This window comes from Rosa chinensis, chromosome 3 (genome assembly GCF_002994745.2).
Source record: "Rosa chinensis cultivar Old Blush chromosome 3, RchiOBHm-V2, whole genome shotgun sequence".
NCBI lineage: Eukaryota > Viridiplantae > Streptophyta > Magnoliopsida > Rosales > Rosaceae > Rosa > Rosa chinensis.
The window spans coordinates 21817702-21889790 of record NC_037090.1 but is presented as its reverse complement, the minus strand read 5'-3'; the positions used below and the strand labels follow the sequence as shown (position 1 = coordinate 21889790).

At 39.7% G+C, this 72089-nt stretch overlaps 3 protein-coding genes and 1 long non-coding RNA gene across 10 annotated transcripts; 2 read left to right on the top strand and 2 right to left on the bottom strand.

Annotated features, from left to right (window-relative positions):
- The first annotated feature begins 16874 nt into the window (after positions 1–16874).
- LOC112194291 lies at positions 16875–18198 on the top strand. Its single transcript, XM_040516999.1, has 4 exons — positions 16875–16931; positions 17014–17346; positions 17512–17718; positions 17798–18198. Exons 1-4 carry the CDS (start codon positions 16875–16877, stop codon positions 18014–18016), a joined length of 816 nt encoding a protein of 271 aa, XP_040372933.1. The 3' UTR covers positions 18017–18198.
- Positions 18199–36962: 18764 nt separating this feature from the next.
- Positions 36963–40245, top strand: LOC112192833 (BTB/POZ domain-containing protein At3g05675). The gene is made up of 3 exons (XM_024332719.2): positions 36963–37112; positions 38086–38142; positions 38641–40245. The coding sequence occupies exons 2-3, from the start codon at positions 38107–38109 to the stop codon at positions 39949–39951; spliced, it is 1347 nt and encodes a 448-aa protein (XP_024188487.1). The 5' UTR covers positions 36963–37112; positions 38086–38106; the 3' UTR covers positions 39952–40245.
- A 599-nt stretch (positions 40246–40844) lies between these two features.
- LOC121052098 lies at positions 40845–42446 on the bottom strand. 4 transcript variants are annotated; one of them, XR_005807976.1, is made up of 4 exons: positions 42127–42446; positions 41372–41465; positions 41191–41294; positions 40845–41094 (listed from the first exon to the last, which is right to left on the bottom strand). It is a non-coding gene; the product is annotated as an uncharacterized LOC121052098 (long non-coding RNA). The 4 variants fall into 4 exon arrangements; XR_005807974.1 differs by having other exon boundaries at positions 41372–41418; XR_005807975.1 differs by having other exon boundaries at positions 42169–42446.
- A 1224-nt stretch (positions 42447–43670) lies between these two features.
- On the bottom strand, positions 43671–48303 carry LOC112195029 (BEL1-like homeodomain protein 1). 4 transcript variants are annotated; one of them, XM_040515897.1, is made up of 7 exons: positions 48144–48303; positions 47731–47910; positions 47478–47536; positions 45886–46802; positions 45237–45610; positions 45076–45136; positions 43671–44864 (listed from the first exon to the last, which is right to left on the bottom strand). In XM_040515897.1, the coding sequence occupies exons 4-7, from the start codon at positions 46702–46704 to the stop codon at positions 44013–44015; spliced, it is 2106 nt and encodes a 701-aa protein (XP_040371831.1). In that variant the 5' UTR covers positions 46705–46802; positions 47478–47536; positions 47731–47910; positions 48144–48303; the 3' UTR covers positions 43671–44012. The 4 variants fall into 4 exon arrangements, with proteins under 4 accessions (XP_040371831.1, XP_024191106.1, XP_024191109.1 ...); XM_024335338.2 differs by having other exon boundaries at positions 45886–46791; XM_024335341.2 differs by lacking the exon at positions 47731–47910 and having other exon boundaries at positions 48144–48293.
- Between the last annotated feature and the right edge of the window lie 23786 nt (positions 48304–72089).

The window sequence follows — 72089 nt, the reverse complement described above, 5'->3', positions numbered from 1 at the left end:
ATTTTATGATGAATTGTTAATTTTCAGATTCATATATTGCGATTTATGGTTGCTTTTGTGTGAGTGTTTGATTAAATTTGCATGATAGAAATCTTTTGTATGATTATCTTGAATGGTTCGAAACATTTAGGGTTCTTATGTGATTGTTGCTACGAATTTGAGAACATGAATCAACTTTTTGGTTTTGTGTTCTTGAATCGATAAGTAGTAAAGGTTTTGTACAAAAACCGAATTTAATCAAAGAAGATTGCAATTAGGTGGACTTTTTCATACTAAGTTGCACATTTGAGTTGATAGCCTTTCTAGGTGTTTATTGCGTTAAACATGACATGATTGACTAGCTTTCTAGGGCTTGATTGCATGTTTGATAGAATTAATCTAGGTGCTTTCACTTAGGTTAATTAGCATTGAAAGTAAAATATGGGAAATTGTTTGCTTTTGAACGTTTCACATGATCAACTCCTCTTGCATGACTATGATGAACAATGATGAACTTGAATTAATTTTAATCATGAGTTTCGACTTTGATCTTTGTTCTTGCATTCCATTTGTATTTTTATGTTTTTGCATTTTAATTATTTAGGTAACTTAGATTTTATTTTCGGAAATTAAAACCAAAAACTCCCCCCTTTTCGTAAATATGTCTATATTTTGTAAATATTATACTTTATTTTAATTTTAATTGTTTAATTGTTTGACAATGACAGGTGTACCCTCAATCCCCGGAATAGAACGATCCCTATTTATTACGTACTACTAATGACATTTCAGGGTTAAATTGGTCGCTCGATAAAAGCGACATCAATTTTTGGCGCCGTTGCCGGGGATTGAAAAATCACTTGTTAAATATGTGAATATATGTGTTTGTTTATATTGTGACCGAAAAAAAAAAAAAAAAAAAAAAAATTACTTGTTAATTATTTTGTTTATAATTGTCGAAAATTAGTAATTACTTACTTAGGTTGCTATTTATATTGTTGAATACGAATTTTTATTGTGAGTTGTAAATTAAAGATGGAATAGGTGAAGTCGTGTTTATTAATATTGGCCTCAACCCCTTATTGGTACCTAGTCCAGGTCCCTTAAGGTTGAGGGCGGCCTTTATTAACATTCATTGAACTGTCTTCACACTTAGGACCTTTTATATCCAAGTAAGTATAGCCTATGTGGGATGGTGTCTAGGAAGGGGACAACGCTCATGACAGGTTCTTGAATCCAGAAGTGCGTGCAAATGAGCCTAAACCACAATGTGGGAGTAGCTCATGCCAAAATGGATTCTACCTCTCGTGGTCGCCCTCCCCTACCTGGCCATTTCAGTAAGGTTGCCCAAAGGATGTAGGAGGGACTTTGTGTCTTGACGATTATACTTGGGCCGCACGTCCACTTGATTTACCGCTTGGAATTTAATTCGAAATCAATGGTATTTATAACAAAAGAAAATGTTGTGATGCACCTAAGGTATATTGGATTAAACATAGTCTTGAAAAGGGTAGCTGTTTCAGCCCCATTGCACATCGAGACTCCCTGTTCCCGTACCTAAGTGTTGAAAATAATTGTAAAGAAAAGGAAAGAATAGAAGTAATTTTACTTAATTTCGTGAAAAAAAAAAAAAAAAAAAAAAAAAAAAAAAAAAAAAAAAAAAAAAAAGATAATTAGATGTGAATAGTGACGTTTTGTTTGTTTGTGTGAAAGTTTTGTGTAAGTGGTGTCTAATCTTGTTAAACAAAGGAAATGTAAAGAATTAATTATAAATATTGTTACATTCTTGATTTATTATAAGTGTGTAAAATCGTATGAGTAGATAAGGGCCCTTTTGTTAATATTGGCCTTAACCCTTCATTAGTGCCTTTCTAAGGTCTTATGAAGTTGAGGGCGGCTTTTATTAACATTTGGAGGACTGTCTAACACATGAGTTCTTTTCAAGCTGAGTAAGGGGCATATAGGTGGTGTCTTAGGTTGAGACCCTGGGTGATGGGTTCAATTGGATCTCAGAGATACTATAGACCGTGCGTAAACCACAATGTGGGAGTAGCCAATAGGGGCCTAAACCTCAATGAGGGAGTAGCCTCCGTAGTGTCACCAAAATGAGTCCTCCCTCTCACTTACCTCTTAATCTGGCCATCTAGCCTTCTGAAACAAAGGAAAGTGACTTATGTCTAGGCGACTATCCCTAGATCGTAGCTCACCAATAGTAGTGGTTTCTATTGGGCTCGACTTACAACTTGTAATCAATTGAGATATTAACTTTATTTTGTAAAGATAATAAGATACTTGAACATAACCTCCACTTGTAAATTGTGTTGTTTTGTACATTTTATACTTGTATAAACTTCTTACGTGGTCTATTTGTGAAAAGATTGTGGATAGTTTGTAATTTGTACTTCTCTTTATACTTGTATAAATCATAAATAGTAAAGTCGTGAATAGTAACTTGTGAATAGTGACTCGTGAATAGTAAGGTTGATGTATAAATCACTAATTTGTAATTAACTCACTTTATACTTTGCTAACTTCTTTGAATTTTGATGATGTTCAGGATTCCTATGAATGACCGAGCCTTTTAGATCCTCTACACTAAAGGAAATTGAAGCAAGGCTCGCTCGCTTGAAGGGTCCTTCACTTCTTGAGCAGACAAGCCCTTCCCCTTCGACACACAGAGGGTACATCTTTAACGAACAAGGGAAGAGGACCTACTGTTCTGAGGAGTCTACATCACCTACACCAAGTCCATCTCCTCCTTCACGTTCACCTTCACCGGTGATTTCGTCCAACTCTACACCACCACCTACACCACCACCTGAAGAAGTCGAAGAAGAGAGAATGGCATCTATTAGGGAACTTTCCACTGCAACTGTTGAAGGAGGACCCCCTACAGGCATAGTATACCCTCCCCCTGCAGCTGGAAGACAAGCAGAGTTTGAGCTAAAGAGTGGTTTGTTGCACAAGCTCCCTATCTTCCATGGACTTAATATGGAGGACGCTAACAAGCATGTTCGAGAATTTCAATCTGTTTGTGCAAACATGCAACCACAAGGGGCAGATGAGAACCTTCTTAAGATGAGAGCATTTCCATTCTCTCTAGCTGATAGAGCCAAGGATTGGCTATATGAACTCCCTGCAGGACGTATCACCTCATGGGAAACAATGAGAAAGGCCTTCTTGGAGAAATACTTCCCAGCTTCTAAGGTCATCACACTTAGAAAGAAGCTCAGTGGAATAGAGCAAGCCCATGATGAGTCCTATGCTGCTTACTATGAGAGGTTCAATTCCTTACTTGCACAATGTCCTCAACATCAGATGAAGGATGAGACCCTACTCACATGTTTCTATGAAGGACTTTTACCCTTGGAAAGGCAAATGTTGGATGCTGCAGCTGGAGGAGCTTTTGTGGATAAGTCCCCTACAGTTGGGAAGGAGCTGATAGCTAATCGTGCCTTGAACTCTCAACAATATGAGGGGGTAGGACACTCTACTCGTAGGGTGCATGAGATGAGCAAGAATACTGCAATTGAGGACCAACTGAATAAGCTTACTCTACTCATGAACCAAGTGGTAAGTTCCAAGGGACCAAGTGCAACAATAGCTTGTGGGGTATGCTCTATGCAAGGGCATGTTACAGATCAGTGCCCTCAACTTAATGAGAATGGAGGATGGGAATCTGCAAATGCTATTGGAGGATATCAAGGAGGATACCAAGGAGGACCTCAACGTCCTAGACATGACCCTTACTCCAATACGTACAACCCAGGATGGAGGGACCATCCCAACTTCAAGTGGACTAACAATGATAACGTTCAGAATCCTCTTGGTGGGAACTTCCAACGTCCTCAAGGGCCTTCATTCCAAGGATCATCTTTTCAAAGGCCCTACATGCCTCCGCCTCAACAGAACTCAGGACCTTCAATGTCTCACTATGACAAAACGTTGGAAGCCTTGACTAGTTCCACCCAGGCCTTGACAAACTCTACTCAAGCTTTGATTCAAGGACAACAGACCCACACTAAGGATATTGCAGATCTTAAGAAACAGATGGGCCAAGTTGTGGACTTCATGAGCAAGATTCATGAGACTGGGAAGCTTCCTAGTGGCACAATACCTAACCCTAAGGGTAATGTGGAGAATGCATCAGTTGTGACTACGAGGAGTGGGAGACCATTTGTGGACCCACCCAAGCAACCCAAGAAGGTCCAAATGAGCATAGAAATTGAGGAAGACCAAGAACCCACCAAGTTGGGTATTGAGAAGGACCCTGCAACGTCAAAAGAAGAGACCAAGGCATCCTCATCTTTAAAGGCAAAACCGGAAATCAAAGGTAATAATTCTAACTTATCAAATTCGGTTATTGCTAACCCTTCTTCTTCTTGCATGCCCTTCCCACGCAGGTTTGCCCAATCTAAGAAGGATGAAAGTGACCAAGCTATCTTGGAAACTTTCAAGAAGGTGCAAGTAAACCTACCCCTCCTAGAGGCCATCAAGCAAGTCCCTAAGTATGCCAAGTTCCTCAAAGAGCTTTGCACTACTAGGAGAGTAAACCGTGAAAAGGAGGTGGTAAAGGTAAGTGAGAATGTCTCTGCCCTAATTCAGAGGAAGATCCCTCCAAAGTGTAAGGATCCTGGAAGCTTTACCATTCCTTGTACTATTGGTAATTCTAGATTTAAGAATGCCATGCTAGACCTAGGTGCATCTGTTAATGTTATGCCCTACTCTGTTTATGAAACCCTAGGTCTAGGGGAACTTAAATCTGACAATGTTATCATTCAGTTAGCTGACAGATCCAATGCATACCCTAGAGGTTTGTTGGAGGATGTGCTTGTACAGGTTAACCATCTTATCTTCCCAGCTGATTTTTATGTATTGGAAATGGAGGACTCCCCTGTAAGTTCCACTCCATTGCTTTTGGGACGTCCTTTCTTAAGGACAGCTAGGACGAAGATTGATGTGTATGAAGGCTCTCTTACAATGGAGTTCGATGGTGACATTATTGGCTTTAACATCTTTGAAGCCATGAGGTATCCCCTAGAGGTTAATGATTGTTTTTCTGCTGACATTTTGGATGAACTTGCGCAGAAAATGTTTGATGTTATGCATGAGGATACCCTAGTCACTACCCTTGAGAGTGGGGTAGGCTATACAAAGGAAGGCGTCACCATCTCAGAGGACAAGTTGAAAGACACTTGTGAGGATAAAATCATTGAAAACGTCTCCTTCCTTGAGGCATCACCCTTTATAGGTAAGTCTGTTTCTCCATTGTCCATTCAGTTATCCACTAACAAGACTTTACCTTCAGTGGTCCAGGCCCCAGAACTTGAGCTAAAACCTCTTCCAGACCATTTGAAGTATGTCTACTTAGGGGACAAGGAAACCTTGCCAGTGATTGTGTCCTCTGCACTAACAACTCCACAAGAAGAGAAGTTGGTGGAAATGTTGAAGCAACACAAGACCGCCATAGGATGGACATTGGCGGATATCAAGGGAATCAGCCCTACAACTTGCGTCCACAGGATACTTCTAGAGGAGGGGTCTAAACCCACTAGAGAGGCTCAACGTCGTCTCAACCCTCCAATGATGGAAGTAGTGAAGAAGGAGGTTATCAAACTCCTTGATTGTGGGGTAATCTACCCTATTTCTGACTCCAAGTGGGTCTCTCCAGTTCAGGTCGTGCCCAAGAAGTCTGGGATCACTGTGGTAAAGAATGCTGATAACGAACTGGTGCCTCAAAGGACAGTCACAGGCCACAGAGTATGCATTGACTATAGGAGGCTCAACGCAACCACAAGGAAAGACCACTTTCCTCTGCCATTCATTGACCAGATGCTTGAGCGCCTAGCTGGACATGACTACTACTGCTTCCTGGATGGATACTCTGGTTACAACCAGATTGCAATTGCAAATGAAGATCAAGAGAAGACAACCTTCACTTGCCCCTTTGGAACGTTTGCCTATAGACGTATGCCTTTCGGACTTTGCAACGCTCCAGGTACCTTTCAGAGATGTATGGTAAGTATCTTTTCAGATTATATTGAGAAAATCATAGAGGTATTCATGGATGACTTTTCAGTTTTTGGAAAGAATTTTGATGATTGTCTTAATAATCTGGAAATAATTCTGAAACGATGCATGGAAACTAACCTTGTCTTAAACTGGGAAAAATGCCATTTTATGGTTAAACAAGGAATAGTTCTAGGACATATTGTCTCTGCTAGGGGTATAGAGGTTGATAAAGCCAAGGTTGATATTGTGCGTCACTTACCCTCTCCCACTTCTGTGAGAGAGATTCGTTCTTTCCTTGGTCATGCAGGTTTTTACAGGAGGTTCATCAAGGACTTCTCCAAAATTTCGAGACCCTTATGTCAACTACTCCAGAAGGATGTGCCCTTCCACTTTGACAAGGAGTGTCAAGAAGCTTTTGACAAGCTTAAGGAATTGTTGACATCTGCCCCCATCATGTTACCTCCAGACTGGTCCTTGCCCTTTGAATTAATGTGTGATGCCTCTGACTACGCAGTTGGAGCCGTTTTGGGACAAAGGAAGGAAAAGCTGCCCTATGCCATCTACTACGCCTCAAGGACTCTCAATGATGCACAAATGAATTACTCCACCACAGAGAAAGAGCTCCTTGCAGTTGTCTTTGCCCTTGAGAAGTTTCGCTCTTACTTACTTGGTACCAAAGTTACCATCTTTACTGACCATGCAGCTTTGAAATACTTGATGACCAAGAAGGAGGCGAAACCAAGGCTTATTAGATGGATCCTACTCTTGCAAGAATTCGACGTGGAAATCAAGGACAAGAAGGGTAGTGAGAACGTGGTAGCTGACCACTTGAGTCGTTTGGTGCACGCAGAAGACCGTCTCCCTCTGGTGGAGACGTTTCCAGATGAACAACTCTTTGGAATCCAGGTAAGTGAACCATGGTATGCAGACATTGTGAATTATATTGTGTCTAGAAAGATTCCTGATACCATGTCACGTGCTCATAGGGATAGGCTTAAGAAAACTGTTAAGCAATATGTTTGGGATGAACCTTATTTGTGGAAGTATTGCTCTGATCAATTGATTAGGAGATGTGTGCCTGAACATGAACATAATGCTATACTTTCTTTTTGCCACTCTAAAGCATGTGGGGGACACTTTGGGTCTAAGAAGACTGCGTTTAAGGTGCTAGAGTCTGGGTTCTATTGGCCAACATTATTTAGGGATGCACATGCCTATTGTTTAACTTGTGATAAGTGCCAAAGAACAGGAAATCTAGGTCCTAGAGATCAAATGCCATTGTCCAATATAATAACTGTTGAAATATTTGATGTCTGGGGTATAGATTTCATGGGACCTTTCCCTTCATCTTTTGGGTTTCTCTATATCTTACTTGCAGTGGACTATGTTTCCAAATGGGTGGAAGCAAAGGCCACTAGAACTAATGACTCTAAGGTTGTTGCAGATTTTATCAAGTCTAACATCTTTAGCAGGTTTGGAATGCCTAGAGTTCTCATTAGTGATGGAGGATCCCATTTTTGCAATCGGACGATTGAGGCTCTCTTGAAGAGATATGATGTCACACATAAGGTTTCTACACCTTATCACCCACAAACTAGTGGGCAGGCTGAGGTCTCTAATCGTCAGATTAAGGGGATATTGGAGAAGACTGTGAACCCCAACAGGAAGGACTGGTCCTTGCGTCTAGAGGATGCTTTGTGGGCCTACAGAACTGCATACAAAACTCCCATAGGTATGTCACCATATCGAATTGTCTATGGCAAACCATGCCATTTACCTGTGGAGTTGGAGCACAAAGCTTGGTGGGCTGTGAAGCAGTTCAACATGGATATGGATGCAGCTGGGCTTCATAGGAAGTTGCAATTGCAAGAGTTAGAGGAGATAAGGAATGATGCCTTTGAAAGTGCTAAAATTTACAAGGATAAGACTAAGGCATTCCATGACAAAATGATTCGAAGAAAGACTTTTGTTGTGGGTCAAAAAGTTCTTCTCTTCCATTCTCGTCTCAAACTCTTCCCAGGTAAGCTTCGTTCTCGTTGGATTGGACCTTTTGTTATCACTCATGTGTTTCCTCATGGAGCTGTGCAGATAAAGAGTGAACATACAAGCAACGAGTTCAAAGTGAATGGCCATCGCTTGAAGCCTTACTATGAGGCATTTGTGGAACATGAAGTGGAGGATGTACCCCTCCAAAACGTTCCAAACCCTGAGGATTAAATGGAGGTACAAGTCTAGGCTGAAAGACTATAAACATTAAGCGCTGCTTGGGAGGCAACCCAATTCTGAAGTAGCTGTGGAGGAGTCATCAACGCAGATTTGTTTTATCTCTCCCTTTTACTTCTCCAATTCTTTATGTTGGTAGTCATTTTCGTAAATTTCATCCCTATATGCTTAAGTGTTTTATTGCATGCTTTTTATTGATTACATTGAGGACAATGCAATATTTAAGTGTGGGGGAAGGGATTTACACTTTTATCTTGAGTCATATATTGAAAAATACAAAAAAATTGAAAAATGTCAAAAATTTAAAAAATTTTCGTTGCTTTTGTTTTTGTTTTGAGTCTTAGGATGCCCTTTCAACTGTCTAGGATGATTCTATATCTCTAAAATCATGACTAAAAGAGGATCACAAGATTGAGATGATTTTTAAACATGGTATTCTTTGGTTAATTGAGATATATGAAAAATATGTGCCTTGTAGTGGATATGGATTTCGAAACTTTGGTACAGAAAATATGAGCATGTTAGGATAAGTTTTGATTCATATAAACCCATGTGAGATATTTGAGCCATGTCCCTTTTTCTTGGAGTGAATCGAAAATATATATTCTTAATTTCTTGGCGATGTTTTGATGATCTCATTATTCTTCATTTGATTGATTGCTTGCCATAGATTAAGTTTGATAGACTAGAGAATGCTAGAATTCGCTCTTGTGCTTGTTGAGACGTATATCAATACATGGCCCTGATTCTGGAAGGGATAGAGGCATCCTAGGAATTACCACCATTGCCATATAAACTTGTGTCCCCATTTGTGCCCGTCGAGGGACTCCCCTAGATAAGCCCTTTGAGCCTACATTAAGCATTTTCATTCATCACCCTTAAAACCCTTAACCATGAAGCTTAGTATAGTTACAACCCTACCCTTTGTTCTAAGAACTTAGTGGAGCTATCTTTTGAGACATACTACGTGGGTTTGGTGCTAAAGATGAAAATTGAGAAGAGGTGAAAGTTCAAGTGTGGGGGTAGACTTGTCCATAAAAATGAAAAAAAAAAAAAAAAAAAAAAATATGTGAAAGCCGTGAAAAATGAAAAGAAAAGAAAAAAATGTACGGCTAGAAAAGAAAAGAAAGAAATATTTATGGATTTTAGTCCCCCATACTAAGTGATTTCGGAGTTTACTTTGAAATGAAGGCCTACTAAAGAAAAATTTGGCCTTTGTCCATTCACTATAGTTCAGGGGAAGTTTACAATGAAGATTGGGCCCAACATGAAGACATTAGGCCCCTTTTATGTTACCTCTAGGGAAAGTGACGTTTTTGCAATGCCTTGGTGGATTTCTTGAGGTCTCTACATCTACATATGCTCTGCTAGGTTTTTAGGACACTTTGATAAATCCTTACCCTTCGTTTCTTTAAACCTTGAGCCTTGGCCCCATTACAACCTTTAAGAAGACCTTCTTGATCCTTAAGATGGGACAGCCCTTGATGTGGAGATGAGTTACAAGAGTTGAACCTATGGCTTGGGTCCATCTGTGCAAGTAGTTGGTATCCTTCATGAGATCTTTAAAGAAAATTATACATGTGTTTTCGTTTCTTGAATTATGTGATATACTTGTTATCTTTCACATAGACTTGAGTGTATAAGCTTTTAAGCATTGCCTTGAATTCTGAGAGAAGAAAGAGTGGACATACCTTGTGAGGATTTGAATCATACTTGTTTGAAACATGTTTAACAGAACCATCACCATTGTTACAACCAAGTCCTACTTGTGTATGTGTAAATTATGTGTTTCAATTAACTCTCGAATGCCTAACATTGAATTTTGGTTAAGTGATAATCTTGGTGTTATGAAAGTAAGAGATTGCTGAGACAAATAGTTGAAGGGCACTAGAGTCATTGTTTTCGTTGAGTCTTAGTGTGTGTCTTAGTGTGATTTTGCTAAGGGACTAGCAAAAGCTAAGTGTGGGGGAATTTGATAGGAGCATTTTAATGCGACGTTTTAACTGCATTTCCCTACATTTTCTGCGTTATTTCCTTAATAAAACTCTGTTTAGGAAAGTTTCCATTCTTTGATTGGGAAAGTTCCTATTTGTAGAAAGTTTCTATTTTTGTAGTTTCTATTTATCATTTTTAGTAAGTTTCCATTTTCGGTAGTTTCTATTTTTCATTTTTAGAAAGTTTCCCATTTTCAGTTTAGGAAAGTTGCTATTTTTCATTTTAGGAAAGTTTCTATTTTTCTTACTAGTTTCTATTTTCAGGACCTCCGAGCTAAAAAGTGGAAATGAACTCACAAATGGAAAGAGGAGCTTGCGAACACCAAGGGGAGCAAAGATGAAGAACAATGAGCCACAGAAATGAGCAGAAATGAAGAAAAGAAGTTTTCCTGGTCCAACCAGGAAACCCTGCGGAAAGGAGGAAAGCCCACCAATGAAGTTTCCAACGTTACTATGAAAAAGAAATGGAAAAATAAAGTGTTGTGACGTTGGAAGATGACATGGCATAGAAGTGACGCATGGAGGCCCAAAAACTCTCAAGACTTGTTGGATTTTCGGCTAATTGGATAAAAGCCCACAAAGGCCCATGGAACTAGGGTTTGTGACGCAAACCCTAGCCCTAAAGATGTTTTGCCGTGAAATCCTAGAGAGAAACAAGGAAGATGACGTGGAAAATCAGAAAATAATAAGAAGATTTCGGTGGAGATTTTCTAGGGAGATTTTCTTGGAATGAGATATTCTTGGAAGAGTTATCTTGAGCCTTTGCCGTTTAAAGAGAGAGAGAAGCTAGGGATTGCCGTGAGAAATACAAGGAAGGAGAGAGAATTGCCGTGTGAATCAAAGAAGAACCTAGAAGATTTCGGCAAAGATATTTTCTAAGAGAGTTTTAAGGAAAGAGAAAAAGGTGGGAACCAAGAAACGGCTAAAAAGGAGTCTAGATTCATTCCTAGAATTCCTAAAGGAAGTTGGCCGAAATTAAACAAGAAAAATCAGAAATTATCTCAAGGAATTTCGGCAATATTTCTAGGGAATTAAAAGAGAATTTTGTGATTGGTTGCACCACCTCATAGGGCTTATGTGGCAAGCTATCATTGGAGTTAACTATGTGGCATTTTCAGATTAATTCCATGGAAAATAAAGAAGAAATTCACGGCTTGGAGACCAAGTTGGCCGTCCCCTATATAACCTCCTCTCTTCTCAAGTTCGAAGTTCCATTCTTTTACGTTTATACTTTGAGAAAAAAATCAGAAAACTCTTTAGACTAGCCGTGTTCTTCTCCATCCTCTAGGGCAACCACGAAGTGCAAGCAAGGACAAGGAAGAAGAAGACAAGCCGTGCACACCATCCACCCTCCACCTTGAAGATTGCTTTCGAAATTCAAGAGACCACATCATCACTTCATTCATCTCATCTTCATCACGGTGTAATCCGATTCTCCTTGTACCTTTGCTTTGTATTTTCGTTGGTTTTGCCTTAGTTGACACATATGTATGAACAAGTATTGTTTTCTGAAATTTTATGATGAATTGTTAATTTTCAGATTCATATATTGCGATTTATGGTTGCTTTTGTGTGAGTGTTTGATTAAATTTGCATGATAGAAATCTTTTGTATGATTATCTTGAATGGTTCGAAACATTTAGGGTTCTTATGTGATTGTTGCTACGAATTTGAGAACATGAATCAACTTTTTGGTTTTGTGTTCTTGAATCGATAAGTAGTAAAGGTTTTGTACAAAAACCGAATTTAATCAAAGAAGATTGCAATTAGGTGGACTTTTCATACTAAGTTGCACATTTGAGTTGATAGCCTTTCTAGGTGTTTATTGCGTTAAACATGACATGATTGACTAGCTTTCTAGGGCTTGATTGCATGTTTGATAGAATTAATCTAGGTGCTTTCACTTAGGTTAATTAGCATTGAAAGTAAAATATGGGAAATTGTTTGCTTTTGAACGTTTCACATGATCAACTCCTCTTGCATGACTATGATGAACAATGATGAACTTGAATTAATTTTAATCATGAGTTTCGACTTTGATCTTTGTTCTTGCATTCCATTTGTATTTTTATGTTTTTGCATTTTAATTATTTAGGTAACTTAGATTTTATTTTCGGAAATTAAAACCAAAAACTCCCCCCTTTTCGTAAATATGTCTATATTTTGTAAATATTATACTTTATTTTAATTTTAATTGTTTAATTGTTTGACAATGACAGGTGTACCCTCAATCCCCGGAATAGAACGATCCCTATTTATTACGTACTACTAATGACATTTCAGGGTTAAATTGGTCGCTCGATAAAAGCGACATCAGATATTTTTAAAACTTGGTTAGAGATGGAAGTACAAGCTACTGCTGAAAGTTCCAGAGGTCAAAATAAGGGTATCTCATAATGGAATACTGGAGTTAAAGTCGAAATCAAGTTTGATTCTACATTCCAACCTGTGGGAGATAGGGCTGCCCAATTAAAGTCGCAGTTAGGACAAATTGTAAGGGATGGGCAATGAATTCCCCTTACAATAATTGATTGGAAGTCTGTTGGAGCTAGGGGTGGGCAAAAATGACCGAAAGACTGGAAGGGACCGATCCGGACCGGCCGGTTCGGTCCGGGTTTTAGAAGGAAAATAAGTGTTTTCGGGCCAGTTCGGTCCCTATACACTTGGTGGCAGTCCGGTCCCGGTTCATGAAAATAAGTATGTTATGGCCGGTTCGGTCCCTAAATGAACTTGATGGTCCGGGTTCGGTTCTTGGCCGTTCTTGACTGCGTGGACCGGAAAACCGAGCTTATGTACGTGTCGTCCAATTATAGGTTTATTTTCGAAGTATATTGTGTTAGTGTGGACGCCATCACATGTGATTACTGATTAGTTAATAGACCTAAATGGCTAAACTCAATCTCTAACTCGGCCGACTCCACCTCCAAGGCTCCAACTCTCTCAGTCTCTCACTCTCTCCTCACAAATCACAATCGATCCGGACTGCTCCTCGGCCGACTCCGCCTCTAACTCTCTCAGTCACAATCTATCCGGACTGCTCGATCTTCCTCAGCCCTCAGTCACTCACTCACTCAGCCCCCAGAAATCGCCAAATCGGTATTCCTTACCTCTGGTCTTCTCCTCGACGTCGCCTCCGGTGGTCCGCCCTCTCATTCTTGGTCTTTTCAGTCTCTCTCTCTCATTCTTTGCCTTTTTTCTGCAGGGAAGAGAAAGATCCTGCTGCACAGAGAAAGAGAGAGAGAGAGAGAGAGAGAGAGAGAGAGAGAGAGAGAGAGAGAGAGAAAGATCTCACCGTCGTCCGATACGCCTCTGAGCAAGCCTGGGCCGACGCCAGCGCTGAGGTTCAGCACGTTTTTTGCTAGTTCTGGTTCAGCACGTTTTTTACTAGTATATATGTGTTTCTGTTGTGAATTGCTCCCAGGTTTGGAAATGAATTGCTGTAGTATATATGTGTTTCTGTTGTGTTTCTGTTATCAAGTATATATGGTTCTGGTTCAGCACGTTTTTTACATAGATTACTCACTTTCATGTAAAAATCTCAACTTGGTTTTGGATTTGGGAAAACTAGTGACTTCCAAATTAAAGCAGAGATTAGAAGTTATTGTTTTGATCATTCTGATATACTTGATATCATAACATGCTTGATATCATGCAGGGCAAGCATTACCCCCGGAACTGTTTTGATCATTCTGGCTGGAAGGTTGAAGGGCAAGAGGGTTGTCTTTTTGAAGCAGCTGTGTTCTGGCTTGCTTTTGGTCACTGGTATGTTTTCTTTTTCTTAACTGACTGAGAAATTGTTTTTGCTTTTGGTTACAATTTGTGCCTTTTGTGTTCGTGTCCCTGTGATCAATGTACATTTAGTTTGTTATGGTTGTGTGTCATTGTGCTACTGGTTAGAACCTGTGGTATTGAAGTGATCTAGAACCTGATAATATGTTAATTCATCTTTGTAGATGAAGTAGCTGTATGAAAAGATTGGCTCGGTTTCCTACTAGGTTAGTTCCAGCTAGTTGTCTTCGGTTGCTCGATCGAGTTCATCAGTTGTCTCTGTGTATTCCCTTGATTTGCTTCTACTGTTCTGTGGAGATCCATACAAGACTACTCTTCTAGCTAGTTCCATCATCAAACCAAAGCCAGATTCCGGTATGTTTCTGCATATAATATAATTCACAGTCTCTTATCCTTGATTCTGTTTGTTTTTTTTTTCTTTCATGTTTAAAAGGGCATATATACATGCTATTTTGGGGTTTGAGTCTCTTTTAATATTGATCTTAGCAAGAGAAAGAAAAAACAGGGTTTCTCTTTCATTGAAATGTGTATGGATGTGTTTTTATAGTTTTACTCTTTCATTGATATTTGATTAGAGTTCATGCAATTTATAACATTATTAACATATTGGGGGCACCCATATTGATATATGATTATATGCAATTCATAACTCAGACTTGATACTATATTTATTTTTGTGTTTGAGGTAGAGCTATGAATGAATAAATCAAAGTTCAAACGTGAATAAGAAGATCTCAGATTCTCAGTAAATTCTACACCTTGAAAATTGATGGCAACCTCATCAGATTCAAGTTATACAGTCAGTTCTCATTATGATGGTGATAATGATGAAATGGTTATTGTTGGGAATGATGGAAATGATGTGTCTCAGCAAGGTGAGGACAAGGAACCAGCCAGGGAAATAGAAGCTGCATTACAAACGAAAAATGAAGCAACAACTCAAGCATCCCAAGGTTCGTCGAAAAACTTGAAAAAGAGAAGAAGAGAAAGTAAAATAAATAGGGCTGCCCCGAGGTCAACTGTGTGGAATCATTATGAGAAGTATGACAGAACACTCTACATTGAAAAAGATGGGAAGAAAGAAGAATGTGGATTTTGATGCTTGACATAGCTTTGGAGGTAAAGCCATCTTTTGCTCGGATGGCTGATGAAGAAGACAATAAGTACAAAGACTATTTTGATGAAGATGAAGAGGATGAAGAGGAACAGGAGGGTGAAATACAAGTTAAAAAAAAAAATCAGTTCAACCAAGAAAAAGAGTCGGGCCACCAGATGCTGCAGATTGGGAAAAAGCTGAACTGTTTGTGAAGTTCTTGAGGGTTTTCTACGATGTGACAATGAGAATTAGTGCAACCAAACACCCCACTGCTCATAAAGCTTTTCACGACATTGTAGCAATCGAGGCTAAGATTGATGCACTCTTTATGCCTCCGGATGAGAGTTTTGGAAGTGAAACTGAAAAGCTAATGATGGAGATGGCAGTGAAGATGAGAGCAAAGTTTAGGAAGTATTTTGGAACGGTTGATGATATGAACCAACTGCTATTAGTAGCCCTTGTCTTGGATCCTAGGTTCAAGTTGAAAAACATTAGTCACATATGTCTAACTCACCTCCAGTTTGATGCTATCGAAGCAAAAGCCAAGGCCAATGATGTGAAGGAGCTGTTAGTATGCTTAACTGATCTCTATAGATCATCAACCAATGCCTCTTCAAAGAGTAAAATTTCTAGAAGCAGCACTGGTACAAGCTGCGTCATTTCTAGCAGCACAAAAGCAACAGCCACATCTTCCAAGTCCAAGTCCAAAGCCAAGGAGAATAGCAAGAAAAAGTCCGGAAAAATGGCAGAGATCTTAGAAGGTTGGCAAAGAGCCCTAGCTGAATCAGACGAAGTGGTTGTTGAGAGTGAAGTTGATAGGTATCTATTAGATCCAATGGAGAATCCCAAAGATGAAGATTGGCAGTTGCTTTAATGGTGGAAGATAAACGGCTGCAAATATCCAAACCTTGCTCTTGTTGCAAGGGATGTACTTGCAATCCAAGTTAGTACAGTTGCATCCGAGTCCTCATTCAGCACAGGTGGGAGAGTCATTGACCCTTTTAGGAGTTCATTAACTCCTAAAAGTGTGGAAGCATTGATTTGCTTGCAAAACTGGATCAAAAAACGAGATCAATCTGACATCGAGTATTATCCAAGCCTAGAAGTGCTTGAATTTTATGAAAAAATTGAGAGAGGTACATATGTTAATGTTTGCATTTGCAGTTTTGTTGTAGTTTCTTGCTTTAGGTGAGGTGTTTGCAGTTTACACTTTTAATTTTTACGTGTCTCAGTCATTACTTCTTGAGTTGTTGTAGATGTAGCAAAGGGAAAAGTAGTAGCTGCTGAAAGTGATGAAGAAGAACCAACTGCCAAAGCTGGAACCTCAAGCTCAAAGTCTGCACAAGTCTCCAAAAGAGCTGCAGCTGCAACTCCTTCAACAAGTGCCACTGCTGGGACCTCAAAATCTGCAAAACCACCAAAACAAGGGCTGCTGCCACCAAGAAAAGCTAAAGGTATATCAATTTATTGCCTTGCTGCCTTTTTTTGGTTTTTGTTTCTATGATGTTGCATTGGTGCAAAGTATAAATGTGTATATAACTATATAATGTATAAATGTGTAATACAATGTCTTTTTAAACTGAATTATGTAGGGAAAAAAATTTGAAGATGGAGGAATGGAGGAGCAGCTACATGGCAGCAATAGCATGGAGAAGCTGCATGTCTTTTTAAACTGCTCTTGTTGTCTTGTTGAACATTGTTTTGATTTTTAATTTATTATGTTGTTAAGACAATATGTGTTGGTGAACTTGCTGTGTAATTGTGTTGGTTGCTTGCTTTGAATGGTTATTTGCAACCTTGCTGCTAGTGCAGATTGCACTTTGCATAATGGTTTATTGGTTTTTTTTTTTTTTTCAGCATTGCAGCAATGTTGCTAGTTCATAGAATCATATTGCATTACTCTTTATACTCTCTAAACAGAAGCAGGTCAAGCAGCAAAGGTTGACTGGAACCGGAAACCCGAAAAACGGACCGTTTTGTCCCGGTCCGGGTTTATCCCGGTCCTTGTTATATGCAACTACGGTCCCGGCCCGAAGTAAGATTTTCAGTCCCAGTTCCGGTCCCGGTCCCTATAAAACAATTACCGGTCCGGGCTTATCCCGGTCCCTGTTTTGTGCAACTGCAAAACCGGCCCGAAGTGGAATTACCGGTCCCGGTCCCGGTCCCGGTCCCTGTAAAACCTGTGCCGGTCTGGGACCGTGCCCAGCCCTAGTTGGAGCTGAAGTGAAAGATGGAATATGGAAAGAAGTTAAGGTACATATGTCATTTATATTTGTTGGTAAACACTAGAATGAAAGAAAAAAAAAACTTGATTCCATGTATTTGCAATTAGTTTTTGGTTCTGATTCGTTTTAAAATTATGAAGCATAAGTACTAGTTTCAAGTATAGACTAATCCTAACCTATCAATGTTTCGTAGGATAATTTGCTGAATGTTCCAGAAGGATATAAAACTGTATGTTTGAGATGTTGCAATAGTCTGTGGAAGGATCATAAAAGCAAAACGAAACTCAACTTCTTTGAGAAAAACAAAGAAGATCCAGATATTCTTTCAAAAGTTCCTGCCAATATTGTGACAGAGCAATGGAGTGAGCTAGTTGCCTATTGGAGTAGTGAGGAAGCTAAGGTATTAGTGGCACAATATTTATAAATAGATTATTGAATACCAGAATCACTACCATTTAACCTTGATATTGATGTTGCAGATGATAGCAAGAAGAAATTCTATCAATAGGGAGCTTCGTGGACCAGTTCATACTACTGGTCGAAAACACTTTGCTCAATTACGATTTGAGGTATTCCACTTCATTCTACATTTATGTGTTTCTTCGGTAGGAGATGAGTTTCTTCTTTTTTCCATTTCATCTATAAATTTGGTTCTTGTATTGAAATATGAAAATGTGGAAATTTGGACTGGAATATAGATTCAGTTTGCTATTATTTTGCATTCGATAGATGGAGCAAAATGGAGAAGAAACTGTTAAGATGAATGTGTGGAAAAAAGCACGAGACCAGTCAAAACCAGAAGTAGTTGAAGTCATTGTAAGCTTTATTTTTAGTATATTGTATGATAATGTTTCAGTTTCTAATTTATATGTTATTTTCAAGCTGGTAATTCTATACTTGAATGGAGGAAGAATATGGAAAACAACTTTTATTAGAACCTGAGGACCAAAGGAACCTTCAGGCTGTCAAAGACCGTATATTTCATGAATTGATCGGAGAGGATGGCCATGGATATTGTCGCACCTATGGATCTGGCGTGCCTAGAAGATTTGTCTACCTACATGCACCAAATTCCTCTGAAACCACTGATGATATAATACAGAAAGTAACTGAATCTGTGGCAAAAAAGTTTCAGGATCAGCTTAATATGCTACAAGCTCGAATTGATTTTTTGGAGAACAAAGAGAAGAGAGGCACAGATCAAAATGGACAGGTTTGTCATCACAAGAATAATTGTTTGAATATTTAGCTCTTATTTGATGTGCACAATTTATAGTTCTGCAAATTGTTTAGTTTCGAAAATATATCAGGTAAATTGGAAATGCCATGTGTGAGTTTGATTGGGGAAGGCCTTTAGTTTGATTTAACACATTTAGGCTACGTTTAATCAGAATACATGTGAATGCATATAAGTTTAGTGTGATTGAATGAGTTGTAGTCTAAATACTTGCTCTACTATGTGAATGCATTTTAGTGGTCGGTTTTGTAGCTTACTGTGCATGATTGTTGACAAATCTGCATAATCAAAAATTGCTGTGCACGATTATTACCAACTCAGTCACAGAAAACCAAAAAGAGTAACTTTTAGCGCGTTGTAGTTGATGTTCAGCAAGAAGTCTTTGCAATTTTACTGATAATTGAGCTTCACAATAGCTTGTTCAGCTTCGTTCAATTACTTCTGTTTCTGGTATTCAGGATATTAATCTTTGTTTAATAATGCACATAATATGTTCGATGAAATGCCTCAAAGGACCAATCTTCATGTATTTTGAATTGCATGGGTCTTGATTTTTGGGTTCCAGATCTGAGCTGGGTTGTGATATCTCTCTAGGTCTCGATTTTGCTATTTCTTTACAATGCCTGCTATATCTGATGTCATTTTGCTTTGGTTGCTCGGCAAATTTGTTTAGGATTATGGATTAGTAAGTTACTCTATAGCTTATTGTTTCTGGTGGCTTTCTCCGGGTACCTCACACAGAATGCTATACCGTCTGGGGTACTGATCCAACTCCTAAATCCTGTATCAAGAACACAACGTTAGAGGGATAAACCGTACCGGACGGTTTATACCTCTCCAATGCCTGAGTGAGAAACTAATAGATGTGTAGAGATTAAATTGTGGATAAGGGAGTTATTACCTGTTGAAGGTGGTTGTGCTAATGTCTTTATATTCGAGTATAGGAAAGGAGTCTCCCCTATCCTCGATGTGGGACACAGGTTCTTCTGATGTCATATCAGCCCTCTTGTTGTGTATAGATGGGATGTGCTGGCCTTGCCCCGGGCCCTGGGTGTCCGGGGTGGCATCCCATGTGAGGCCCTCCATGGTGGGTCGTGAACCCGGCCCATGGCATAGTACCTGGGAGTACCGATGGGGCTCAGCCGATAGTGCCAAACTTAGTTGAGACTCCCCAGTATGTACAAGTCCCCCAAGTTCCCGTTCAAGATGTTTCTTGGGTGGGGACTTATTATTGTCTCTAGGTTTGGCACTAGTGTGCCTATAGGTAGTCCCCCAAGTTCCCGCATAAGAGAAATCTTGAGCGGGCTACGCTGTAGGTAAAAGCCACCTACGCCCTGGGACAGGATGAGGGTTGAGAGAGGACCTGGCTCTGATACCCGATGGGGTAGAAAATTTGGAGCCTCCGGTACCCAATGGGGTAGAGAGAGGACTTGGCTCTGGTACTCGATGGGGTAGAAAATTTTGAGCCTCCGGTACCCAATGGGGTAGAGAGAGGACTTGGCTCTGATACCCTATGGGGTAGAAAATTTTGAGCCTCCGGTACCCAATGGGGTAGAGAGAGGACCAATAGGGTAGAGAGAGGACTTGGCTCTGATACCCGATGGGGTAGAAAATTTTGAGCCTCCGGTACCCAATGGGGTAGAGAGAGGACTTGGCTCAGATACTCGATGGGGTAGAAAATTTTGAGCCTCCGGTACCCAATGGGGTAGAGAGAGGACTTGGCTCTGATACCCGATGGGGTAGAAAATTTTGAGCCTCCAGTACCCAATGGGGTAGAGAGAGGACTTGGCTCTGATACCCGATGGGGTAGAAAATTTTGAGCCTCCGGTACCCAATGGGGTAGAGAGAGGACTTGGCTCTGATACCCGATGGGGTAGAAAATTTTGAGAAATGGGGTAGAGAAAGGACTTTGCTCTGATACCCGATGGGGTAGAAAATTTTGAGCCTCCAGTACCCAATGGGGTAGAGAGAGGACTTGGCTCTGATACCCGATGGGGTAGAAAATTTTGAGCCTCCGGTACCCAATGGGGTAGAGAAAGGACCTGGCTCTGATACCCGATGGGGTAGGCGGTGCATGTCGGCCACGTGGAGCAGACTGGGCTGTGCAATAAATGCCCGTCCTTTCGCCTGCCAAAGCTCGAGAAATAGGGAGGCGTGGGACACGTGTAGCGATCCTATGGTTGAGGGCTTTTCGGTTTCGACGGCCCTGATGCATTGGAGATTGAATTTAAGAGGGAAACCGATTGTTTTCCCTCACTTTCGTGAAAAATTCAGAAGACTTCGAAGATTTGCAACGGGGAAAAAAGGGGAGAGCCAAGGGAAAAGTGTGCGTGCTTGTGGAGTGATAGATCGATCGTCTGCCGAAGAAGAGGTTAGATCTCTCGCTCTGCTTGTACGATTTTGCTATGTCTATTGTTTCTGCTTCTGCCATGGATGTTTTCTGTTTGTGTTTGGTCCTCTTGTTTGCATAAAGACAGAACACGAACAATACTAGTGTGTGGTTAACTTTTTGTTTTAGATTTTTGGGTTTGTTCCATTCTCTGGGTTTTGCTTTGAAGTGGGGAGTAATCCGTGCTTCAAAATGGTCTTGGTTTTGCTTGAATTTCTGGGAATTTCTGGGAATTTCTGGGTTTTGGTTGAATTTCTGGGAATTTCTGGGTTTTGGATAGGCTAACCCTTGTGCTTCTGGTTCCAGATATAGCGAGATTTGAGGTCCCCGGTACCGTAGTTAGGATGGAATCAGAAGCCAGGGGTGGGGATACGGGATCGTCGTACCAGTCTTCTGCCAGGCAAGCTGAAGTGGATATCGATCGGTACTTAGGCCGAGTAGATCAATTAGCAGAGAACACGGGATCCTCGACTGGGGTGTTCTCGGAGAGCAGTGGAGAGTCCGACGAGGGTGAGAGCGAGGGTGGATCTGCGGAGGCCACGGTAGTCACCGTGGCCATTCCCAAGGGCATACTAAAGCCGAGGTATACACTAGCGAATGGGACCGTGTGCGACGAACCCGGGAGAAGTATGACGATTAAGGAGATAATCGACATGTGACTGAAGTGGGGAATACCGGACGCGGTGGAGCTTAGGCCTCTCAGGGATGGAGAGATGGCCGCGAATCCTGCCCCGGGGTGGGTGGCGCTGCACGAGAATCAGTTCCACCAAGGGTTATCGCTACCGCTGCCCCGGTGCCTACAGTATCTGTTGCGGATGCTGAACCTGTCACCGGGGCAGTTGACCCCGAATGCCATTCGTCAAATATACAGTATGATGGCCATGTGGGACTTGTGCCAACAAGGGTGGCCCTCAATAAATGAATTCCGCGCGGTACACCGGGTACTGTACTCAAGGAAGCTGTCTTGTGCGGGTACGGTTACATTTGCCGCTAGGGATTACGAACCACTAGTTACCGACATGCCTTCCTCGATGAGCAAAAGGTGGAGGAACAAAGTATTCCTAGCTGGGGGGGGGGGGGGGGGTGGCAAATTAAAAATAAGAAGTGGCAACTGACCGGTACCTTCCAAGCTATCGGGGACCAGTCCTATACTCTATCTGAAGTAGAAAGGAAGAGGATAGCCCGGGTATATGCCGTTTGGTCAGAGAAAGAGAGGAGCTCTTATAGATTCATCCGGCATTCTATACTTTATAGGCTACGGCTAGGGTGGCTCCCCGGTAAGGATTTAAAATATTACATTGTTTTTTTTTTTGTGTGTCGCTCGTCCTTTTTACCTTCGACTAATCTTGGAACTGATTGCAGTGAAAGCGCCGAAGAGGAAACCCCAGAAAGGCAAAGAGGAGGACAGAATGGATGATGCCCAGTTGATGGATATGTTGATGGGCCAGGGGGAAGACGCCCTTCACATCGATGTCGACCTAGGGTCGAAAGGTACAAGTCGGTCCGTTGAAGAGACCCTACTGGAGATCACCGATGAGGGATATGGTGAACCTGATCCTGACGCTCCCGTGACCCACGTTGTGCATCCCTCTTTGGCAGACGTTATCACGATAGATGATACCGGGACGGGAAAGGTACCGGCCCCCGTGCCTATTTCCTCTAGTTCCACTGGGAGCGATGAGTCATTGCTTCCTGGTGAGAAGAAGAGATCCCATAGGCACCGGCATCGAAGTGATAAGCAGGAGGTGACGTATACTGGCCGGGATGTTCAGGGTTTCTGTGCGAAGAGGCAGAAGAAAGATCACCCGGGACCAGAGTCGTCGCCTTCGCTTGGCTTATTGTCTCCTACCATTCCGGTAATCCCCAAGAAGCCCATCAAGCAGCTGTTGAGTGAGTACGGGGTTGCCGATGAAAAGTTCGTGCGGTCCATGCTTGGTGACCTGAAGGACATTGACCTCGACCGGGTGCGGGCCAAGGACAATACGCCCCAAGATAATCGCCGTCTTGCCCGGGAATCCATGATGCGGGTACGTCTTGTTTCATTCTCTGCAATGGATTTTTATTGTTATATACATTTTAATCGGTGTATTTGCAGGCACTCTTCAATGTGTACGCGATTGACGCCAGCGAGGAAGATACTCATCTGAAGGAGGAGGTTAGCAATCTCTCCGAGCAGGTGAAGTATCTTCATGGCGAGAAGGCCAAGCTGGAAAAGGACCGTGACTCATTGAAGGCTGAGATGGTCGCGGCTAAGCAGCGGATCGCGGAGCTTGAGGGTGAACTCTCTGAGGCGCGGGAAGAGGTGAAAAACGCTCGGGACTCTGAGAAAAAAGCTGCAGAGTCTGCCGTGTCATGGAAGGAGAAGGCAGACCACCTGGAGGATCGCCTTCCCGCGGAGAGGCACGAGTCCTTGGAGGGGTACAAGTCCTCCAAAGAGCTCATCGCTATGCTAACTGCTGCCCAAGATAAGGCTGTCATCATGAAGTTTAAGGAGTGGGTGGCGGCCGGATACTTGGATGACGCTAAATTCTGGCGGGGTCTCCTGGAGAAAAAGAAGAAAGATCAGGAGGCGGCGGTCAAGTCTAGTGCCGGTGGGTCCCAGAGTACCGGTGGCGAGCAGTTGTAAATAAATTTTTTTTTTTTTTTTTTTGAAATTTTATCCGTTTGAACAATTGTCCAATTTTGTCTGGTAGTCCAGGCTTTTTGTGAATGGAAACTTCTTGATTTTGAATGGGAATTGGAAAGGAATTAAAATTTCTAGGATTTCGTACCTTGAGCATTTGTTTGCATCACTTATTACTGGAATAGAGTAACTGACAATAGCTATGTCTGGGGTAGGTAAAAAAATGCTAGAAATGGTCTGAATAATTCATTTTTCCATTCAAATACCATATGGTGGTTAAATACAGAATGAGTACCCGATGGGTAGCTTGCCATAGCTGTATGTTCAAAAAGCAAAAGCTAGGACAACATGCTCCCGGAGCTACTTGCAATAGTACCGCAGGCGCTGGGTATTCCATGAATGCCTGGAAACGACCCCGTTCATGTCCCGGATGAAAAAGGTTGCAGGGCCTACCTCTTCAATGATCTCGTAAGGGCCTGTCCAGGATGGATCCGGTCCCCGGGGCTCTGGGTAGACTTGCTTCATGACCCAATCCCCTAACTTTAATGTCCGAGACTGTACCTTGGCATCGTAGTAACGAGCTATCCTTCGCTTGTTTGCCAAGTTATGCATGTGTGCCACATCTCTTCGTTCCTCGAGTAAATCAGCATCGAGGTGTAGGCCTTCTGAGTTGGTACCCGCATCGAAGTATTCGATCCGGGGACTCTGGATTTGTGTTTCAATAGGTAGTACTGCGTCTGATCCAAAAGCCATGCAGAAAGGGGTCTCTCCGGCGGCCTCCGTTGCCGTGGTCCTAATAGCCCACAACACCTCCAAGAGTTTAGCAGCCCAAAGACCCTTGGCTTCGTCAAGCTTCTTTTTCAGTATTTTCTTAATTATCTTGTTGACAGCTTCGACCTGACCGTTAGTCTGGGGGTGAGCCGGGGAAGCATAGAGAATCTTAGTGCCCAGGTTCTGTGTGTAAGCCCTCAACTCATCATTGTCAAACTGGGTACCATTGTCCGTGACTATGGTATCCGGGACTCCAAACCTGCAGTAGATGTTCTTCCATAGGAAGCTTTTGACCTTTTCCGTGGTGATGGCGACGAGAGGTTCTGCCTCTACCCACTTTGTTTGGTAGTCCACGGCAACGATGGCGTATTTGAACTGTCCCACTGCTGTGGGAAGTTTACCAATCAAGTCCAAACCCTACTGACAGAACGGCCATGGTGCAAGAATGATGGACAGGGCGATGGGCGGTGCCCTTGGGATATTTGCATACATTTGGCATTTGTGGCACGAACTGGATATTGTTTGGGCCAGGGCCGACATGGTTGGCCAGAAATATCCTGCCCTTAGGGTCTTGTGTGCAAGGGATCGGGCTCCGGCATGGTTACCGCATACACCAGCGTGAATGTCCTTCATTATTTTGTGACCTTCCTCCGGTGTTACACACTTTAGGTTGGGAAAGCAATGCCCTCTTCTGTACAGTTTGCCATTCATGATCGTGTATCGAGCTGACCTTAGCTGTAGTCTTCTGGCCTTGACCATATCATCCGGTGCTAGGTCGTCGACCATGTATTTCAAAATTGGGTCCATCCATGAAGCTGTGTGATCCACCGCAAATATTTCTGACACTGTCTTAGAAGTGCTAGGTCCAGCGAGTATTTCGACCTTAGTGGCCCCATATGTAGGGCTTGGAGAAGTTGATGCGAGCTTTGCAAGGGCGTCTGCCTTGTCGTTTTCTGCCCTCGGTATTTGGGTAAAAATGTAGGAGGTGAACCTCTGAACTAATGCCCGGGCCAAGGCCTTGTAGGAGGACATGTGGGGCTCCTTTGCCTCGAAGTTACCGCTGACCTGTTTTACGACTAACTGAGAATCACTGAAGATACTAAGGTGTTGTACCCCCAGTTCCCGGGCGATCTGCAGACCTGCTATGAGTGTCTAGTACTCTGCGGCATTGTTGGATGCTTTGAAGGCAAATTTGAGGGCGTATTCGTATACTTGATCGTCCGGGCTAATTAGCAGGATACCGGCTCCACTGGTTTTCTTGTTAGACGCTCCATCAACGTATAATCGCCAAGTGCCTGGGGGAGGTGGAACTGGGGTTAGCGGTTCAGGTGATTCCAGGGATGGGTTATGGGAGGGAATTGACTCGAAAATAAAATCTGCTGCTGCCTGGCCCTTAATAGCTGTCCGGGGCTGGTACTTGATATCGAACTCCCCAAGCTCAATGGCCCATTTAATTAACCGGCCCGATGTCTCTGGTTTCTGCAAAACCTGCCTCAATGGGTGATTAGTGTAAACAGTGATTGAGTGTGCTTGGAAGTAATGTCTGAGCTTCCGGGCTAATACCAGGAGAGCTAGTGCCACTTTTTCAATGTCCGGGTACCTGGATTCTGCACCAGTGTAACCTTTCCCAGCATAGTACACAGGGTACTCGCAATCGGAGTCCTTCCTAATCAGAACTGAGCTCACAGCTGTTGATGATGCCGCCAGATATACGTAGAGCATTTCTCCTGGAACAGGTTTGTAGAGTAGAGGTACCTCTGACAAGTATGCCTTCAGGCCAAGAAAAGCAGCCTCGTGCTCTGTTGTCTAGGATATTACCTCGACGTGCTGGGTTTTTAGCAATTTGAAAAAAGGAGTACATTTGTCCGTCAGCCTGGAGATGAACCTTGACAGGGCGGCGACCTTGCCAGTAAGAGATTGGACCTCGTTCCTGTAGGTTGGGGATACCATGTCTAATATGGCCTGTACCTTCTCCGGATTGGCCTCAATTCCCCTGTGGCTAATGATGTACCCAAGAAATTTTCCTACCTCGACCCCGAAGATGCACTTCTGTGGGTTAAGCCGCATACCATTGCACAATATGATGGTGAAAACGATCGATAAGTTGGTTACATGATCCTCCGAAGTTAAACTTTTTACCAGCATGTCGTCTACGTATACCTCCATGATAGTACCGATAACTTCCTCAAACATGGAGTTGACTAGTCGCTGATAAGTGGCACCTGCATTCTTTAACCCAAAAGGCATGACTTGGTAGCAATAAAGATCTTTGTCTGTGGTAAAGGCAGTGTGCTCCTCGTCTGCTGGGTTCATTCGAATTTGGTTGTATCCACTGAACACATCCATGAAACTGAGTAACCGGTACCCAGCAGTGGAGTCGATTAATTGGTCAATTCGAGAGAGCGGGAAGCTATCCTTGGGGCACGCTCGGTTGAGGTTCGTGTAGTCCACACACATGCGCCATGATCCTGGAGATTTCTTTGGTACCATGACCACGTTGGCCAACCACCGGGGGTATGTTACTTCCCTGACAAAGTTGATGGCTATCAACTTCTTTACTTCAACCTGGATAGCCCGGTACTTATCGTGTCTGAAGGCCCTTCTTTTTTGTCTTACCGGTGTCGAGTAAGGAACAATACTAAGATTGTGCGTGGCTATCTCCATTGGTATACCGGCATGTCCTCATACGACCAGGCGAATGCGGATGTGTTGGAACGGAGAAACGAGATCAACCCTTCCCTAACAACCGGAGACAGCCTAGTACCTATCCTAACAGTCCTGTCCGGGAACTGCTCTGATAGCACCACCTCTTCAATGTCTTCTACGGCACTGAGCCGTTCTTCGTCTGAACCGGTATCATCTCTGGGATCCTCGTACCTATCCATTAGAGGGTTCGTAGCTACGTGCAACATTTCAGACTTTCCCTTACCGCGAGATACAGTTAGAGAATAGCATTTCCTCGCGGCGGCCTGATCACCCCGGATCGTAGCAGTGCCGGCCGGGGTCGGCACTTTCATCATTAGCATGTGACCTGCTATGAACGTTTTCAGACGCCAGAGTGCCGGCCAGCCTAGGATAGCATTATAGGACGAGACGCAGTCCACTACGATGAACTTTGTTTTGATGGTTGAACAATTTGGACTTTCGCCTATCGTGATCGATAGGTAATCTGATCCGAGTGGTTGGACGATATCTCCTGAAAAACTAATGAGGGGCTCATTATCTTGTGACAGCTTGGTTCTTCCTCTGTTCAAAGCTTTGTATGCATCGCGAAATAATACGTTAACTGAGGCCCCGGTGTCCACGAGCACCCGGGACATTATATAGTGGTCCATTTGGAGTGTGATTAGGAAGGGATCATCATGGGGCATCTTCAGATCAACTTCCTCCTCCTGCAGGAATGTCACCGATGTCCACCTGGTGCCACCGTCTTGCTGCGGGGCCTTGTGGAAGTTGAAAACTTCCGGACGGTCGAAACTAGAATTTCATTTCTTCCCCTGGGGAGGCAACTCTTTCGGGCCCCCACCGTGGATCGTGAAGATCTGGCCGTATAAGTCTACAGCTCCTATCTCCTTAGCAGGTAGGTATTGTTGAAGTTTGCCCCTCTGGATGAGGGACTCGATTGTATTTTTCAAAGCAACGCAGAGATTGGTATTGTGTCCGGCATCCTCATGATAAGTGCAGAATTTTCCGGTATCCTGCTGGGTAAGTTTACTTTTCGGGAACTTCCTTGGGGGTGGTCCCGGTATCTCACCTCTGTTTTCGTTCCAAATAGTGTCTTATGAAGCGTTGAGGATCGTGAATACTTCATACCGGGGTGGTGGTAGTGTCCGCGAGGCCTGCTGTACCCTCGATTCCTGGTGGGGGTGAGTGGTCCCGTACTTGGACGAGAACTCCTTGCTTCTTTTGTTCGAGGTATGGGGTGACCTATCATGACTATGGACCCACTCCCTCTTTCGTGGCTCATCCCTGACCGTCGAGGCCGGTGCGGATAATCTTAGCTCTGGTCTGGGGGTGTCCCCGTATGTTTCGAATTTGGCCTGGGCGTGTCTGATGGCAATGGCCATCAGCTCGTCGTAATTAGCTGGAGGATTATGGTTGATCCCATAGAGAAATTCTCCATGCCTTAAGCCCCTCCTGAAAGCCAGCTCAGCCAGTTCCTTATTAAGGTCCAGGCACTTAGCGGTGGCCGCCTGCCATCGATTTACAAAAGACTTCAGAGTTTCATCTTCTCCCTGCTAGACTTTTAACAGGCCCTTTGGTGTGTGTATCCCATCAGTGCGTAAGATGAATCGAGCGAAAAATTTGTCAACTAACTCCTTAAAATTCCCTACAGAACCGACCGGCAGTTCATAGAACCAACTCAAAGCCTCCCCTGACAAGGTCTCCTGGAACATATTACAACACACTTCGTCCGTATATCCCTTGGCGCTTGTTTGCGATCGGAAAGCCTGTAGATGCTGGTAGGGGTCTCCAACTCCCGTATAGTCAATCTTCAGTGGTTTCGATGTATTCGCTCGAATGGCTCCTCTAACCTGTTGGGTGAAAGGGCCCAGGCGGTCCTCGTAAGTGGTCATAGCTCTCCAGGTGTCTCTATTTTCTGTGGCATGTACCCTTGCCTGCAGGGCATGTATAGAGTTGCTCATTTGCACAAGTAATGCAGTGTTTGTGTCGGTTACCGGTGGGATATTATGAACTGGCTGTGGTAACGGTGGTGGTGGCAGATGCCTCAAGTTTTCCGGGAATAAGTCAACCGGTATCTGGATTATCCGTTGACTGCCCTCCGTAGGAAGTGTTGGGGCGGTGCTGGTGTCTCCTGTTATCGGGGCAGCGTTCACGCCTGCTGCTAGCTGGGATGCTCTAGCTAGGGCCTGGGTGAGTGCCTCGTTGTGCTGGTGCCTCTTGTCCAGTGCTCGGGCCAGCGCTGTGTTTTCATCTTCCAAATCCTGCATTCTCTGTTGCGTAAGGCGGTTTGTTTCCCTATCGGTACTCTGTTGTTCCCGATCGATCCTGGATTGTTCCTTGAAGGCTGCAATCTCGACTCGCATAGACTCCAACTCCGATACCGGAGTCACCTGACCCGGGACTATCGGGTCCAAGGATCCTAGACCATGCATTTCTCCCTGAACACTTGGCGCTTCTACTAACGAAGTTCCCGGAGAGAATATCAGTGCCCGGGCAACACTTCTACCCTCTCCTGTCACTTCTGGCTCATTCATGACCGTATCCTCCCCCTATCTGGTGCGCCAATGTTTCTGGTGGCTTTCTCCGGGTACCTCACACAGAATGCTATACCGTCTGGGGTACCGATCCAACTCCTAAATCCTGTATCAAGAACACAACGCTAGAGGGATAAACTGTACCGGACGGTTTATACCTCTCCAATGCCTGAGTGAGAAACTAATAGATGTGTAGAGATTAAATTGTGGATAAGGGAGTTATTACCTGTTGAAGGTGGTTGTGCTAATGTCTTTATATTCGAGTATAGGAAAGGAGTCTCCCCTATCCTCGATGTGGGACACAGGTTCTTCTGATGTCATATCAGCCCTCTTGTTGTGTATAGATGGGTTGTGCTGGCCTTGCCCCGGGCCCTGGGTGTCCGGGGTGGCATCCCATGTGAGGCCCTCCATGGTGGGTCGTGAACCCGGCCCATGGCATAGTACCTGGGAGTACCGATGGGGCCCAGCCGATAGTGCCAAACATAGTTGAGACTCCCCAGTATGTACACTTATTGTTTTAGATACTTGTGTTTTGTGATCTTAGTTCATATATGATTGTGAATTAGAAGAGAAAGAGATCACTCTTTAGCCATTTGTGTTCTGTGACGTGAGTAATCAAATCCTTAATGCAATAGATGTTTCTATGTACTTTAACTTTATATGGTGTTGCTGCATTACATTCTATATTTTTCTTACTAATTAGTACTGCATTACCTTCACTGTACCAGTCAACTTGAAGCTGCATTACGTACTAACACTTGGTTTGAAATTTCCTCTCATACTGCCATATTCTCTTTGTAATATGATTATAAAAAATGATGCAACCTGCGAATCTGCATGTTTGGTTATTGGAATTGGGTTATGGTGTGACATTGAAAAAGGGTGATATGCAAAGCCATTCATGATATATCTAGTTTTTTTTTGTTTTTTTTTTTATGTCTTAGGTTCCAGATGCAACTAGTGACCATGAAATTCAGAGGGAGTCTGTAGGAGAAGAAGGGAATCCAGATTCAAGCAGTGATAGAGCAATGGGCTGAGTTTCAATATGTTATTGCATATTTTTGTTAAGTGTTACTCTTGGTTGTCTTCATTAGGAACTTGGTTTTGGACATAACTAAATTTGTACTTCTTCTAATTACCTATTCTAACAGTGCAACAACTTAATTACATTGCAATGAAATAGATGAGTTAATGAACAATATGTGTTGTGTATTGATATTTTTATCCCATTTTTGGATATTGCAAAATTACAGGTTTTGTTAAAAAAAAAATTACTGGTTGGCTACTAGCATCGGTGAATTGCCGTAGCCAAGAATATATTTCTATATAACACCACACCGAAGCTACGGCAATGAGACAGTAGCAAAATTTGCTATTGAAAAATTGGTGGGAAGTAAATTAGTTTGGCAGCAAAAAAAATTGGCGGGAAAAAAATTTGGTAGGAAACAAATTTTGGCTGGAAGTAATATAATTATCTTAATATTAATTATGCTGCGAAGGAAATTTGCCGTAGTATATTTTGCAATGGCGACGGCATTAGGGGTAGCATGAAACCGTAGCAGACTAAGTGTCGCAAAGCTCTTTGCCGTCGCAAAAGTGGTATGCGACGGCATTTTTCCGTGGCTAAAAATATTGGCGACGCCACCAACGGCGTCAGAAGCTTTGCAGTAGCAGAGCCGTTGCAAATGCTTTTTCGCCATGGCAAAACAGCTTTTTGCGACGGCAGGGCGCCGTGGCTGTTGCAATTATTTTTTGTAGTGATGAATGAATGCCAACGTAGAGAAATTTAGCCTAAATGGAAAGATGTGATCTAGGTTAAGATGGATTCTCTAGTGAAGAGGAAGGTTTTTGAGCCAGTGATGCCAACACCTCCTAACATAAAACCTATTGACTAATGGGTCTTCATTAGAAAGCGTGATGAGAAAAAGAGATGGTAATCTCGCATTATGGTGCAAGGCTTCTCACAAAAAGTCCTGAAATCTACTATGTCTATGGTGCAAGGCTTCTCACAAAAAGCCCTGAAATCTACTACGATGAGACATATTCTCTCGTAATGGATGTCATTGCACTCCACTACCCTGTCAGTTTGGTAGTTTTGGAATAATTAATTATGCAGCTTACAAATGTGGTCACTACGTATCTCTATGGGGATCTAGATACGGAATATACATGAAGGTTCGTGGTGAACTTCATTTACCCAAGTCAAGTGGCTCTAGACCACGGAGCAAGTTTACAATAAGGTTGAAACGCTCACTAAGATGACTACTTGATTGGGAAGGGATATGCCCACGCATTTCCATAACAATTTTCGGATTCTATCGCGGTTCATGTTGGACATAATCTTCATTGGAAGCCCTTAAAGAGTTAAGGGAAACCGTTGAACACTTGAAATCCCAGTTTGAGATGGAGGATTTTGGGAGAACACGATTATGTCTCAGTTTGGAACTTGAGCATCGAGTTAATAGATGCTTAGGCATTTTGACAAGGTCAAGCCTCTAAGCACCCCCATGATCATTCGTAGTCTTGATCCTAAAAATGATCCTCTTCGTCTTAAGGATGATGACGAAGATGTGCTAGAGGCAGAAGTGTCTTATATGAGTACAATAGGCGCATTATTGGACTTACCCCAATGCACAAGACCGGACATCTCATATGTTGTGAACTTGTTAGCTAGATATAGCTTTGCACCAACGCGACTCCATTGGATTGGTGTAAAAGATATCCTTCGGTACTTGAGATGTATGATTGATATGGGCTTGTTCTATCCCTACAGAGAGATGATGGATTCGGACCCATCACACACCAGAAACATCGCCAACGCTGGCCTGTGTTCTCTATCCCCACCCCAAAAGGATATAAGTGTTTTGGAAGATTTTGCTGATGTTAAGTATCTCTCTGACCCACACAAAGGTCATTCCCAAAATGGTTAAGTGTTCACCATGGGTAAAGACCGTGATATCTTGGAGGTCTACAGAATAGACCCTAGTCGCTATATCTTCGAACAATGAAGAGATCATTACTCTTCACGAAGTGGTTCATGAATGTTTATGGATTGGATCCATAGTTACGCATGTTCGAACAGTTGTAATTTGAAGTCTACCACAGATGAGCCTACAAGCATTTAGGATAATGTTGCTTGTTTTGAACAAATGAAGCAATGCTACATCAAAAGCGACAACACCAAGCATAATCAGCAACAGCAGACTCTCCTCAAGATTAAAGTGAACTATGTTCAATTTGAGGACAGTGTGGCAGACTTGCTCACTAAGTCATTGCCTAAATTCCACTTTCGAGAAACATGTTGGTAGCATCGTTTACTGAAGTTATCCGAACTCCCATGACCGTAGTCATCAGGGGGAGATGTCTACATGTATGGTCTCGAAACGTGAACGGTGTGTTGTGCTCTTTTTCCCCTTTGACAGAGGTTATTTTTGTCCCACTGGGTTTTTGTTACTCGGCAAGGTTTTTAGCTAGGCACCGCGTTTGGGCGACACAAGGAGGAGTGTTCAAATAAATCTCTATTTGTATGTTTGGCCCAAACTCTAGGTTACTTGACCTAGAGGTAATAGGGTTTTAATTAGAGAGAATCTCAGAGAATAACTTAGAGATATCCATTCATTGTATGATTACCTTTCCTTGTACAATTCAGATTCTATGCATTGTAATCCTCTATATAAAGAGGCCCCTATTATCAATGAGAACACACATCAATTTTCTCTCAATTCCCGTTTCTCTAAAACACTTTGAGAATTAATTAAATCACAACGATAATTAAGACATTTACAAAATGTATTTTTATTAAAAAAAAATTGCAAAAAAAGTATCCACAACCCACTTTTCTCTCTCCCACTTTCTTTTGTCTGCAATAACCAACTTTTTTCTTTTTTATTTTCTGAAAAAAAAATGAATAACTTGGGTGGAAAAAATGCTAGTGTGTGTGTGTATATATATAGGTGCGGATATCCGCACTTAAGCAAAACATACGGATTTCCCATTTTTACCCACTTTCCGATCATATTTTCACATCTTTACCGTTCAGTTTTTAGATCCTAATGTATAGATCATCTCTACAAAATTTCAGCCAATTTGATGATCGTTAAGGCATCCAAAACTGCAATTTACACGAACGAACCGAATCTGTCGAACTGGAACCGTTCGTGTTTATAATGGTAAATTGCAGTTTTTGATACCTTAACGATCACCGAATTGGCTGAAAATTTGCAGAAGTGATCTATACATTAAGATCTAAAAACCGAACGGTTAAGATGTGAAAATATGATCGGAAAGTGGGGAAAAACTGGAAATCCTCACCTTTCGCTTAGGTGCGGATATCCGCATATATATATATATATATATATATATATATATATATATATAGCCGTATAAACCAAATGGTGGTTGTCAAGCTTTCTGGGAATCGGTCTTAAGCACTAGAGAGAACCGGTTTTAGGTACCATCTATGAAATATTAATGGCGAAACTTTTTGTAACAGAACCTTTAGAATGTTTATATGATGAACAAAATTATGATCATACTTTACATATTCCAAAAAATTATAATAAGGATATTTCATCATATAAACATTCTAAAGGTTCTGTTACAAAAAGTTTCGCCATTAATATTTCATAGATGGTACCTAAAACCGGTTCTCTCTGGTGCTTAAGACCGATTCCCAGAAAGCCTGACAACCGCCATTTGGTTTATACGGCTATGTAGGGATATGAGCTTTGAGAGAGTATAGGTTTTACTATGAAATATGAGTGACAAATCTTTCTATAACAAGATTTTAGTTCTAACAGATGAACAAGGTAATAAAATAACAAGATAATAGACAAAAAGTAATTTACATAGTAAGAACACTTACTCGATGGATATGCTACTTGAGTTTTCTCAAGCTTGAAGCTTGATCACTATATACAAACTAGATCTTGAGTAGTTAAAGCTCTGATACCACTTAAAAGGAGAAAATTTTATTTATATAGCGGAAATGTTTGCAAGAGTTTAGACAAAGAAATGATTACAATGGGAAGTATTGATGTGAAGGAACCGTGTCCCCCAACTTACAACATCACTCCTATATATACAATTGAGAAGTAACTATGGTTAACAAAAATAACCTAACTATAGTTACAGTTTATATATATATATATATAAGGAGCGGTTCCAAAGAGGACGTCCGCACTGTTGTTAAAGTGCGGACGTCGATGCTGTAGCTAGGCTTGGGGCGCGACGGAGCTGCGGGGCTTGCCGAACGGACCGGTCTGCAGTCGGTGGAGTCGCCGGCAACGTCGTTGTAGTGCTGCCCAGAAACCTGCAATTGCAGGTGAGGTCGCTGCCCAGAAACCTGCAACTCCAACCTCGAATGCTACCCAGAACAATCCGCCAAGCCCCGAGCCACCGTCGCAGCCTGGAACGCCGCTGCTGCTGCATCGCCATCCGCACTTTAGCAAAGTGCGGACGTCCTCTTTGGAACGGGCCTATATATATATATATATATATATATATATATATATATATATAAGCCTAGTTAGCGTCCACTTCAGACGCTATGTGGCTCCTCAACATGTCTATTTGCCTCATAACGCGGCACTACGTCTTTCAATCACCTCTCAATGCAAACGCCTCCCAGAGGTAACTTTGAGGTAAAATGGAGACGACTCGACACGCCTCACACCTAAGAACTCGTCACTGCATCTTTCAGTTGCTTTTCGATGCAAACGTCTACCACAAATAACCTTGAGGCAGAGGCAAAATGGAGATGCCTCGACACGACTCAAGGCACGCTATTTTAATTGGTTATAGTAGTGGTTGTGCTCGTGTGGGTACAAGGAGGACAAAGAGTGAAAGATGCTACTTTCAATATAGTATTGTTCTAAGGGAGGTTAAGGAACCTCCCATAACGATGGTCCTGTGGCTGTCCAGTCAATCGGATCACGAGGTTTCAGTGGCGAGGTTTTTGGACGACGACGCGTTAAATCTTAGTGTGAGGTGTTGGGGCGGGTTTAGGATAGGCTTATGGGCTTGGGCTAGATTTGATCCCTCTCTCTTGCCCCTGGGCCGAATCAAACCAATAGGCCAAGGAGTTTAATCCCTTCCTTTAGGCCTCAAGGTAGCATTGCTAACTTGATTTTTCATTTTTTTTTTTTTTTGGCAGATCCACAACTTGACTTCTAGTATGTCAATGGAAACTTCCTTGGAACTCTTGTGTCGTTTCGTACCACAATCGCGTGCCAACAAGCCTACTTAGGTGAAGTAATGTATTAGTTTATTAATTGTGTTTACTTTTAGTCACTTTGAATATGTGTACAATAAGTTCTAGAAAATAATCTGTTTGCGACGGATTTTCTCCTCGGTTAGGTCAAGTAGGCATGCAGTATGTTGTTTCGGGGGTCTAGACTTTTGTGTATGTAATTTTCTAGTGGTGATTTAGTATAGCTGTGCGAATATATAAATATTCATTCTCTTAAAAAAAGAATATAGAAATTGTTCTAGGTTCGATGTAAAGAGGCTAATGGAAACATAGAGGATGATGAGCGATGCAGTTGTTGTTGCGTTCGGGTTCCTTCAATGAATAAATGAGTTTGGTTAAGACTTTAGGAAATAAAAAATATAAATACTAAATTTGGAGGTTTGAATGAATAAATGAAGAAAACCATCATAATCTGATGATCGTTAGGGCTGTAAATAGGCTCGATATAGCTCGTATTCGGCTCGATTTTAGCTCATTCAGCTCGTGTTCGTAAGATAAATGAGCCGAGTATGAGCTCAATATTAGGCTCGACAAAAAAAGGAGCCGAGCTTGAATAATGATATATTCGGCTCGTCTACCTCATGAGTAGCTCGAATTTGTTAAAGCTCGACGTTTGTTAAAACTCAACTCCTGAAAATTTATAGTATAATAAAAATATAATTTTTCTGATCTCAAATCTTTAATTCCTTTTATTAAATTCCTTTTCAATTGGAAGAGAATCTGAGATTTTAAGTAAAATATATTACAATAAAGTCAAAAGGGATTTATGTGATGGTTAGCTATCAAATTTTGGATTATTATTTTAAATTTTCTTTCTTCCTTTTTTAATTTTTAAATTTAAAGTCAAATGAACTTAGCCGAACCTTATTTAAGCTCGATCTTCTCCAATAAATCGAGCCAAGCCGAGCCTAGCTAGGGCTTAAGAAAAATATTCAAGCCGAGCCGAGCTTGAGCATGGAAAAAAAAAATTCAAGCTTTAGCCCAGCTCGAGCTCGATAAAAAATAAATGAGCCGAACATGATCACCCTGGTATTCACTTCTACTCGGCTCATTTACACCCCAAAATTGATCGTTCCATAATTTCTGTATATTCTTAAATTGGAGTTTTGGGCTTGAGTATATCCAAAATTGTTAGACCCGTAATTTTGGGCCCCAAAGCTAAAAACACCCCACTCAACCAGAGAGAGAGAGAGAGAGAGCGAGAGCCGAGAGCCGAGAGGCCGAGAGAGACTGAGAATTACCCCGGGTTGCTTGCTGATACGAAATCAAATCCTCCCAAAACCAATTTGTTGATGAGAAGAAAGGGTATGAATCCTCAACTTGGTTAATTTCTTCATTCCAAATTGGCTATGCATTTGTTCTACTTTATCGTTTCACTAGCAATTACTCTCTCTTTGGTTGAGCTATACTCTGAACTTGGATTTTTCTTCGTTTGAGTTCCTTATGCATTAACAGCTTCTTGTGGGTTTGAGTTCCTTATGCATTAACAGCTTCTTGCTCACAAGAAACTGTGTGTCTGGGTATAATCATTTTCAATTCCTTTCCCAAAAAAGTTGCTCTTTTATCAACTGAATTTGGGGGCTAAACTGGGTGAAAGAGGGCGTCAGAAGATTCTGGGTTAGCTTAAAAAAACGTGGGTTCTTATGAATGAGAGTCGAGATGAATGCCCAGTTCTTGTCAGAATCCCATTTGCTGAATGTATGCTCTACTTTTTGTTGCTTGTTTGTTGTTCCCAATGAATACCATTACTTGGTGTTTGTTAAGAAATTTGGCTATTGCAGAATGATTATATAGAAGAACCGTTATTCGAGAACTGTCCCTCTTACAGAAACATTTCCATTTTCTGTTCTTTTTATCACCCAATGTTTAAATAAATTGGATCTTTAGGGTTATATTTTCCATATGACTGTTTTAGATATGGGGTGTATGTAGGGTAAGAGTTCAAGTGCCCTACATAATCTAGTTTATACTTAAGCTGGTAGTTGGTCATTTGCTATTGGTGAAGCGAACCAAGCGATTTCATAGTTTGAAACTCAAAAGGTAACAAGAACTCTGATGTGATCGGCTGTTCTGTTGCAGTTATCAATTATGCAATAATCTGACCATTATATAAGAAGTTCCTGGAATACGAGAATGCTATTTTTAATTTGTAATTCTTGAGCTCTGTTTTACTCATGACCTCATTTTATGCTGATTATTATCACCCGACTGGTATAATATCCAGTATGTATTACAATTTCATGCTGCTAATAATATGGTTTATTTTGTTCATCTGCAGATACCATGATGTGGTCGAGATATGTCTATAGTGTGTAATGCTTCAATGGAGTCTCCTGTAAGCTACCCGAAGCTCTTCATTTTATTTTCTATAGCTTTTTGTTCTTGTCGAATTTATTTGTTATGTCATACTTGGGACACAGGGTACACAAAACTTGCTTTCTCCACTATTCTTCTTTCTGGGTTTGGTATGTTGCAATGACACAGTAACACATTTGATTTCTATGAAAATCAGTAGTTTACAAATTAATGACTTAGTAGTTAGTACATAGAATCGAACGACCTAGAAATTTTGTGTTTTTTGTTCAAAATGTTATGTTATTTTGTTTTCCTTTTTCAATATTTAGTATGTTGCAATGACACAGTAACACATTTGATTTCTATGAAAATCAGTAGTTTACAAATTAATGACTTAGTAGTTAGTACATAGAATCGAACGACCTAGAAATTTTGTGTTTTTTGTTCAAAATGTTATGTTATTTTGTTTTCCTTTTTCAGTATTTATATTGTAAACCTGTTATTTCTAATTTTCAATTAACAATTTTATTTGTTTCAGAATTGTGAAAGAAGGGCTCCTAGCAGGATTGGGGACAGATCAAACAGTGATGTTGTGGTGAGGATACGAACACAGGATGCCCGGGATGAATGGTTTTATTGTCACTCCAACATCCTCATAGAAAAGAGCAAGTATTTTGCTGATCGCCTCTCCGATAGTTGGCCAACTTGTCAAATTCTTGACTCGCGCAACTGTGTTGAGGTTTACTGCCAGGATTCAGACTTTGACTACCATGTCAGTGTTCTCCGTCTTCTCTACGTCTTAGTAGATGGCTCAGTTGATGACATGTGCCATGGTGTTAAAAATGCCCTTGGCATTCTCCAGGTGGCTGTCAAGCTTGAATGTCCCCAAATCATCACTGCTTGTGTGAAGTACTTGGAAGCAGTCTCCTGGGAAGAGTCTGAGGAGGAGGAGATATTAAAAATCATACCGCGCATGGGCCCGCAAGCCGAACCTATTCTTGACCGCCTCCAACCAGTCACTCAATCTGCCATCATGGGGATTTTTTTCTCAACCATCCGGTTCGCCACATCTTCCCCTCCTCCAATCATGAATGATCTCAAGACTTCAGCCCAGGAGCAGCTTGAGTACATGCTAACTGAAGATGATGATGCCCCTCTTTTGGCAGCTGATGATGAGATAAAGTCTGAGGTAAAAGAATGTGCAAAGAGACTATTTGAAAGATTCAATTATCAGTTAGAAGCTTTGTTATGCGAAATGGAATCATTTTCTGATGGGGGAAAGATACTATCATTTCAATCGCTTTTGTCAGATTTGTCATGGGCATGCCAGATTTTAACTAAGTTGGAAATTATGAGGGAATTTGTCTGCAATTGGACAGATGCATCAGATAAAATAGTTATGGTCGTCAAGCATGCGAGTCCAACAGCTGAGTTAATTGAGACAAAGCTTAAGGTTATTGAGGTTGCAGCAAAGGTTCTAGAGGCAATAGGTTATGGCACTGTGATTTTGCCAACTGCAAAACGGCTTCATATGGTCAATGTATGGCTTCCGTTTGTGAGGGTTACAAAACCTTTTATCGATTCTGCAGTGGCAGCTACTGATGATGATGCTCCGGCATTTAAAATGGATGGTGAACTGTGGCAATCCTTGGAATCCACATTTGTTTCCCTAATTCTTGCACTGCCATCCACTGAGCAGGCAGAGATATTGACTGAATGGTTACAGAATGAGCATATTGGATATCCTGACCTGACTGAAGCATTTGAGGTGTGGTGTTACAGATCCAAGGTTGCAAAAAGAAGACTATCAGTGATTGCTGTGAATCATGACAAGATCGGTACACATTAGATAAGATATCTATTCTATTGACTTTTTCAACCTGTCTAGTAGGACATCTAACTTTTGAACATCCTTTCCTAAACCACTATATTCACAAAATCTAAAATGGAGAGAGGATACATGAATATGAGAATAGCAATATGTTTAGGGAAGTTGCCCTATTTTGAACCAATTCAATGTAAATTGTGGTTTAGGGTGTCATGTCATTTGATTTTGGTCCTGTAAGGTCTGATTAATTGTAAAAATTGTAATTGATGGAGTCTGAAAGTTATGAGGCAATGAAAATCAAGGTGTTTACTCATATATCCGTTGTTGAATTTGATTGCGAGTATGGATACCTTATTTGAGCAGGGACACGAGTTAGAACTTTAGGTATGCTCTGTCGGGCACTTGGGTTCACATGGGATTGTTCTGCAGACTCATCCTGAGGAGATATTTGATGGGAAAATTAATATAAGACTTGATCGGTAAGACTAGTGTGCATTAGTAAACCACACTAGAAATATTAGGGCTGGGTTCGGTACGGTACCGGACCTTCAAGTCCAATACCACCTACCGTACCAGAACTTATTGGTACACAAAATGTAGTACCACTACCGGCCACAAAAGTCGGTATACCGACTTCTCGGTACCGGTTGGTATCGGTTGGTATCGGTTGGTTGGGCCTCCAACCGAGTTTAAGATTGGGCCAGCTTTCAGCTTTGGCCCAAATGGAAATTTTCAATCCCTAACCTGTCAACAAGTGAAAAACTGAAAGCACATAAAAAACAATCAATTAACTTCTATGAATTTAAACTTATAACTCTCATACACAAATGTAAATCAATCAAAAAACTTATAACAAAAATCCCAAACCATACACAAATGTAAATCAATCAAAAAACTTATAACTCTCAGTCTCTCATTCTCTCACATCTACTTCAGTTCATCACTTACACTCATCAGTTCATCACTTCATAATTCATATCATCACTTACAGTTCATCTCATCATCACCTCATATCATCATTTACAGTTCACACAAATGAATAAATCATACAATAACAAAGCGGACAATAGTTTAAAACAAAGTTTTCAAAGACTCAAATTTCATCTCATCGTCACTTCATATTTGCTTGTTGTGCTCCCTGCCTCACTCAAAGACTCAAACTTTCTGCAAATCAATTTTAGTTGAAAAGAATTAGAATGCTGGCAATTCTGCAGATTCAATCAATGAAGAAGAATTTAGGAAGTTTTTGCAATTTCTAACGTTGAACAAGAAAGCTCACGATGTTGGCTGCTGCCTGCTATGCATCAGCTTGTGTAGAGCTGAGACTGGTCAATGATGACTCTATTCCTTGATTAAAAGCATTGCTGCAAAATAACAAAGACAAGGTTAAAAATAATATCATGATTCATAAAATAAGAAACAAACAATATAAGTAGCTTACCCCTCTCAAGTTCCTCCAAAGTGTGATACATTTCAAAATAGGGTCTTCTGCAATGATAGCCTTGTCAATCTCAGTTTGCAATGATCCAAATAAACTTGAAAAAAGAATCAAACAAAACAGACAAGCATCAAACATTTTAATAATTGCAGAAAAAAGAAACAAACATCAAACATTGTGATATTAACACAAACATCAAACATATATATAATATATAACATTTTCATCATTTAACTTTACAAGGAATAACCTTCTGTCCGATCAAAACAATTTTTGCAAGAAGTGCATGATTGCTTATTAAACACATATACTGATATACCAACAATTCAAGAGTTTGTCTAAAACAAACTCGAAAACATATTCAGCCGAGTTTAGATGGTTTCTCTTGCAAACCCTTCACTTTTCTCAGTAACCTATCAAGTATCAATTGCTAAGAAAACAAATTTGCAGGTTAATGCAGTAAATGAGAATATGGCAAAGCAACCCAGAAAACATATAATCACAACAACCCAGCATTAAACACATTGGAAAATAAAGATGTGCAAAGTGATAACAATTCATCTATGATAACTTGATAAGTCAGAAGCTCTCGAATCATCTCTAGTCAAAACCCAGAAAACATATAATCACAACAACCCAGTAAAGATTTTTTACATATCAGATTATAAGAAAACATGTCAAGAACATTGCAAAAAACAGATACACCATATATTCAAATTGATAATATATGACAAACTGGGTAGATCGAAGTCTCGAACCTCAACAATCCAAAATAATTGAAGCACCGAGCTCCTACTCACCAGCAGTACTGCAACAATTGATCGACTGATGTGAATCGAATCGCTTTGATGTGAAATGAAATCGAATGGGTCGAGGGATTCGATTCTTCGAACTGAGGCTCGAGTTTGAGAGAGAGAGAGACTGAGGGAATGGTAGAGAGATGGACTGAGTTACTGAGGGATTAGGGATCGGATTAGGAGTTTGGATTTGGACCAAGAGTTTGAGAGGCAGAGGCTCAGGTCCATTTTCGATCGGGTTCGAGAGAGAGAGAGAGAGAGAGAGTGAGAGACGAGGTGAGTCTCCAGATTGGAGAGAGGCGGAGACTGAGAGAGTCAGAGAGTGAGAGAGGGATCGATGTATTTGGGATTAGGGTTTTCCAAGTTTAATCTAACGGTTGTTGGAATAAAACAGAAAAATATCAACGGCTATGATTGATTGTAAAATAAATATTTAAATTAATTAAATATTATATTAAATATACGGTACGGTACGGTATACCGTGGTTTATTAAAATTCAATACCGATACCGTACCAAGTATAGTATATCGGTACGGTTGTACCGTACCACAATGTCGGTAACCGAAGTGGCTGGTAACCGAATCCCTTGGTTCGGGACGGACACGGTTGGCTGGTTTGGATCGGTTGGATTTGCCAGCCCTAAGAAATATCTCATACAAGTAGTACTCAACTTGATTCACCATTATGATATTGGAAAGCCTTGGCATAGAAGTAATCTTAAAACAGCTTCTAGTAAAGCAAGTAGGTTGTGTTTTATCTTTAAATAAACAATATGTTGCTTCCAAATACTTGGATGATAGAGATTTGTTATTCTTGCTTTTTGTATGGAGCTTGCACCGCAGATTTCCCATGTACACTTTTCTTCCCAAAGTTGTCCCTCTCTGCATCTTAAAACTCCTTTATCCATTTTCCATAAGCAGAAGATACACGTCAATCCTCGTTAATGCATTATAAAATCTCACACATTAAAATATTGCTACCAATATTTTTATACTTTTTCTAGTTTGAGGGATATGCACTGTTATATTGCAAGACGTTCTTTAATACGCTTGCTTTCCAAGTATAAGGTTTCCCCAATATATTATAGTTACAGTTACATGTTCTAGAAACTGTCTACTTTCTTAGATAGGACTAAAATTCGAGAATTGAACTTTAAATTTAACATTTCGGTAAGATATACTTTAAAATTTGAGAACTAAACTCTAAATTTTAACATTTCGAGACAAACTTATTCTAAAGAAGTGAAGTTAGAGCCTTATTCGAGAAGTAGGGAGGATTGATCAAGGGGCATGTATATTGCAGTGAAGCATCTGTAGAAGAAGCACGCTTATACCAAATTCAGGTCCCATGTCTGTACTATTTCAGTTTAGCTGATACCTACCACTGACCCAAAAGAAAGAAAGAAAAGGGTACACTAGCATACATGCCCGGTTACTTAACATCAAATTATCAATATATATTGGTATACCCATATCACTTAACTAAGGTTTTACACCAATCCATCTATCCATCACCAAATTATCAATATATATTGGTATACCCATATCACTTAACTAAGGTTTTACACCAATCCATCTATCCATCACCAAAACTTACAAAATAATATACAATCCTCAACCATATGCTCTCAAATCCTAAGCTGTCTAAGATCTGAAATGGTTATATGCAGAAGTATATACCTATACTAAGTAAATTCTTCTTTCTATACACTACCATATGCATTCCCTTGTTCCCAAAGTTTAGAGGGCATCATAGAAAGAAAATTAATATTGGGAAGACCAAAAGCTATGACATGAATGTGTATCCCCTGCCAAGCTTCTTCGAGGTGGTCATCTTATTTGAGATATCAGGCCACAAAGTCTGGCAACAATTGTGCTACGAACCTCTTTCGATTCTGAATGTCGATGCTTTCGAATCCGGCAGAAGAGTGAGGAGCTGAACTGTTCATGGTACCAAACTGATCATTTGGTTCTCCAATGTGATCAACTCTTCTCCCCAATTGAATGTTTTGGTTTGGGAGAAAAGTTTGGTGATGGGCACCAGACAAGGAGAGGTTTTCACAATGAGGAAGACCAAGAGTGAGAGAGACACCATTGCCTGAGAACCGTGGTGTGAATTGGTCTGCATCGAACCTCCCAATTTCACCAATTGGGTATTGCCCGAAATTCCCAATAAAATTGGTCTGTCCTCCCATGAATGAGTAGCCATCTCTGCTCTGCCTCTCATCCCCAAATTTCATAGAAACTTGCTCATTGCTCACCTCTTGAGGCTTGACATCCATATGGTTCATCATACTATTTGGGGAATGCATTAATTCAGTGCTCCTTGGCTTCTTTGGACTACCTTGTGTGATGCCATCCAATTCTGATGACCCGATGAGGCTGAATCCGGACTGGTTCCGAACAATGTTTGTGGGAGATGTTGAAGCTGAGGACATTGACATTGACATTGATGGAGGAGCAGCAATATGATTTGTGGAAGTCTCTTGTTTGGAATTGAAAGTACTATTGGTTTGGTTCTGATCAGTAGCAGGACTTCTCTCTTGTGGAGGTGTGGACTTTGATGCAGAATCCTCATTGCTCTTGCTCATCTTCTCAGATGATCCATTGAGCTCATTCTCCTTGACTTCCTCCAAGTACATTTCTTCCACCATTGGCTTCCACAGACGAACTCGAGCATTTATAAACCAATTTGAAACCTGCATAATAATCAGTACTGATAAGTTTGAATACAATATCCCTGGAATTAAAAATTCTTCCGTACAACCATTGTATACAATCCCTCTCTGGCATCCAGAACTCGTGTACTAGTCACACAATCACTTCTTGTGAAAGAATGACTATACAATGCTCTCAAGGAAATAATTCTGACCTAAATGAGTAAACATATAAAATGTGCAAAGGTATTACCTGGCTCCTAGTAAGCCCGGTTTGTTTTGCAAGCATGTGCTTGTCTGAATCCTTTGGATAGCTGCAACCGAAAATTCAGTCGCTGTTAGTCCTTAGTACTGAAACATGAATGTGACAGGCAATTGAGACTAATTCAGAGATATAATTATGAGAGTGCTTACGGGTGCAGAAAATGTTCGAAAAGCCAAGCGCGAAGAACAGAAACAGATCTTTCGGGCAATCCTCTTTGGGGTCTCCAAGCATTGTGCTGGATCATTCCCAACTGTTGGAGGGCTCTTTGCTGCCTGAGCTGGTGGTCAACATATTTGAGCCTTGAACCTTCAATCTTCCCCCCACTGCAATCCTCTTCGCCTAAGCTCTTGTTGGCGGCTCGAATTTGGTTTGTTATTGCATCTTTCAAGCACCTGAACTGCTTTGAGATTGTTTGAAGTGCAAGAGCAGTGTATGTTCTTGCTGAACCAATCCCGGATGCTTGCTCGAACGACGAAATTACCATTTGCATCTGGCGATGGTACTGTCTGTACCTTTGATCCACCTAATTCAATCAACAAACAAAATTGTTACCCTCTCTGTTGCTAGCATGTAAGAATTTAGAAGTTCCTTTAGAAGAAATAGGTTAAAGCTTCTGAATATACTGATGGTAAAACAACGCAAAAATGACCGTTTTAACTGCATCTAACAACATGTTCATGACAGGAGACACCAAAACCCCCCCACTAGCATTGAGAAACCCCTCAATCATCATCAAGTAGTAGTAGTACTAAACTATAGTAATAAACTATGCGAGAAATTAAATATTAATATGCATACCTCATCAAGCATGCTGATGAGCTTTCCCTTCTTCATCTGAATTTCCTGCCTCTCTGCAGTGCTTAGCTCTACAGCACGCTTCCCACTATCTTGATCACCGCCGATCGAACCATCTCCGGCGGCCGCCATAGAAGACTCGGCCATGGCCTTACTCTGGTTCCCATTACCCTTCTTAGGCAAGTCAGACCTCATCCCATTTCCAACGTTCACAACCTCATCAAGAAGCTCCTGTGCAGCCTTCAAGTACTTGGAGCTCAGCAACACGCTCTGCATACCCGAAACCCCATTAGTCACACCCGAAGCCGAAGAGTTGGAACCGCTCGAAACCCGGATATCCTCACCAGTCGGGACTTCCCGATCAGAACCACGGAAGGACCCGAACCCGGGCTGCTGGGACGACAGACTCAAGGACAGACCCTGCTGGGCGCGTGGGGTTTCACGCGCGGAAGGGTCGATTGAGTTCCAGAGCGCGTACTGAGTCTGAATGCGAGGCATGAAGGCGTGGAGAGCAGCCATGTCGTGGTGGGGATGCATGGACTGCGAGTTACTGGGGTCCTGAGAGGACACGGTCGGGAGCGGTATGCCGACAAATTGCTGGGTGTGGGAGGGCGGCGCGTGGGGGAGAGTGGAGCCTTGAGCGAGTGGATTGGCCCCAGCAGAGTTGAGGAAGACAAGCTGGTTAGTCGCTGCCGACGGTGACTGTTGCTGTTGAGTAGAATCCGAGTACTGGACGTAACCGCCGTGGTTCATGAGAACCAGAGTCTGCAAGCCGCCGTCGGGGGGTTGGATTTCCGAGTTACCGTGAAAGTACGTCGCCATCTAAAGTCGATCTTGTGTTGCTGATCAGTGGAGATTGATGTGTTTCTGTTGTTGTTATTGTTGTTGTTGTTGTTGAGGTTCACTTCACTGAAAAGAGACTACGTTAGTAGAATAAGGGCTTGATCACATCATCACACACACACCCAACTAACCCAATGGAAATTAACAAACACCAACACACGACCAAATGAACCACGCCACACTCTCTCTCTCTCTCTCTCTCTCTCTCTCTCTCTCTCTCTCTCTCTCTCTCTCTCTCTCTCTCTCTCTCTCTCTCTCTCTCTCTCTCTACCATGCATATAAGTATAGGTATATCTGTCTGTGTATGTAGTTGGAGTGAAACGATTTGTAACTTGTGAATCTAAGGAAGTCAATTATGTCCATGGATTTAGGAAGTGAAGGGATTGGTGGGAAAAAGATCGAAGATGGATCAAATATAAGCATATATCTGATCAGGTCGTACACTGATCGGATACTCAAGGTCTGGGTTCAAATCTCCTCCCCTCTTTTGACCTCAGCCGTAAACCAAAACAGATCGGAATAGGGTTTCGGCTTCTGGGTGTTGTTTCTTGATCATCAAGCAGCTAGAGATTTACTGCTCGAAGAAGTAAGAGAAAGGGAGAGTAGGATATGGAGCTGTGTTGGCTTTATATGGAGATAAAGAGATATGGAAAGAGAGAGAGAGAGAGAGAGAGAGGTCGGGTGATTGAGAAAGAGAGAGAGTGAGTGAAAGGGAATTGATTATAGTATTTGTTGAATAAAAATATTAGTACCTGCTGGTGTGATTGAAATCTGATGAGTATACACGTGCTTCATGATCACAATCTCTGCACTGCAAAGGAAAGAAGAATTTCACTAACAATGACACAAAATCCATGAAAGGTTTCGAGAGAGAGAAAGAGAGGAAGGGAGGGAGCTAGAGACCGGCGACTATAAGCAGTTATAGCTACAAAACATGAGAGGTACATAGATATGGAAGGATTGACATATACATGAAAAGAGAATTGAAGCACCAAACCAACCTACCTGTCTATAACCATGTGTGATCTGTATATCTATCAATGGAATATTGGGATTTATGATTTATCAGTCCCTTCAATTCACAAACATAATATAGAGAGAGAGAGAGAAAGAGAGAGCGAAAGAGAGAGAGCTAATAGGGTAAAGCAAACTCTGTCAGACTCAAAATCTCTGCAACTTCCCCCACTGAAAAGGAAAAAAGGAAGTAAAGAGAGAGATGGGGTTAAAAAGGCAGCTGATAGAGAAAAAGAGACCCATCTTTATTTATCACTACCTCATTATCCACACATTTATGATCATGACTGCCATTATTTTTTTCTTGTAACAAAAATAAAAAATAAAAATAAAAATTTTGGTTTAATTCTATGACAATTATATTAGTATTAGTTTTTAATTTCTCACTTTTTTGGGTGAAGTACCTGCGAATTGATCAAAACTGGAGAGAGAGCTTGTGATTTGACCCTCCCTTTTCAAATCATTTGATGCAGCCAGGCACCCTTTGATGAGAAACAGAGAACTTTTTCAGAGAGAGAGAGAGAGAGAGAGAGAGAGAGATGGATGGAAATGGGCGTGCTGTTTTAACCAAAATTATGTATAAAAATATGAAGAAAATTTATTTATTTCATCAAAGTTTGTCAGAAGATACAAACAGCTGAAAAACGAGGAAACGTCTCCTTCCGCACCAGAGCTTAATAAAAATAAAAGGGAGGAAGGAAGATAATGAAGAAGGGGGATGTGGAAGGGTCCTATTCTTTCATTCAATATTAAATATCTGCTTGTCTTTTTCATACTGCATATAATTTGTTTTCTAACGTTTTATTTTGTGATATTTTTTTGTGGTTGGATTCCAGAGTTTGAAGATAAAGCAATTAAATTGCCAAGGAAACACAGGACCAACCACCATAACCCCCACTTTAATGCTCATGAAGGTAAGGTGTGTTTGTCTTTATTATTTACCCCGCATATAAAGCATACCTCAATACATGCATGAGTAGAGAATAACCAATTACCAATTTTAATTATTAATGCATGTGTAATCCAATTTGAGTCCTTGGTGCACGTCTCTTTTTATTAAAATTCTAAATATATTTTTTTTACGTGTATATATATGCGCTAAATTAAGATGTCCTTCAAATAATGAGTTCGATGTTTTTTTTTTTTTTTTTTTGGAAAGGACGAGTTAGATGTTTAAACTTTGAGTTAGGATTAATCAATCTAGTGTGCAAAGCTTTGGAGTTTTAGTTTAGGGCATGGGATTTTGTTTTAGTGTTTCTCGTTAAACAACGACAAGCATGGCTTGTGGTCTACTATTATACCGATATTATCTTAACTCAACCACCCGATAGGGATTGAGTTTTAATCACAAAAGGGCTCAGTACAATTGAGTGTGTGTCACCTACTTATAAGTTATCTTATCTTTTGTCACTTTTTTAATATGGGATATTTCTTCTCCATACCCCCTCACGTGCAACCTAAATCTAGGTCTGCACGTGAAATCAATTAACAAATCCCACACAAATCACGTAATAATCTAAGGCCCACATCAGACACTTGGTAACAATCCAATTGGAATATTTTCGATAGCCAATTCAATGAACTCAAATAGGGTCCATGACAATTGGAGACGTGATTGGAAATGGACCCGCTCTAATATCATGTTAAATAGTGACAACTGTGGCCTGTGACTTACAATTGTACCGATATTGTCCAAACTTAACCACTCATTAAGTATTGGGTTTTAATCACAAAAAACCTCAGTACAATTGGGTATGAGCCACCTACTTATAAGTTATATTATAAGGCTCCTTTTTTTTTTTTTTTTTTGAAAGGATTAAGGGTATGAGCCTTATAAATGCTCATTAAAAATTCGTTAGAATTAGAAAAGAATAATAAGAAACAGAAACTTACGGCCTTCATTCAAAATAAATAAAAAACTGCGAAAACCCCTAAAAGAAACACTCGAGGGTACAGAACAATAATAACAAATTAATAACTTTAAATAATTACCCCTTCACTCAATAGCAGGCAGTACACCCTGGAAGGACAGAAAACAACTGCCTAATTAATTAAGAATTAATCCCACCTACACAAGCCCCATTTTCGATTTCCCAAACCTAAATTCCCCTGAAGTTTTCCATCACCATCTGTAACAATGATGGTATCAGAATCAACTGTGACAAAACTTTGATGTTCCTGATGTTAAGAGGACGGACAGCACCATTTATCTTTGAAAAAAATAATACGACATTCATTTTCACAATCAACAGGCACCATCAACATATAATAATATAGGGTTTCTGGAGTAGTGAGAGTAACAGTCTCTCTGAGGATCAACTGTCATCTCCCCAAATCGATATTAATAAGAGTAATTAATTTTTTTTTCCTACTTTTCCTATGATTGCATCATGAAAACTCGCAGGAACTACCTATCAAAATCTGTATATATCTGCAGGAATATGACACCAATTAACTCTCTTTCCCATCTCCGCTGAAACAAAAGGCACAGTCATAAAAAGTGTGCTAACAATATTATGTGACATAATTTATGTCACTCATCCGAAGTACCTAATTGGTCAGGTACCACCCTTCACGTAGGACAATGGAAAGGCTACCCATCTTTGGAATAGGGCCAGTCATTCAGCCTTTGATAGACAATAACAGTCCATCCACATCTGATTGAACAAAATTTCACAACAGAACACTATTACCGGCGTTATACTATTTTTACACCCACGTACGTACCCCATTTTCTTCTTCATGGAATAAATGGAAAAGTATCCCAATTTGCTCAGAACATCTTTCTCCAACTGTTTTCACAAAACTTGTCATTTACCCTGAAGTTTAAACTTTACAGTAGTGGATGAAGTTAACAATCATCACAGTGTTGAACAGTTAGCTACTTCGTAGCTGGTCCTATTAAGCTGTTTTTAGAAAAGCTCAGTTGAGAATTAGAATTATATGAATCACTAAGCATTTTTCAGAGGAATTTTGGTAGAGCCAGTTATTCACAGCATTCTAGTTTTAGAGATAAAGTGAAAGAAAGAATTCCAAAAGAAAACATTGAGTGAAATTCACTTAGAGAGACACCTCCACCAAATGGAATATATCCTTCTTATGCATCTTCCAGTTTTTATTTTTATTTTGAAATATGTGGTCATCAATATTTTTGTCAAAAAAGAAATTGAGAATTCGGGACCATAGAATTTCAAAATTAGCTCACTCAAACAATTCTAGTTATCGGTTCATTAATTAACAAGGTCATAATTGAGCTTTTCAAGAAGCAGAGGCAACAGGTTAAAAGTTTGTACTCAAAGGAGTCCAATTTTGTCTCATTCTATAAACCTCAAGTACCGAAGTATCGTACTGATTGCATAATTGAGGACACTGCTTTGATAGTTTATAAACTTAAGACAATAAAGTATTAGACGAATTACGTAATTGAGGTATCGTTTTAATAATTTCTAAATTTGAGGGATAAAATAAAGTATCCTGTGAAATATAGATGAAATATTGATGTTTCCCATTGGGAATCCGTTGAAACGTTTAAACCCTCATTACTTCTAAGAACTTATAGTACAAAGTATTTTTATTCTTGGACAATACTTTGGGAGTGTATTCCATGCACTGTCAGTGCATGGGTACTTCATACATTCATTTCATTAAACCATTTATTCCTACAACCAATACGAGCAAACCTCAACATCTAAGTATCGAGGAATATTTTATTGAAAACAAAAGCATCGAGGAATAAGAAGGGCATCTAATTAATACCAATTATTTCCTCACAAGTAATCAGTGTCTTACTTATATTTTTTGTGTATGCCATTGCTCTCTTAGGATCAAGAAACTTCTAGGTTAAAATTACTTTACAAAAAATTGTACAAAGTTTAGAGTTTGGGGCTAACTACTAAGTAGTATAATTTCATTAGAAATTATTAGTAGTAAATAGATTAGGTACTCCATGGGAATTCAAGATTACTATTCTAATATTGAGCCCATCTAACACATAAATTGCCACACATTATTCATCGCGTTATCCACATCAAACATGTGACACTCTAAGGTCTTCCCTCATATGCATGCACTTTTATGTTGTTATGGCCGTTATGTAGTAGAAATTAGAATTATAAAGGTTTTGAAATTGCAAGAATGAAGGCATTAAAGTTTAGGGCTAATGAGCTTCTTAGTGTTTATTAATTATACGTTGTCGGGATGATAACTTGGTCTATATTACGGGTGCTGGTTGGTCTAGACACGGATAAACCTTTTGTCCTGCATGACAAGTACAAATTTTTTTTATGCTTACTCTTATGAATTGAAATTTGAATATGAAGTGGTCTTTTGTGGGTAATGTGGTTAATTTGAGCATGGAAATACAGGTTATTGGGACCTCTCCAATGGGCAGATCCGGTCTTGTTGATAGGATTGCCTTTAGTAGCACCTCTCCAATGGGCCGCTTGGTCCGACCACGATACGAGCTCGACATGATCCAAACACGATTAAGAGTGGGCGGGACTAAGCCGAAATATATTGGCCCAAGGGCTGGGCCGGACCGGCCCGAGCCTAAACTCATTGTGAGACTGGCACGAATGATTGTGGATCGGCCATTAGAAATATAAAATATAAAATTATATTTATAAATGTTATGACATAAATAATTTTTCTAAATATTAGAAATATGTTTATTAAAGAAGATTAACATCCCACTAATACAAATATGGAATGTCAGAGTTGCGACGTTGGTGCCAGCGCTTGCAGATTTGGAGGCGATCAGGCTCTACGTCGTGGTGTCGTTTGGCGTCAGGTCTGGCCTGCTGTAGGCGATACCTTAGGTGGTGTCAGGTTGTGACGCCGCGAGTTTGCAGAGCTCTGTGGCTGCGGGCAGGAGGGTTTGCTATAGCGTCGGCGGTGACTGGGCCAGATCTGGAGCTGGTTGGGATTGATTTGTCAGTCCTGGAGGTGAGTGCGGCAGCGGGCTACAAGCAGGAAGAGATGCCGGAAACACCGGCGGGAAACCTTAGTTTGAACTAGGGCTGACTGCTGGTTTGACCGAGCTAGATACTAGGCTGGAGGATGTGACTGAGGTTTGGGGCTGATTTTCATGGACCGCTGGCTATGATTGGGCCTGTTTGTAAGGGGCTCAAATTGGGCTATACACTACAGACCTTCAAGAAGGGCCCAAGGAGCAACTTGTCGCAGAGGTTGTTGGCTACTGAGGAGGCTGAGGAAGGTGCTGGTTCCAACCCTGTGAGGGAGGAACTAGCCCTTTCTTAAGTTCTCTAGGATTTTAGACATTCTGGACTCAAGTCTTTTGAAGTAGGGGTAATTTCTATAGACTTTTCTAAGACGCTTCTAGTTGATATTTGTACCACAATTGCGTGATTGGCAGATTAGACTAGATGAATATATTTTCCTTAGAGAGCGAGATTATTCTTGCTTAGTTTAGGCTTGCTGTTCAGCGAGCGTCCTTTTAGACTTTAATGAGTTTAGTTGTGGCTTAGATAGGTTACCGGGTTTGTCCTGGAATTTCTTATGTAAGTTCTGCTAGACTTTGTCCTATTTTCATGGCTTGATTACTAATGAAATCGATTCTTTTTCAAAAAAAAAATACAAGTGTGGAATGAGGTTTTCTTTCTTTATGCGATTTAGGAGCCAGAATATTTGGATAGGAGAAATCAAAAGAATTATCATAAGCTCAATTACGCTAGTCACAAAGTATTCCATTTGGCGCAACCAATAGGTATTTCTTTTTGAAACCCTAGAGCGCCGTTTGCCGCTCCAAACCCTAGAATCCCTATAACTCCATCTCGGCCATCCTGTGCCGATCTCCCATTTCTTGATCAATTTCCCGACCCAAAACTGCTCGTCTCTCATCATCACCATGTCCACCATTGAGTCTATGACAAAAAATTTGCTACATTGTTGGCTATTGCAGGCAGCGATGTTATCAACATCTCAAGAATGGATGAAGGAGGTGCGCAACGAAATGCACAGTCCTTCCTCCTTGCGCACCCTCTGCCTAGGAAAAAAGTGGAAGCTAATGATCTGAAACTTTATTTTCATTTGTGGCAGGCAAGTACCTTGATTTTGATCACAAATTTTTTGACTCTATAGATTACATTTGGGTTAGGGTTTACCAGTGGTGTTCACCTGGTCAGTTGCTGACCAAATAATTTATGCTCAATAACCCTTAGATTTACATCAAAGGGTGGAAAACAAAACACCTCAACTTAATAATAATTCTCTCTGCTATTGAATTTACATCCAATGGTGGTTGAGCATTATTTTCTTGATCAATAACTGATCAGGTGAACATTTTCGTAGGGTTTACATGATATTTTGAAACCCTTCTTCCTGAAGAGAAAAAAAAAAAAAAAAACTCTCAAGTTTTCTCAAGGTGTTGAACATGTGGTACACTTCCCTTTTGAAAATATAGTTGGTAAATGGAAACAATGCAATCTTGTGTTCCATGAAGATAGGGTCTATCTTATAACGCCTAGAAAAGCTTAGATCATGGAGGCTGTCAAACCTGTGGTACGTTGGCTTGAACTGGACATCCCTCTGCACAACTTCACAAGTAACCATTTTCAAAATGGTGCTTTTCTATTTCAGGGTGTCACTACTCCAATTTTACCTTATGTGGATAGAACCTTATTTCACGCTTAAGAGCTATAGTTCAAGAAGGTTACAAGCATCTACTCATTGAAGGCGACTCCATGACTCTAGAGAATCAAGGCTAGCATAGATAGTATAAAGGCTCTCATTGCAAACTTTGATTTTGTTTCCTTCAAACATTTATTTAGAGAAGTCAATGGTGTGGCTGATGCCTTAGCTAACTTAGGTCATGAGTTTATAGACACTAGAATTTGGTTTGGTATGATCTCCTTGAGGGCTTCCGCTACCTACAACCTTGATCGGCTTTAGATCGATTGTAGTAGAGGTTCTTCTTTGTAATTCATGTTCTCAAGCAATAAAAAAATTAAAATTAAAACTTGAAATTTGATCGTTGCCATCATCACTGTAAATCATCCGACATACACAACGTAAATCACTATCATTGTAAATTAGTTGGTAATTTATTAAACTTGGCTTTTAATTTCTTGTACACGGGAGTACCAAATGTCCCCTAAATGGCATAACTAGTTCGTTTGAATCATACAAGTGGCACATATCCGGCACATATCACATCTCAAAAGTAACCCTAAATCCGAAACTTCTCGGCCATATTACTGTGCACTGTCTCTCTCCCCAAATATGTCTTAGCTTATTAAGTTATTACAAAAATATCAAAGTGGGAACGGCCCCTTCTGTTTGGTCTATCCTTTTCAATATACATAGATATACTTGTTATGAGACTCCTGCTGCTTGTCTCTTCCTTGAGAGCTCCAAGTTTCTTTTCTTAAGAAAATGACTAGAAACGAAGAAAACATTGAAAAAGCTTTGGATTTGTTACTTAAACAATTCCATATACTTGTCAGAAAGAGGCGAGAAGAAAGATTAGAAAGGTGAAAGTTGGTTTGTGGAGATACAGGCACAAAGCACATGTGCAAGAGTTTCAATCATCAAAAACAGATTCAGTTGCATCGTCATCATCATCAAATATCAATACCATTCGCAACCCGTCCTCTCTGAATAACATACTATTATTTGTCACCACCATCATTTTCCTCCTGATTTGGGTACATTCGTATATAAAATTTGTAACTTCTCAAGATTTGGGTATAGCTGAGATACCCTACTATAAAGGGAAATGATTGTGATTATCAGCATGAACTGCTCTGAACTTGTTTGAACCAAGAGTGAAAACGATAAGAGTCGTAAGTTACCATAAATATATATATATATATATATATATATATATATATATTTCTATCATTAAAGTGAAATGCATGTGTTGCACCACTTACTTATGTAGAGAAAGTCTTGCGTACGGCAGACGCAAGGAACACGTGGTACGGGTTGACCAATCAGATCCTTAGTAGAGGTATTTTGAGTATTTCACTTTTAAAAAGCAGGAGCAGTTTCAGAATGACAGAAATTTTTGGTGGGTTCTGATTGGGCAGCCGCACGGCCACGTGGTGCGGCTGCCGTATGTAAGAATTTTCTACTTACGTAATATTATATAAACTAGTAAACTACTTATATGGGTGGTGCTACTCGCATACTCATTTCCTCTATATCTATTACTTTAATTTAATTTTTTTTATAAATTACCCTAACTACCCACCGTTGCAATTCTGTTTTTTTTTTTTTCCTAATTGGCAAGTCAATCATCCTCAATTCCTAAACCTTAATTTTCTTACAGACATAGAGAACTTCAAAACTCTTTGCGATTTTCTCTTTTCTTTTCCATCAAAAACTTTTCTAGCATAGTCATTTTATCTCTCTAACGTGATGCTTTGAAGTTTAATTATGGCAGAACAAGCAACTTTAGACCCATCTTTGAAAAAAATATTTACATCTAATTTGCAATGGAGACATGGAAGAAAAATATGAGTTTAGGAATCATTCAAGCCCCTTTAAATCCATTATTCCTGGTAAGATTCTAACTGAAATTATTTGATGTATTTCAATCCATCGCTCTCCTCTAAAAAGGTCAATTTCTTAGCAATTTGGTGGACTAGGAGCTTTAATTTTGTGCGTTCTGTTCGTCTTAGTTTGATTTTGGTATGACTTGCTTGCTAATCATGGTTTTGACTTGTGTTGATTGATAATTTTGAAATTATTTACTCTTTGATTTCATTTTGACTTTAGTCATATCATCACTCTACAAAATGTTTTATGTCATTGGGAATGCTATCTTGAATCAACGTTGCTTAATCAAATGTGAGAGGTTTTGGATCTCCTTTAGTTTAGGTGATATGCTTATATCTTTCTTCAATTTTGTATAGTAGTCATGATGACATACCTAAATCCCCAAACTCAGTTACATCGTGATTTTTCATCTGTGCCCTAAACTTTGCCACACTAATTGCAGAACTTTTGACATATTGCACTTCGTCCTACCCATCAAGATTTTTTCCCCCTAATCAGCAATGACATTCACGAGAAAAATTGGTTTATTGTATAATATTGTTTAATTCATGATTGACTTGCTAAATAGAAAAAAGAAAAAGAAACATAATTACAAGATAGGGTAGTTAGGGTAATTATAAGCAACAATAGTCTGAGCAGAGAGAGAGACAGTGGGCTTCGGTCAGATCTAGTACTAGAGACGATACCTCTCGTCGTTGAGGTTTTTGACGGCGATGTCTTGTTTTTTGACTACGGCGATGTCTCTCTAGTACTAGTTAGGGTAATTACAAGATTTGGGTGTATCTCTTCAACATCCATTAGGGAGATTATTGCCAGGATAAAACTGATACCTCCACTAATTTGCTCAAATTTTGTTATGATTTGAAGATTATTTTGAAATTGTCTAAACCGACTTTCAACAGGAAAAACAGATCCCTTAAATATTATAGGGTGGGATTAGAGGTGGGAAATGGAAGAGGACCTCACCGAGGACGGAAGCTCAAATGGCCAAAGGTGGTCAGGATGTTCCTGGAAGAGATGAGGTGTGGAGGTTGAAGAAGAAAAGGAAAAAAAAAAGAAAGACAAAATTGGTAGTTTAATGTGAAAATTTTGAAATGGATATCCAAATACTAAATTTAGAGGTTTAAATATACCTTTCCTTTTAAATATCAATTAATTTTCTATTGTTCCAGTGTCACCCAAACATTGTAGCCATATGATAAGGTAAGCAGCTCTAGACACCCTAGAGTCTGAGCAGAGAGAGAGACAGTGGGCTTCCGTCAGATTTAGTACTAAAGATGAGACCTCTCGTCGTTGAGGTTTTTGACGGCGATGTCTTGTTTTTTGACTGCAGGGCTCTAATTATAGAAGATCTGTTGCGCGCCGGGCTTGGGATTGCAGTACACATCTGGATCGGTTAGGCTAAAAGGAAATGGATCGAAGTTTTGAATCTAGTTGGTTTGCGTGCAATTGTGCAGGAGATCGGCAGCTTTCTCGGAGTGGGGAAGCAAGGCTGGTCTGGTTCTCTGGAATGCGCATTTTTGGTAGTGGATCCTGGGAACCTGGGCAGGTCGACCGCCATTTCTAAAGGTGACGGCTGGCAGAAGCAGACTAGGGCTTATGCTCACTCTACTCAAATTCGGGCTTGGGCTTGGGTTTAAATTTGGATTGTTGGGCCCTATGTTGCAGGCCAGTAGGGAGGTGTCTTGCCACCCTCATTTATCACTTAGTGATGACGGTGGGCCTGACCTAAGAGGTGGACCTACTGGGCATTTGGGCTAGTAGATGGTTCAGGACCAATCGTTGTCAGATCAAAACTGCAACGAGTGTTGGTAAAAATTTGAAATAAGATTGGCCTTTTTCTTTTCTTTTTTTTGCAAGTGGCTTATAAATAAGGAGCTGCTCCTATTTGTTTGCTAGGAAATGGCTTTCTGTTGGTACTGTAGTTGTGTGCATGGCCAATGGGAATGCTAGTCAATGATTTTGCCTAGAAGACACGGAGTTTCTTTGTTTATAAGTTCGCTAATTTTAGCGAGCTTATCATCGACTTGTAATGAGTATGTTTATCTTTATTCTGAGTTTCTGGATTTTCTTGCCAGCTATTTTGTTATAAGTATATTTAGACTCTAGTCATTGACAGTTTACCGACTATTGACCTTAATTATATCAATTTTCATTCAAAAAAAAATTGTAGCCATATGATGTCACATTAAAGTCATATTTGTTCAAGTATAGTTATAAGAATACAACTACAAGTGTGAATGAATACTAGAACCCCGTTACAACTTTTAATTTCACAAAAAGATCCGTTTGAAAATGAACTCTTAACACATTATACCCTATTTCATTTGGTGTCTCTACCCATTCACATAATGAGCCTTTGAATATGAATACCATTCGATGGGGCAAAGGAACAAGTAGATAATTACAATGCAACACATCCTCTGAAAGATTATCATGGTTATTGGCTAAAGCATCAAGTTTTATGGCAAAAGAAATTGTGGGTGAGGATTATCCTCTTCTTGGTAAATGGTGAATATAATTACAATCACAAAGTTGTTACAGCTGAAATCTCCCTCTCCAACAGGCGTCTGATCTCGCACATCCTGCAGATCTTTGGTATGCGGCAAATACCTATAAAATAAAGTCTAGTCTCGTCCTTATATCAGGTTAAAGAGTCTCCTACGACCAAGTCAGTAATTAACTCAAGCAGTAGGCCTAGTTGGGTAGTGTGCGTTACCTTGATGTTAACTTTGTTGCTCTTTATATAGATGACGAAACAGGGATAAGAGAGTTTTTGCATTCGAGTAAAGAAAATAGTTCATCTAAATACACCTTCCTACTTAGGGTCAATCAAGTATCTATACTATTATTAATACACCTTCCTCCAAAACTGAATTTTTTTACTAATTTAACATTTATACATTAAAAAACTATGAAATATAATTTTAATCAATAAGGATAATATGGTAAATTGTAAAATAGAAAGAAATAAAATAAAAAAATAAAATGTGGTAGTTATACACTTGTACGAGAAGTTTTTCCACTACCTTTAACTTCTCTCCACACAACCTTTAACTTCTCTCCACACACATAGTGGATAGGCCTTGCTAGTATCGATTATCACAAGCCCGTAATCAATATTAAGACCAGATACGTATAGTAATGTTGGTTAAATACTAGATTACTGGGTATTACCTTCCTTTAAGAGAGGTTTTCACTGCTAAGCATCCTATGTGGCCCAAATTCATATAGAGTTATAAAGAAGAAAATCGTCTTATAGTAAGAGGATTCCTTCACTTATCAGCCTGATCAGGATTCAAGTTGTCCATAAATGATCCTGAGACGAGGGCTACGTTGCCTCACCATGAGCAACTGAAGACCAAAGCTCAATGCCGAAACTTTGTAGGCAACATTCTCTATTTTCGGTACAGCTTATTGGTTACCACGTCATAATTTATTGATAGTCAATTTTCATATGACGATAATTTTTGGCCAAATCATCAAGTTTTATAGCAAAAGAAATTGAAAATTTGAAGAGATAAAGTGACTAGCTAAGAAAACATAAGTAAACAAGCAATTAGATAAATGAAGTAACTTTCTTTTACATGATTTGGGAAGCTGTCTAAGTGAGAGGAGAAGCTGTCTAAGTGAGAGGAGATTCCTTTTATGAGGCAGGAGCCTCCTCTCCTTCACATTTCTTTTGTGTGGGATGTAAATCTCATAATAGTGCATATATGTTTATCACAAAGCATCTTGGCAAGATGGGAGGGTAGCCTCCCGATGAAGTCATGGTCGTCTTCCTTCATGGAGAGGTAGCTCTAGTATTGGGCTAGGTGATGCATGTTGTGGTTGGGTCTCACCATGTCTTGTGGACCCAATAATAGGGTGTCACTTATGTAATACTAGTTGTATTTACATGTGTGTGTAGAGAGTTTTTCTACTAAGGGATCTAGTTTTCAAGCTAATTTAAGGGATTGCTTGTGGGACACACTTTTTTTTATAACATATTGGCATCTTGATTGTTTAGTTCTTAGGACTCTATGAATGGATCACTTATGCAAATTTTTAGTCAAATTGATGATCTAACGTATCAAACTAAATTAAATCAATGGACGAACCCCCCATGTATTCTGTAGTTTCATTAATCAAGGTTTGAGGGCTGCTGCACCAGCCCCCTTCCAAAAAAAAAAATATGGACAAACTAAAAATATTTAATCTGAACCATTTGTATTTCTAATTGTAAATCATAGTTATATAGCCTTAACAATTATCAATTTGACTAAAAATTTGCATAAGTGATCTATTCATATAAATCTAAAAACTGAATGATCGAGATGCCGATATGTGATTGAAAAAATTGGTCTAACAAGCGATCCATTAAAATGGCAAAAAAAAAAATCTTTCACTAAAAGGACTCTCTCTCTCTCTCTCTCTGTATATATATACAGATCCTATCTAGAGCGGAGCTCCGCTTTGAAATTAACGTGTAAAGTTTGAGTTTTGAGTCACTTTTCAATCGCATATCCACATCTCGACAGTTCAGCTTTTAGATACTAGTGTATAGATCATCTCTGCAAATTTTCAGCCAAAATGATGATCGTTAAGGCATTGATAACTGCCTTAAAGTTAATACGGTTTAGGTTGACAAATTCAATCCGTCCATTGGTTTAAGCGAGTTAGATACCTTAATGATCATCAATTTGGCTGAAAATTTGCAGAGATGATCTATATACTAGTACCTAAAAGCTAAACGGTCGAGATGTGGATATGCGACCGAAAAGTGACTCAAAACTTGAACTTCACACGTTAATTTCAAAGCGGAGCTCTGCTCTGGATAAAATCTGTACACACACACACACAAGGTCCTTCTAGTGAGGGATCCCTTTTTTTTTTGTCTTCATTAGACCAACTTTTCGATCATATTTTAGCATTTTAACCGTTCAATTTTTAGTTTCTAATGTGTAGATCACTTCTGCAAATTTTCAGCTAAATTGATTATCGTTAAAGCATTCAAAACAGCGACTTAAGAATATAAGTATAAACAGTTCAAGTTTGATAGATTTAGTTCGTTCATTGATTTATTCTCGTTTGATACCTTAACGATCACCGATTTGGCTAAAAATTTGCAGAAATGATCTATACATTAGGACCTAAAAACTGAACGGTTGAGATGCCGAAATGTGATTAAAAAGTTTGTCTAATGCCCTATCCCTATAAAAGACAAAAAAAAAAAAATCCTTTAGTGGAAGGGCCTCTCTCTCTCTCTCTCTCTCTCTCTCTCTCTCTCTCTCTCTCTCTCTCTCTCTCTCTCTCTCTCTCTCTCTCTCTCTCTATATATATATATATATATATATATATATATATTCAGATTTTATCCAAAGCGGAACTCCACTTTGAAATTAACGTGTGAAGTTTGAGTTTTGGGTCACTTTTTGGTCGCATATCCACATCTCGACCGTTAAGTTTTTAGGTACTAGTGTATAGATCATCTCTACAAATTTTTAGCCAAATTGATGATTGTTAAGGTATCTAACTTGCTTAAACCAATAGACGGATTGAATCTGTCAACCTGAACCGTACCTAGATTTAAGGAAATTATCAATGCCTTAACGATCATCATTTTGGCTGAAAATTTGCAGAGACGATCTATACACTAGTAGCTAAAAACTGAACTGTCAAGATGTGGATATGCGACCGAAAAGCGACCAAAAACTCGAAATTTACACTTTAATTTCAAAGTGGACCTCCTCTCTGAATAGTGTGTGTGTGTGGATATATATATATATATATATATATATATATATATATATAATCCCTTAAAACTAAAGATTACACATGATGTCACACCCTTTTTGGGGCATGCAATAAGAGATATCACTTAAATAATTTCAGCTACACATTAACGCAACTTTTTTATCCATCTTCATGTAAATATTTTTAATCTGCAGATTTATTTGGTGTTTTCTGAATATAACTATTTAGTGTTTTCATTGTTCAAAAAAAAAAAAAACGCAACTTGTTCAAAAATACCTCTGGGTTAGATCCCGCTGCTCTCGTTTCACCAATAACCCTAAACCTAGACCACGTCGTGCCTCAAAGCTCAAATGAGACATATCAGCATCTTCTTTGGTAAAAAACTAGCTACGGGACAGATTCCCCCATTTATATTTAGTTATGCCAAAAAGCCTGAGCTGGCAAAACCCAAGGAAAATACTACCCAATTATTAAAAGTAAAGCAATACAATTGAATAAAATTAGGTACAACAACGTGCCCAAAATAAGATCCAGCCCAAATTAACGATAGGGAGAAATTCACAGGAGATGATTCAGTGTACTTGCACCGACATAAATGGATGGTTAGATTATATTAAATACACTCTTAGATAATTAATAAAAATATTAATTATAAATATCAATGATTGACATCATTTTATAAGTGTAGGGTCATTTGCACCGTCGGTGCATAGAATAATTTCCATAAATTCATCAATTATAGGCAAATTAACCTAACTAGATAACGAGGTGCAAATAGGCCAACTAGCAAAACCCTAACCAAATCCACACGATGCGTCATCGAACATACTTACTTAGCTAAAATAAAATATCGAAAATACCTGAGAGACCTCTTAGCCCTGCAATTAAGCACCACCACTAAGGGACCCTAACTTGATCTTGAAGTCGACGCCACTTGCAGAAAGTGACTCTCGCTCTTCCACTCCTTCAGCTTCAACTGTAAATGAAGAAAAGTAGACCAACACCAAGAGCAGAGCTCCACACAACAACGAGTAACCTAACTGAATGTGTGACTAATAATATATTCTGTAAAACTCTCCGAATAAATAAATAAATAAAAATAATTATTTAGAAGATCCAAATATTAATTGACATGGTAAATGAAGCTATTTAGAGCCAATTGACATATGCGTAAGCGTGTATTAATTGGGTAGTAAAAATTAAAGTAGAAAGGAATAATGTTCTAATTTTTGAGATCCTACAATCAAATATTATAAACAATAAGAATCAGTCACTTAGAACAAAAATATAGAATTTTTCTAGGTCTCTGCTGTTAGACTTCTGGTTACAAGCCTTCTAAAGTTGGAGTAATCTCTATGAGCTTTTTTTAAGATGTTTCTAGTTATATTTGTTCCACAATCGCGTGCTGGCAGATTAGACTAGATGAATGATTTTTCCTTAGAATAGCGAGGTTGCTTTGCTTGCTTAGGCTTGCTATCCAGCGAGTGTCCCTTTAGACTTTAATGAGTTTAGTTCGGCTTAGATATATTATCTGGATTTCCGGATTTTCTTTTGTAAGTTCTGTTAGACTCTGGCATGTTTTCAAGGCTTGATTACTAATGAGATCAATTCATATTAATATATATATATATATATATATATATATAGAATTTGGCATGTTTTCAAGGCTTGATTACTAATGAGATCAATTCATATTAATATATATATATATAGAATTTTAAATAATTTTGATTATAGGGATCAGTTAAGTTTATTTTTTTAATTTCTTTACCAATTGAAAGTTGTACTGCAATCGTTAGTTTTGGTTCGATTCTAATAATAGACATACCACTTGTCAATTTAGTTCGATTTCATTTTGATGCGCTTTGGTACAATTCATTCATTTTTTATTTTCAAAAGTTCACGCGGTATGCATTAGTATAAATTTAACTCGTTAGTTTTAATTTAAAAAAAAAAAAATTAGCTTTGTTATCTTTTTAGGAAACAAAAAATATCCCGGTGTAAAATTTTTCACAAAACTTGACATCGCGGGTTTACCATGGGAAATCTTGTTCGAAAAAAAAAAAAAAAAAAAAAAAGTATTTCCCGATAAAGGACAAAAGCTACGAAGAAAAGAGCCAAAGGGTAGAAATAGCGGCACGTCACAGAGAGCACTTGAATGAAAGAGTTAGGCAGGAAAGCGGGTCCCAGACCCCCAACGCGTGGAGCCCACATGCCAGGTCCAGAGACTTTTCGAAATTATATAAAATTCGGTTGAAGGTTGGGGTTGGACTTTCCGGGCCAAAGATGGGGTGGTCCCCACGACACTGTACACGCGTCAACCAAACAGCACGCCTACCCTACCCCTCCCCTACTTGCCTTTTTGGCGCCTTTGGGAGCGCTTTAACGAAGATTCGCGCCACGTGGGCCCCCACGGGAAAAAACCAACACTCCAGTGTACAAATTTTTTTTTGCGGGGGCGTGTATTTCCACGAATTGGAGGGCCCCACGTGTTAATTAGTCAAGAAAGCGTCCAATGGGAGGAGAGCTGGGTCTCTCCGCAACGCAACTGCCTTTTTCTTTAATTGCGGATATATCTCCCAGCTTGTCGTTGTCGGCTGGAATGATTGAGACACGTGTCGCCCTCTCAGTGCACGTGACATCTACCCCCCCCCCCTCCCTAACCCCCCCGTCATTCTAACCCGTGCCACCGCCACGTAAGACTCCAATCTCCCACGAAATTACCATCCAGCCCCCCCCCTCCCCTTTCACTCTCGCAAACGTTATCTTCTTACGTCTGTCACTGTCAGCTTCAGCTGGTTAGAATTCGAAGAAGATTGAAGGAAAAGGAACAGTGTACGGACAGTAAAAATTAACAGTGACTTGGGGGAGGAGTGCGTACGTGGGTCGTGATTATTCTGGGCTTGGTTTGCGTGTTGGAAACTGATTGGATGGTGACGTAAGACGTACGCAGTGTCTGCATCCCGAAAGTGAACAAAAATCCACAGTGATATCATCTCCAATTTGAACGATGATCATTCTTATTCAGTGCATCTGCTCGTACCATTAACCTAGTCGCGGATGGCAGCACGTTTAAAGCACGCTCTGAGACTGAAACTAGGGCAGAGAAAACGTGAACGGTGAGGAAAATGATTAAATCCGGTGAAGGACTCTTATCATTTTGATAATCTGGATACTACAAGTAGAAAATTCGAGCTTGTGTTTTCCTCCGTCTCTAGATTTACAAACCGCTTTGGGCGAGAAAGAAAAAGGAATATTACAAATTATGTTTTTTAATAGGTAGTTTGAAAAGGGGTTATTGCAACCCTAAGTTTTGGAACATGTATTAGCCAATTTGGATTAGAGGTTTTGTGACCGTTTGGCAAAGATGAATATATAGGTCCAATAGGTTGATTGTACGTATATAAAGCGTAATCTAACTTTTTTTTCATTCTCATCACGGATAGTTCTTACAAATATAATGATTTGAGAGTTTTAATTAGTGCTTTCTTTCTTTTAAGCTTTCTTTTGAAAAAGTTCATCTATTGCAACATCTTTTCTTTTTGAAAAGACAAATTATCGAACATACATCTTCATTTCTCTTTCATTCCATATGAATTGGATGGGATGGATTCATGCACCCTAAAAAGTTGTAGATTTATCAGAAAAATCCCTAGTACGTTGTGTGAGAGTTTCCTAAACATAGAACATCTTTTTTTTTTTTCTTTTTTTTTTTGTCATTTGACTCGACAATTTTAGTTCTAAGTCGATGATGATCGACAGCTTATATTTTGAAATTTATTTTCTCGGTCATGTGTAATTGGCTGAAAAGTGGAAATTGGGTACTTTACAAACCACAAGTCGATCACATTTTAGAGCCAAACAGTAGTACACACGAGGGGTCACCGTTTGTATTGACTGCCTGGATCGATGATAAGTAAATTGTCATCCTCTCCATTTGGCAAGGAATTGGGGAGAGAAGCAGAATGTATGGTATAAACACCTAAAAGGGGTGTTGTGTTTAATAATTGACTTGTTGCTAGGGAGACCATATGATCAATCAGTGAAATCACAAGTCACACTGTCATCATAATCGATTAGTTCTCGAGCTAGGTCACTAGCTTGGACAAACACTAAAAAAAATAGTTAGCTAGTCTCACTTTGTTGTGATCTCTCTTTTGCTAATTAAAGAAACCAATTATAAGATGTATAACAGTTGCGAGAAAGTTCAAATAGGGTAACAAATTGGACAAATCAAGGACAGGACATATATATATGAGCATATATTGTAACCCATATGTAGAGCTAGAATTACATAAGATCTCACTTGTGAACAATTTATAGTGGATGGAATAATTGATTTAATATCAAATCGTTAGTACGTATTACGGACTTTTGTAGCTAGTGTGGTGAAATCTCCCCCTCAATCAAATTAAGGAGACACTTAAATTAAATTTGATGTCTTATCTTGTAGGTTGTTGGACCCTCACTTCGTACGTGTTATTCTTTAGAAGCATAAACATGAATGTGATAATCAGCGACATTGTATACCCTAAAAGAAGTTTTTGGGCCAACTATTAGATTCAAATTGAGTGGTTGGCAAACCGCAACGAGTCTATTTTATTTTATTTTTTTAAATTGCATTTAAAACTTAAGTATGTCTTGCATTCGGTTCTATTCAGCCCTAGGTTTTAGATTTCACGGACACATTGTAATCTCCTATTTTAAATTTACAACCTCTATCACTTGGCCATTTATGAAATAAAAGTACACTACTACTTTCGGGAACGATTACATTTCATTCTTTAGCGTGCAACTATCCAAAATGTGCTCATGCGGTTACTTCGATCGCCACAACATCCAATTAAAAACTATATGGTTGTGGTTTTGCAAGATTAGGCTTGCAACATGTTTGCACGGTTATTAATTAACGGTTAGATTGTGAAATTAAAGTGACGGAGGTATGAATTGTTACAATTTTATAACTATTTATTCCGACATACTGAATTTGAAGGCTATGCAGTAAAACGGAAATGACTTCACAAAACACAGTAGGAAAACTTAAGGGTTATTATCACAAATGGTACCTGAACTTATCATCTATTTTATTGATGGTACCTGAACTTCAATTTTGATCACAACCAGTACCCGGACTTTTTGATTTCATTTTAAATGGTACCTAAAGCCACATTCGGTCACTATTCTGGCCAAAAAACTCAAATCTAAAAAAATAAAAAACAAAAAAAAACAAGTTCAAGGCAAGTCTATTACCAAAAAATCATCACTATATATGATCGCAACTCTTGAAATCATCAAAAATCATCACTATGATCGCCTCCCATGTCATTTTTAGTCGGAATAGTGACCAGGGGTGGCTCTAGGTACCATTTAAAATGAAATCGAAAAGTTCGGGTACTGGTTGTGATCAAAATTGAAGTTCATGTACCATCGATAAAATTGAGGTATAGTTCAGGTACCATTTGTGATAATAACCCAAAACTTAATTATCCCTCAAGTTTTTTTCACAAGGAAAGAGAGATTAGGTTAGATTAAGAGGCGGATTCGAACTCTAACCTTGAAATGTGTTAGAATAATGTTAGTTAAATTACTGCCTTGTCTAGTACATATACTTATCTTAGTTGGCTCAATCTAGGTCAGAACCTTGAACCAAATTCCGACTATATAGCGGTAGTTGATATCAGAGCTGATAAGCATACTCCTCCATTGTCCACTTTCTACCGTCACAAGATGGAGCTAGCTAGCCCTATTTTGTACACCAGATTGTCCTAACCGAATAGAGCAAGGACCACCTATATATTGGCCCAAGTGCTTGAAGTCAAGCAGGCCACCACGCATCGAAAGAAAGAAAGAACAAAAGAAAGAGAGAAAGAAGGAGGAGTGGTTGGGTCGTGTTGATCCCTCGCTCACCCCAACAAATGTCGTTGGAGCTTGGCGGGTGCTCCCTTTAAATCATGCCTTCAACTTTCATTATTCGATCTGTCATCGCATATCATTGCCCTTCTTCAACTTAAATACGAATATTATTAGTCATGCACACAAACAGATTTTTTTAAAATTTTTATTTTTATGACAGAAACAAAGTTACAGAGAAAAGAAAAAACCACGCACAACACCTTTTTCCAGCTGATCCACCTAAAATGTCGGAACACAAAAAAGATAAACAGAAAACGTAAATCTTAAAATTTTAAAAATTATAAGTCGAATATGTCAAATGATCCGCTACAAAATCACATAACAGATATAATTTTTTTGATAACAACACAACAGATTTTTTGGACACTAAGTCGACAAAATTTCACCATGCATAGTTATAGCTCATTAAAAAACTAATTTGTTAAATGTGCATGATTAAATAGCTACTCATTCTACGGTTTGAAAAGTCAAATTAAGTTGGATGGTAAGTTTTGTTTTTTTCTTTGGTCAATGTTGGATGCATGGTAGGTTAAATTAGTCTGCATTAATTGTTTTTTCTTTCTGTTACTTAAATTTCAGGTTTACTGATTTACTATGGTATTAGAATTTGTTTAGATGTTTATTCATATCAATGACTAAGAAAACTGTTCTTCTAAAAAAAAATAAAAAAATAAAGACTAAGAAAACTGAATCTGCTTTGTCAAAAAAACAAAAAAAGAAAGAAAACTGAATCTGATATTGACTACTATTTGATAACTTCAGCTTTTGGAACAAGTAATTTTCACATGTAGTTCAGAATTCTTCAAAATTAATAATTCTTGTAAGAGAACATTTAAGTTAAGAGAGAGACTTGCGTGGGACAGCCGCACCAAGTGGATATAGGGCACCAATCAACTCCAGTAGGAGAGTCTTTTCAGTATTGTACTTTTGAAAAATAAGGACAATTTCGGAACAAGAAAAAAAAGTTTGATGTCTGATTGGCTTGTTCTATATCAGCGTGATGGAGAAGCCCCTTCCCTGAGAATTTTTCTTACGGAGAACATCAAAGCTCGCCTTCAAAAGCAATAATTTATGATGCATTAAATTTGACAGAAAGTCCTTTATAACAACGTACGTGGCTTTTCGGTGTCCAGGGACTACCAACAATTGATTTGTTAGGTACTTCTGGCAGATATGTCAACAGTGGCAAGTAGGTGTGTAAGATTCACTTTGACCCCTCTTTTCGTATGCAAGATATATATTGACCTCTTCTTCTTCTTCTTCTTCTTCTTGCGTCCTTGACAATAAGCATTATTGCATGTTCAAGACCGCTCGAGGGAGGTCTTCAAAATGGCCAATTCTATATTGAAATCAATTCTATAATACATTAGGACTTGCCAAACTATTCTAGTTGAGATCATCTAATCTACTTTATGCAATTGCAATCAATGATTTTGATATTTCTATACTAAATGGAAACTACACAGAAAGATTTTCAGATATCATCATGTTTAAAAGGATTGGATTGTGACATGATGATGCTATCTATAGGTAAAGTTAGCAAGAAAAATGATTTCTTTTATCAAAACGATAGACAGCACTAGCCCAGTAGCCCAACAATTAATAGAATATATTAAAGTGCCCTACAAATTATTTATCAAATAAATTTTGATAGGTATAGATAATATAATAAAGCTTTTGCCAAATTTTATCTAGTAGTCCTTGGACTAATGTTACCTTTCTCTGTACATGATATGATTAATTGATTTAAATATGTTTTTAATTACCAATTAGTAATTAAATAGAAAATTATAACTAGTTTCTAACAAAGTTTTGGTGAAACAAATAGTTTGGCATATTCTGTTTATTGAAAGCTCAACACCTGAAGAATGGAAATGATTTAAATTTTATTTCGTGAGGGTTTGCAAGTCCAATGAGCCTCTGTTGGAGCTGCTGGGTTTTTGCGGGCTTAAAGTCCACAAAATTGGCTAGAAAACCCTAAATCCAATTGTGGGTTTGTTTACTTAGCTCGTGCAATGGTTATATGTTCTAGTGTACGTTGTATTGGATAGATAGTAGAGCTAGCTAGACACAAGTAGTCTTTTTAGGGTACTAGGTCAAGTTTAGTTATAGTTTCTTTTGCTTTATGCTTCTTAATTAGTCTTTCACTAATTGACAATGCTATCTACTATTGATTTCTAATTAAGAAATTTATTTATCTTTTGAATTTGATTCTTGGATATTGGAGGGTTCGGTGCCTCAGAAAGTATGAACAATCCTCAGTTGTGTTTGCTGTATGGCATTTCATGATTTTAATATTAAAAGCAAGCTAGGTTTCTTTAATATGTTATCCAATCCTAAAAGTAAGTAAAGTGATAATATTAACTCTTTGATCCAGTGAATCCAAACGTGAAATCCAACGTTGTGAGAGAAATATTATCTTTTTAATTAGCTACAAAAAATATATATACACAATCTTGCTCAGGTGTGGATATCCGCACCTAAGCAAAAAGGTACGGATTTCCATATTTGACTCACTTTTCGATCATATTTTCACATTTTAACCGTTCAGTTTTTAGGTCCTAATGTATAGATCATCTCTACAAATTTTCAGCTAAATTGATGATCGTTAGGGCATTCAAAACTGCAATTTACGCGAACAAACCGAATCTGTCAAACCGGAACCGTTCGTGTTTATAATGGTAGATTGTAGATTTGAATGCCTTAACGATCATTAATTTGGCTGAAAATTTGTAGAGATGATCTATGCATTAGGACCTAAAAACTGAACAGTTAAGATGTGAAAATATGTTCGAAAAGTGGGTAAAACTGGAAATCCGTACCTGAGAAAAACTGCGGACGTCTGCAGTGGAGAAGCTCAGTATACACACGCACACACAAAGCTTCTTGGGTGCGGACGCTGTACCTAAGCAAAAGGTACGGATTTCTATTTTTTCCCCACTTTCCGATCACACATTTACATCTTAACCGTTCAGTTTTTAGGTCCTAATGTATAGATCATCTCTGCAACATTTCAGCCAAATTGGTGATCATTAAGGCATTCAAAACTGCAATTGACAACAATGAATACGAACGGTTCTAGTTCGACAGATTAGTGTGTGTGTGTGTGTGTGTGTATCCAATTTGACTGGAAAAAACATTAGATGTGTAGCCGAAAACAGCCAGCAAGCCTAACTTGCCTGGTGCCCTGGTTTAAAGTCGTAGCAGACCTGATTCTACTTGATTGATCATGAAGGAGGATACTGGTTCTGCTGGTTTGTCTTTGCTTTGGGCTATGCAGCTATGTGCATAAGATCAACTCTGTTAATTGGTCCACAATTGGTCACTGTCGTAAAGAAAGCCCATGCAGACAAATAGGACAAAAGAAAAGAAGATTGGGCCTGCTAAACATTAATTAGTGCATTCAGTAATTATTCGCTTAATTAAGTCTGATAACGCTCGTCCTGAAAAAGAGGCTTAGGAAAAATTGGGAAGTCTCTGGAATATATTAACCTAACTAAGAAATTAAAGGAAAACCACCACAGGTGGTCGAGCCTCTAGGTGTGGAACTCTTACACCCGGGTTCGAATCCCGCCGACGCTTATTGGAGTTAAATACTAATATATTCTTGGTGGCCAGGGGGGAGGAAGCATTCTAACAAGATCTCCCAAGTACGGATTAGTCTCTAGGTCTAGGAAGCCTTTGAGGACACTGTGTGATTGATAAAGAAAAGAACAAAAATAAAAATTGAAGGAAAACTAAGAAAGAACAAGGAGAATTTGTAGCTAATTATGAAGAAAAATTTGTAGCTAATGAACCCCAGGCCGAAAAATCTCATCGTTCGCCATTGCTAATTATTAGTGATTGTGTAATAAGTTCTCATTTTCATATAAACATTTTTGTTTCATTTTAATTATTTTTACTTGTTCATCATTTTGGATTATCATTGAACGATGAGATTATGTGAATCTTCAGTCCTCTGATTTACATTAATTGCAAGAAAGATAGTGGAATCTACAAAGTGACGATATGTACGTGTTCTAATAATCAATGCTAGAGATCCTAACTTTTGTGAATTATTATTTGGGGAGTGAAATCCATACTCCCTAATTTGTAATCCACACTCCATCTTTTATTTTTTAATCAAAATTCTCATAAAAAGACAAAGAGAAGTTTTAAATACACACCCCTAATTACTTAAT

Coding starts and splice junctions, on each gene's coding strand:
- LOC112194291 (XM_040516999.1), top strand. CDS start 16,875: ATGGTTATTTGCAACCTTGCTGCTAGTGCAGATTGCACTTTGCATAAT. Junction 16,932..17,013: donor CTTTGCATAATGGTTTATTG/GTTTTTTTTTTT, acceptor CTCTCTAAACAG/AAGCAGGTCAAGCAGCAAAG. Junction 17,719..17,797: donor GGAGTAGTGAGGAAGCTAAG/GTATTAGTGGCA, acceptor TTGATGTTGCAG/ATGATAGCAAGAAGAAATTC.
- LOC112192833 (XM_024332719.2), top strand. CDS start 38,107: ATGTCTATAGTGTGTAATGCTTCAATGGAGTCTCCT. Junction 38,143..38,640: donor ATGCTTCAATGGAGTCTCCT/GTAAGCTACCCG, acceptor TATTTGTTTCAG/AATTGTGAAAGAAGGGCTCC.
- LOC112195029 (XM_040515897.1), bottom strand. CDS start 46,704: ATGGCGACGTACTTTCACGGTAACTCGGAAATCCAACCCCCCGACGGC. Junction 45,611..45,885: donor TCATCAGCATGCTTGATGAG/GTATGCATATTA, acceptor TGATTGAATTAG/GTGGATCAAAGGTACAGACA. Junction 45,137..45,236: donor TTCGAACATTTTCTGCACCC/GTAAGCACTCTC, acceptor TTTCGGTTGCAG/CTATCCAAAGGATTCAGACA.